General features: G+C 45.4%; 2 protein-coding genes across 3 annotated transcripts in view; both read left to right on the top strand.

Annotated features, from left to right (window-relative positions):
* The first annotated feature begins 15,975 nt into the window (after positions 1-15,975).
* LOC130282817 (protein kinase C delta type-like) lies at positions 15,976-34,966 on the top strand. Of its 2 annotated transcripts, XM_056531622.1 has the most exons (4): positions 15,976-16,643; positions 16,728-17,003; positions 27,850-28,166; positions 33,528-34,966. In XM_056531622.1, the coding sequence occupies exons 1-4, from the start codon at positions 16,317-16,319 to the stop codon at positions 34,084-34,086; spliced, it is 1,479 nt and encodes a 492-aa protein (XP_056387597.1). In that variant the 5' UTR covers positions 15,976-16,316; the 3' UTR covers positions 34,087-34,966. The 2 variants fall into 2 exon arrangements, with proteins under 2 accessions (XP_056387597.1, XP_056387596.1); XM_056531621.1 differs by having other exon boundaries at positions 15,976-17,003.
* Positions 34,967-71,485: 36,519 nt separating this feature from the next.
* The window catches only part of LOC130282844 (protein kinase C delta type-like), an 18,926-nt gene continuing 18,322 nt past the window's right edge, over positions 71,486-72,089 (top strand). The window contains exon 1 of the transcript XR_008846535.1: positions 71,486-72,089. This exon is cut by the window's right edge and continues 459 nt beyond it. The gene's annotated coding sequence lies outside the window, so the exon portion shown is untranslated.

The following is a 72,089-nucleotide window of genomic DNA, read 5'->3' as shown; positions in this document are numbered from 1 at the left end:
CCTTGAAATACGACAGGGCTCTGAAGTGAGAGAGCGTCATGCGCATTTGAGGACTAAATTAGAGATTGCATAGGGGTGGACATAGGAGTATTCTCTGCCAGTGATTCCCAAACAGGGTGCCTCCAGCTGTTGCTAAACTCCCAGCATGCCTGGACAGTCAGTGGCTGTCCAGAAATGCTGTGAGTTGTTGTTTTGCCACAGCTGGAGGCTCTGTTTTGGAAACACTGCTGTACAATACATATTTTATTTTTATTGGGGGGACAGTGTAAGGGGGTGTAAATGTAGTGTTTTACCCTTTATTATGTGCAAGTGTAGTGTAGTGTAGTGTTTTTAGGGTACGTTCACACTGGCGGAGGTTTACAGTGAATTTACCGCTAGGAGTTTGTGCTGCGGCGAAAAATTTGCCGCAGCTCATACTTGAAGCAGAAAAACTTACTGTAAACCCGCCAGTGTGAATGTACCCTGTACGTTCACATGGGGGGGCAAACCTCCAGCTGTTTCAAAACTACAACTCCCAGCATGTACTGACAGACCGTGCATGCTGGGAGTTGTACTTTTGCAACAGCTGGAGGCACACTGGTTGGAAAACCTTCAGTTAGGTTCTGTTACCTAACTCAGTATTTTCCAACCAGTGTGCCTCCAGCTGTTGCAAAACTTCAACTCCCAGCATGTACTGATCTCCGAAAGGCATGCTGGGAGATGTAGTTATGCAACAGCTGGAGGGATCGCAACTACAACTCCCAGCATGCAGAGACAGCTGTTTGCTGTTTAGGCATGCTGGGAGTTGCAGTTTTACAACATCTGGAGAGCTATAGTTTAGAGACCACTGCACAGATGTTGCAAAACTACAACTCCCAGAATGCCCAGACAGCAAACTGCTGTGTGGGCATGCTGGGAGTTGTAGTTTTGCAAGATCTGGAGATGCACAGTATAGAGATCACTTTGCAGTGGTCTCAGACTGTAGACCTCCAGCTGTTGCAAAACTGCAACTCCCAGCAAGCCTAAACAGCTCTCTGGGCATGCTGGGAGTTGTAGTTTTGAAACATCTGGAGGGTTACAGTTTAGAGACCACTATAGTGGTCTCAGACTGTAGCCCTCCAGATGTTGCTAAATAACTCACCGGCTTCCGTTGGATCCAGGAAGCTGCGTCGCTGTCCTCTTCTTCCGCCGATCGTCACCCGCTGCCGTCGCCGATGGGTAAGTGGATCTTCGGCGCCGGTCCCTGTCGGTTTCCCCGTCCTGCCCCGCCTATTGTGGGTGGGCAGAACGGGGAAACCGAAAGTAAACCCCTCCGCCCCCGATCTGCTATTGGTGGTCGCGTCTAGACCACCAATAGCAGAGATAGGAGGGGTGGCACCTCTGTCACCTCACTCCTATCGCTACAGGGGGATCGTGGGTGTCTAGGACACCCGCGATCCCTCTTCTTTTCCGGGTCACCGGGTCACCATAAACCCGTAATGACCCGGAATCGGCGCAAATCGCAAGTGTCAATTCACTTACGATTTGCGCCGATCGCCAACATGGGGGGGGGGTCTAATGACCCCCTGGGCATTTGCGCGGGGTGTCTGCTGATAGATATCAGCAGTCACCCCGGCCCGGTCCCCGCCCGGCGCACGGCGGGGACCGAAATTCCAACGGGCGTACAGGTACGCCCTTGGTCCTTAAGTACCAGGGAGCAAAGGCGTACCTGTACGCCCTTGGTCCTTAAGGGGTTAAAGGGGTACTCCGGTGAACAACTTTTTATTTATTTTTTTAAATCAACTGGTGCCAGAAAGTTAAACAAATTTGTAAATTACTTCTTTAAAAAAATCTTAATCCTTCCTGTACCTATTAGCTGCTGAATACTACAGCGGAAATTCTTTTATTTTTGAAACACAGAACTGTCTGCTGACATCATGAGCACAGTGCTCTCTGCTGACATCTCTGTCCATTTTATGAACTGTCCAGAACAGCATATGTTTGCTATGGGGATTTCTTTTTACCCTGGACAGTTCCTAAAAATGGACAGAGATGTCAGCAGAGAGCACTGTGCTCGTGATTCAGCAGACAGCTCTGTGTTTCAAACGGAAAAGAATTTCCACTGTAGTATTCAGCAGCTAATAAGTACAGGAAGGATTAAGATTTTTTAATAGAAGTAATTTACAAATCTGTTTAACTTCCTGGCACCAGTTGATTAAAAAAAAAAAAAAGTTTTTCACCGGAGTACCCCTTTAAGAAATTGTGCCTAGCAGGACTATGCTAAGATTGTTCCAGTTCCAAGTTCAGCAACGTAACCATTAAGCTTTGTGCCTGACCATCAGGTCAAGAGACTCCTAGCCAGTAGGAGATTCGTAAGTTTTGGGCCCGGCTGATTGTGGCAGTCGTGAAACATAGTGTGGTGTCCCGGTACCGTATTTCATACTGTACCTTTGTAGAGGTCCCCATAGTCAGAGTCCCTAGGACCGTCGGGGTCTCTCTTCTATAGTTATCCCCTCGCCACCCCTTAGTTAGTTCGTATGTATATATTCAAATGCCTACCTGTTCAGCGTAGCAGGACCTGCGGGTCATGTGATTAGGGTCAGAACTCTATGGTTTTGCTAAAGGACCTTTGGTGGTTCTCATGACGTGTTCACCCACAATGCAATGTAATGGTGAGTGACAGTTGTTATGGACCAATCCAAAACGGCCAGCCCCTGCCCATATAAGGGAGCTGCGCCATCTTGATCGCTCTCTTGGGTTGCTGATTCTGGATGAGGTAGGACCTCCGCAGCTTACAAGACAATTTACTAGGCCAAAGCCTTGCGGCCTCGGCCTCTAACATAGCGGATATACTAAGCAATTCCCCGCTACTCCCCGCAAGATCACTGGAGCTAAACGCTCCCTTAAATCCAGCGGATCTATGCTACCAAATCTCTGAGAAGCTAAATTGAGCATATCTGATCCCAACCAACTGTCAATCGCTACTCAGCTATATCTATAGAGACTCTGTTATCTGGACTGTTACTATTGCTGCATGTACAGAAATTCTTCAGTAAAAGTTCCTGCAAGTTTTCAGTTAACAGTGGTTGTGGACAATCCTTTATTCTACATTCACCTATTGCTTTTGGGAAGGGTGGCAATAGGCCTATCAAGATTACAGAATTTAACCGTCACCCTGGTGTCACGAGTGACAAGGGTTAACAGCGCCCTTTATTATTCTGAACAGCAACACCCTAACTACCCTACACCCCACAAGGCTTTATCCCCCAAGGTTACCACAGTAGACTCCTAGTGTAGGTGGACTGCAGATCCTTACATGCCAGTTTTGTGTACATATCCCTATATTCATGAGACTTTCTAGCTAAAAATTGCACTTATCAGGTGTATGCGCCTGAACCTTGTTGGAGTGTTAATAAATATGTAAGCTTGTATAATAAAAATGTATATGGTCCTTGTACACAGAAAAGATAGCTTTGTGTCTGTGTACATAAAAAGTAGGTAAAGGTTGTACACGAAAAAAATGTCCGCTAGATGCACGTGTACACTAAAAAACAAAAAACTTAAATAATTCTTGTATACATGTACATACAAATGTATAAAAATACTAAAAAGGTGTTTTAGTAGTTACTAAATAGGTGACTCTCCCGGACCCTCCGAGAGTAGCATTCCAGTCGCCAATCGCGAGCACCTGTCTCAACAAAAATAACAGGGTAAACTACCCTTAAGATATCAAGACTAACTTTTTAGCAGTACTTGCACACATAGAACCTAAATAGCTCACTTAAATGTACTACCTCAGTCTTCTTAAGTACATACACAAAAACAAAAATATGTCTCACACTCAAGAAACGCTTAGGAATTGTAGCCTATTGATATTCAATTCCTGCCACTGTTAGGTACACTCATATTTCTCTTCTCTTTATTACGTAAGTGAGATGATCTACTTGGCCAGTAGATGCTCTTGCGAGCACGTATTTCTAAAGGTAACCTAGGTAAGGTTATACTGTTGTGTTCTAAGGGTAAGTAGCGTGTAGCTGATAGACCTTAGTAGCTAACCTTATTGGTAGAGAGCCTCAGGCAAGCCAATATACCCTTTTTGTGTACTAACAGGTGACTCATCGTGGCAAAACAAAGTAAATGTGGTGAGATTTCAAAAATGTTTTAGTCGGCTTGAAAGTAGAGGTATAGAGAGCTGTACTAATGTCTAGTTAGCCTCATAAATGTATAGAGAGCTATAAAAAATGTCTAAGGAGCTAGAAACTAATGTCTAGATAGCTTCATAATGTCTAGATAGCTTCATAATGCTTAGATAGCTTCCTAATGTATAGTAAGCTTCATAATTGCCTAGTAAAGATACTAGTCAGACTAAAAGAAAATGTCTTCAGAGTGCATATATAATTCTGTCTTTGTCCTAGTCCCTCTACCTTAGGGGACAGGCGTCAGGGTCGACTTGTTATAAGTAAGGGGGTTTGTGGTGTCCCAGCACCGTATTTCATTATGTGCCTTGTTAATTAGTCCCCAAAGTTAGAGTCCCTAGGACTGTCTGGGTTCGCTTTCCTCATTTAACCCTTAGTCACCCCTTAGTCACTTAATATTTGTAAATATTATCTATCTAAATAAATGTATATGGTAATACTCACTGTTTTAGTGTCGCAGGACCTGTGGGTCATGTGACCGGGTTGCAGAACTCTATGGATTTTGCTAAAGGACCTTTGGTGGTTTTGGACATGTGATCACCCACAATCCATTGTAACGGTGAGTGACAGCTGATTGGACAAAAAATTGGGATGTATGGTCTACCAACAATTTTATGATCTGAAAATTTAGACTAAAACTTAACATTTAATAGGTACAACTAAAACTGTCCTCAAAAACCTGGACAGAAGAACACCACATGTGCAATAATACAAATTAATGGAGATTCTGCTCCAAATACAAATATAAAGATTCAGCACATTAGCTGCACTCAGATATTTAGATATTCTTTAACCATATAGTACCAGCCTAGCTGATTCTGTCCCTTTCCCCATGATTAAGGAGGGGTCTCAGGGTGGGACAACAGGAGGGGGTTGGTAGGGAGCCTGTTATATACTATGCTACCCCTAGATAGCCTACCCCTAGGCGGGGTGGGCGTCCTAATAAGGACGGTCCCGCACAGGAACCTATTCCCTGTTGTACTATCACCACCCTACAATAAACTCACTTGCTAGCTACTCAATATAACTGACTACCTGCGGGGCCAATACCCTAATGCTGATCTATATATAATAATAATATTTATGATCAGTCAGAGCAGGGGAGTCAGGGCTGCAAGGAGATGGTCAACCTTAGTATAGTCAGAGTCAATGACAGTATCTATCCCTTTCCCCTTTAAGGCTGATATGACACAAATTTCCTACTAATATAAGGATATCATTCGTACATGTGCATAGCAGCAAGAGGATACAGCACTATCACCATTCCATATTAAACATAAGGTATACATCAGACCATTTAGCTGGAATACTTATGGTTTGTAGTCAAGAAGATGCATGGTTAATGTCTCGACGCGTTTCTTACTGTCCCGTTCATCAGGAGACCGATAGGGATATAGATAGAGGATAAGGAGCACGCCATCTATGTGCACCCTGCAGCGATGTCAGAGGGTTCTGTGCGGCTACCGATCTGGCACGCGATGTGCCCTTAAGTATCAGGTGAACCGCACGCCAGCACACCCATTGCGATTCACGGTGGAACGCACACTCGCGTCATTTCCGGTCGAGACTGGAAATGACATATCGTATTGTATGCGAGCTTACACTGGTAAGTATATTAAATATAATTTAAAACTGGTCCTAAGTTACCGGACTATTCCAATATAGGTGAGAGATATACCTCATATTAATTTTGGTGCATTATGTGAAGTAACTACGGTCGTTTAGATAGATGATGGTCCTTTAGGGGCATCATTCTGTTATCCTGCCGACCAATCAGGTTAGCTTTAGTATAGATATTAGCTATAGGTAACTAGGACCAAACCCCAGGTTTTAGTACTTTTACTCTGGGTCCTAGGTGTCTGGTATATTTTCCCTCAATAGTACCTATATATATGAAAAAAGGTGTGTCAGCACTTTTGCTGGCATCCAAATGCAAAAAGATAAATTAAAACTGGCACTATCTCGTGCCAAATGGGCAGGTTTTCTACATAGTTGGGGTAAATCTGAGATTTAGTATTCGTAGGGTATGCCTTTCGGAGATATAAACAGTAATTAGCTAGACAGTGGATTTATATAAAACATCCGAAGGATAGTGCCTCATTTAGGCACTAGCTCCTAGCTAGTATCGATGTGGAATCGTTGTACAGCTCGATTCCACACAATAAGGGTATACTAGCTGTACGGCATTTTTTAAGAACACGTGGTAATCAATTCACGGCACACAATGAATTTGTCATTTCGTTGTTACAATTTGTCCTCACCCATAATGCATTTACATTTGATCGCCGGATATATCATCAAACTAAGGGGACGGCGATGGGGAGCCCCTGCGCCCCTACATATGCAAATTTGATGTTGGGGTGGTGGGAGGATACTGCCGTATTTCCACCCGAAGATGAAATAATATGGCCATCAAAAATACATCTTTGGCTTAGATACATCGACGATGTATTCGTCTTATGGGGAGGTACAAAAGCGGAATTTGAGGACTTCATAAAATTTCTAAACAATAACACATTTGGCCTATTTTTCACCTCTGAAATTAATGAAAAAAGTCTCCCCTTTTTGGATGTACTGGTCGTTAAAGATCAGGTGGGGAATCTCTCTACCACACTATACAGAAAGGCCACAGCAACGAACTCATTGTTGCATTGGTCCAGTTACCATCCGGCATCCCAAAAAAAAGGTATCCCCAAACGGCAGTATATTAGAGTGAGACGCAATTGCTCCTCGAATGAAGAATTTTTCAAACAAGCCCACATCCTAAAGGACAGATTTAAAATGAGGGGGTACCCGGAGGACTGCCTACAGAAGGCATTTGGTCATGCTAGGAGCCTTCATCGAGAAGGTTTATTGACCCCGAATGGGCCTAGACAGGAGGATAAAAAGACACGAATCATTGCAACATATGTTGATAGATCATCTACTGTGTATGACATTCTATCTAAACACTGGGACATCCTTCGGGCTGACCCTCACATTAGTGAATTTGTTGCTGACCGTCCCCTTATCACATTTCAGAAAGGAAGGAGTTTAAAAGATAGGCTGGTTCACAGCCACTACTCCAGACCCAAATCACGAGGGACTTGGCTTCAACATACAACTGTTGGGAACTTTCCCTGTGGTACATGTTCTTTCTGTCCCCAAATGAAACGCACAAACACATGGAAAAGTTCATCTACAGGTGAAACCTTCTATTCCAAAGAGTTAACCAATTGTAAAACGAAGGGCCTGATATATCTCTTTCAATGCCCCTGCCCCCTCGATTATGTGGGGAAAACCATAAGGGAGGCAAGAAGGAGAATTGGTGAACATATGGGTGATATAAGACATAATCGGAACACCCCTATTGCGCGGCACATACATGAAAAACATGCAGGGGATGAGAAGGTGATATGTTTCACCATAATTGAGGTTGTACGTCCACCAATGAGGGTAGGAGACTTTGATAAAATACTTCTGCAGAGGGAACTCAGATGGATTTATAGGATAAGATCATTTTCTCCCCACGGCCTAAATGAGGCACTATCCTTCGGATGTTTTATATAAATCCACTGTCTAGCTAATTACTGTTTATATCTCCGAAAGGCATACCCTACGAATACTAAATCTCAGATTTACCCCAACTATGTAGAAAACCTGCCCATTTGGCACGAGATAGTGCCGGTTTTAATTTATCTTTTTGCATTTGGATGCCAGCAAAAGTGCTGACACACCTTTTTTCATATATATAGGTACTATTGAGGGAAAATATACCAGACACCTAGGACCCAGAGTAAATGTACTAAAACCTGGGGTTTGGTCCTAGTTACCTATAGCTAATATCTATACTAAAGCTAACCTGATTGGTCGGCAGGATAACAGAATGATGCCCCTAAAGGACCATCATCTATCTCAACGACCGTAGTTACTTCACATAATGCACCAAAATTAATATGAGGTATATCTCTCACCTATATTGGAATAGTCCGGTAACTTAGGACCAGTTTTAAATTATATTTAATATACTTACCAGTGTAAGCTCGCATACAATACGATATGTCATTTCCAGTCTCGACCGGAAATGACGCGAGTGTGCGTTCCACCGTGAATCGCAATGGGTGTGCTGGCGTGTGGTTCACCTGATACTTAAGGGCACATCGCGTGCCAGATCGGTAGCCGCACAGAACCCTCTGACATCGCTGCAGGGTGCACATAGATGGCGTGCTCCTTATCCTCTATCTATATCCCTATCGGTCTCCTGATGAACGGGACAGTAAGAAACGCGTCGAGACATTAACCATGCATCTTCTTGACTACAAACCATAAGTATTCCAGCTAAATGGTCTGATGTATACCTTATGTTTAATATGGAATGGTGACAGTGCTGTATCCTCTTGCTGCTATGCACATGTACGAATGATATCCTTATATTAGTAGGAAATTTGTGTCATATCAGCCTTAAAGGGGAAAGGGATAGATACTGTCATTGACTCTGACTATACTAAGGTTGACCATCTCCTTGCAGCCCTGACTCCCCTGCTCTGACTGATCATAAATATTATTATTATATATAGATCAGCATTAGGGTATTGGCCCCGCAGGTAGTCAGTTATATTGAGTAGCTAGCAAGTGAGTTTATTGTAGGGTGGTGATAGTACAACAGGGAATAGGTTCCTGTGCGGGACCGTCCTTATTAGGACGCCCACCCCGCCTAGGGGTAGGCTATCTAGGGGTAGCATAGTATATAACAGGCTCCCTACCAACCCCCTCCTGTTGTCCCACCCTGAGACCCCTCCTGAATCATGGGGAAAGGGACAGAATCAGCTAGGCTGGTACTATATGGTTAAAGAATATCTAAATATCTGAGTGCAGCTAATGTGCTGAATCTTTATATTTGTATTTGGAGCAGAATCTCCATTAATTTGTATTATTGCACATGTGGTGTTTTTCTGTCCAGGTTTTTGAGGACAGTTTTAGTTGTACCTATTAAATGTTAAGTTTTAGTCTACATTTTCAGATCATGACAGCTGATTGGACCAATCCAAAACGGCCAGCCCCTGCCCATACAAGGGAGCTGCGCCATCTTGTCGCTCTCTTGGGTTGCTGACTCTGGAAGAGGTAGGACCTCCGCAGCTTACAAGACAAATTACTAGGCCCAAAGCCTTGTGGCTTAGGTCTGCGCTAGTGACGGATAGCTCTTACAATTCCCCGCTATCTCCGCAAGATCTCCGGACCTAATCCAACCCCTAAATCCGGCGGATCTATGCAAATACAATCCTCAAAATCTAAAGGGAGCTTTCCGGTCCTAAGCATCTGTCAATCACTGCTGTGCTGTTTGTAAAGACTCTGTTATTTGGACTGTTACCGTTACTGCATATACAGAAAATCTTGGGAAGGGTGGCGATAGGCCCAGCATCACTACAGAATTTTAACCATCACCCTGGCGTCACGAGTGACAAGGGTTAACAGCGCCCATTATGTATAGAAGCGCAACACCCCTAGTGCCCTACAACCCCCAGGCGTACCACATTAATATATATGTATATATTTAATAATTATATATATCCTATAGTTATGTATAGTGCTTACCTTGTTCAGCGTCGCAGGACCTTCGGTCATGTGACCATGCTAGTAACCTCTATGGTATGTTGTAGGACTTAAGGAGGTCCTTGGGTCACGTGTTACCAAACAAATCTCTGTAATGGTGATTGACATCAGTATGGACCAATTAACGTTAGTTCAGCCCGTGCCCATATAAGGGAGCTGCATCCAATTATCGCTCTCTTGGGTTGCTGCTCTTGTGGATGCCGGACTAACAGGACGGTGCTACGCAACTTTCAAAGACACGCTAGGCCTCAAAACCTGCAGGCCTCAGTGGAATCAAAACCGTGAGTTCAAATCTAAATCCCGCAAATGCTAGCGTGACTACTGGACCGCAATTAACTCCTAAATCCAGTGGAGCAACGCAACATACTAAAAAGACCCTTAATGCTAAAGTCCCAACCTTTGTCAATCTCCAAGAAAAGCTGTTGTTATGCTCAGAGACTGTTGTATTATTGAAGCTTGCAGAAAACCTTCAGTAAAAGTTAATACTGTTTCAGAAACTCTCCGGTTGTGGACAATCTATTCTTCTTATCTACCTCTCTAATGCTCTTGAGAAGGGTGGCGGTAGGAAAAGCGTAATTGAGGAACCCACACCCTGGCGTCATGAATAGCAAGGGTTAACAGGCACCCTTTAATTACCGCACAGCTACACTCCTCATACAATACACCTCCCATGCTATCACCGGTGTCTCCAGCTGTTGGAAAACTCCCGGCATGCCTTGACAGTCAGTGGCTGTCCGGCAATACTGGGAGTTGTTGTTTTTCAACAGCTGGAGGCTCCGTTTTGGAAACACTGCCGTAAAATGTTTTTTTTTATTGGTGGGGGGGGGGGGGATGGGGACTGTGTAGGGGTACTGTATGTGTATATGTAGTGTTTTACCCTTTACTATGTGTTAGTTTAGTGTAGTGTAGTGTTTTTAGGATACATTCACACGGGCGGAGGTTTACAATGAGTTTCTCGCTGGGAGTTTGAGCTGCGGCAGAAAATTTGCCGCATCTCAAACTTGCAGAAGAACTCGTTGTAAACCCGCCCATGGGAATGTCCCCCACACATGGGGGGGGGGGGGGGGCAAACCTCCAGCTGTTGCAAAACTACAACTCCCAGAATGCACTGACAGACCATACATGCTGGGAGTTGTATTTGTGCACAAGCTGGAGGCACATTGGTTGTGAAATACAGAGTTTGTTACTTAACTCAGTGTTTCGCAACCAGTGTGCCTCCAGCTGTTGCAAAACTAGAACTCCCAGCACGTACAGTCTCTCAGTGCATGCTGGGAGTTGTATTTTTGCAACAGCTGGAGGCACACTGGTTGCAAAACACTGAGTTAGGTAACAAACTCGGTTTCACAACCAATGTGTCTCCAGCTGTTGCAAAACTGCAACAATCAGCATGCATTAACAGTCGAAGGGCATGCTGGAAGTTGTAGTTTTGCAACAGCCGGAGGCACACTGCTACAACTCCCAGCATGCCCTTTGGTAGTCTGTGCATGCTGGGAGTTGTAGTTGTGCAACAGCTGGCTGCACACTTTTTGATAGAAAAAAATGTGCCTCCAGCTGTTGCATAACTACAACCCCCAGCAAGCACAGACTACCAAAGGGCATGTTGGGAGTTGTAGTTGGAACTCCAGCTGTTGCAAAACTACAACTCCCAGCATGCCCTTTGGCTGTGCATGCTGCGCGTTGTTGCTAAGCAACAGCAGGAGGTGAACAGGCCTCACCTCCTGCTGTATCCTGCCACCGGGACCACCGCCGCTGCTGCTGCCGATCCTACTGCTCCTGTCGCCGCCACCGATCCCGAGGGGACCCCCGCCAGACATGGGCAAGGTAGGAGACCCCCGCTGGCACCGATCTCCGCCATCTTCGCCATACCGATCGCCACCTAGCAGGGTTGTGATTGGTGGATCGTTCCGACCAATCAATCACGTGATCGTGAGGCGGCAACCATGCCACCTCACTCCTGCTGGGTAAGGGTGAATGGGGCTGTCTTGGACAGCTCTATTCACCCATTTTTTCCGGGTCACCAGAAAAGCAGCAAATTGTTGGTCGGAATTTACCGACTACTTGGTCTCGGACCCCCCCCCCAGGGGTTTGCACGGGGTGGCTGCTGATAGATATCAGCAGTCACCCCGGTCCAGTCCCCGCCCGGCGAGCGGCGGGGACCAGAATTCCCACGGGCGTATCCATATGCCCTTAGTCCTTAAGGAGTTTAAAACGGGGGCGTATGGATACGCCCGGCCTCCTTAAGGGGTTAATTTTAGAAAAATGTACCTTACCAGCCACCCCTGTGCAAATCAGCTCAAATGCACATAGTGCACTCACTCCTGAGCCATGTTGTGCTCCCGCAGAGCATTTTACATCCACATATGGGGTATTTCCGTACTCAGGAGAAATTATGTTACAAATTTTGGGGGTCTTTTTTTTCCCCTTTTACTATTTGTGAAAATAAAAAGTATGGGGCAACACCAGCACGTTACTGTAAAAAATTAATTTTATTTACAATAACATGCTGTAGTAGACCCCAACTTTACCTTTTCATAAAGAGCAAAAGGAGAAAAAGCTCCCCAAAATTTGTTAGGCAATTTCTCCCGATTACAGAAATACCCCATATGTGGTCCTAAAATGTTGCCTTGAAATATGACAGGGCTCCGAAGTGAGAGAGCGCCATGCCTATCTGAGGCCTAAATTCAGGATTTGCATAGGGATGGACATAGGGGTATTCTACGCCAGTGATTTCCAAACAGGGTGCCTCCAGCTGTTGCAAAACTCCCAGCCTGCCAGGATAGTCAATGGCTGTCCGGCAATACTGGGAGTTGTTGTTTTGCAACACCTGGAGGCTCCGTTTTGGAGACAGTGCCGTACCTGATGTTTTTCATTTTTATTGGGGGGGGGGACGGGGGACTGGGGGGGGGGGAGGGGGGACTGTGTAGGGGTATGTGTATATGTAGTGTTTTACTTTTTATTTTGTGTACTGTAGTGTTTTTAGGGCACATTCACATGGACAGGTTCACAGCGAGTGAAAATTTTTGGGAAAATTTGCTGCATCTCAAACTTGCAGCGTGAGACTCGCTGTAAACCCGCCCATGTGAATGTACCCTGTGCAAACCTGTTGCAAAACTACAACTCCCAGCATACCCTTTGGCTGTCCGTGCATGCTGGGAGTTGTAGTTTTGCAACATCTGGAGGGCCGCAGTTTGGGGACCACTGTGCAGTGGTCTTCAATCTGTGCTATTCCAGATGTTGCAAAACTACAACACCCAGCATGCCCAGACAGTCGTGGAATGCTGGGAGTTGTAGTTTTGTAACATCTGGCCCTTAAGATGTTGCTGAACTACAACTTCCAGCATGCCTGGGCAGTCTGGGCATGCTTGGAGTTGAAGTTTTGCAACATCTGGAGGGCTACAGTTTGGACACCACTACTTAGCGGTCTCCCAACTGTTCTGCTCCAGTTGTTGCAAAACTACAACTCCCAGCATGCCCTTCGGCTGTCTGGGCATGCTGGAGTTGTAGTTTTGCAACAACTGGAGGCACACTGGTTGGGAAACATTGTTTCCTAACTCAGTGTTACCCAACCCATGTGCCTCCAGCTGTTGCAAAACTTCAACTCCAAGCATGCCCAGACTGCCCAGGCATGCTGGTAGTTGTAGTTCGGCAACATCTGAAGGGCCAGATGTTACAGAACTACAAATCCCAGCATGCCTGGACTATCTGGGCATGCTGAGAGTTGTAGTTTTGCAACATCTGGAAGAGCACAGATTGGAGACCACTGCACAGTGGTCTCCAAACTGTGGCCCTCCAGATGTTGCAAAACTACAACGCCCAGCATGCCCAGACAGCCAAACTCCTAGAAGCAGCAGTGAATATTACTTTAAGGTGATCTTCACTACTGCTTCCACTTGCCTGCCGTCGCTGTCTTCTAGACTTGCCTGCTTCCGCAGCCTCCACGTGTGCCTGCCGCCGGTCCCCGATCTTTACTGCCGCGCCGTCCCAACGGTCCCTCTGCAGGTATATGCCGCTGCCCCCCACTGCTCCGGGATCCTCTTCCTCCGCTCTGCCTGAATTCTAAGGGTGGGCAGAGAAGGGGGTTCTGAACTTTAACACCCCCAGTCAGCGATCACTGTGATCACAGTGATCGCTGACCAGGACCATCCACAGATGGTCCTGGGGGGGGCTTGCAGAAGTTGTCCCCCACTGGTGACAGCAGGACTTCTGCCAGTTAATCCGTGCGATGCTGCGCATCACCGGGTTATCTGCATGACATATATAAATGTCATGATGCGCGAACTACCTGCACATCATGACATTTATATATGTCATTCTGCGGGAACGGGCTAATTAGACAAATTAGGCGGCCGCGAGGCCCCTTTTAGCGCGAGGCCTTAGGTGGCCGCCTAAATCGCCTAATTAGAGAGCCGCCCCAGGGGAAGTGCTTTTATGCTGTCTTGTGGCAGGACTCATGTCTCATCAGAACACACCTGTAATTTTTACATATTTTCCTGAGACATAACTGCATGCCAGGTTTTGCAGCAATCTGACATTTTGGTCCTTCTGGCTCTAGGTGAGGTGGGCGCTGGCCTAAAGTGTCCATCTGATAAGGGCTACACTCACTCTGCACCCCCATATCACCCTCCATCTGTCTACCCATCCATATTACCCTGCATCTGTCTGCACCCCATATAATCCTCTGCTATCTATTTGTACCCTCATATCTCCCTCCCCTGTCTGAACATCCATATCACCCTCCATTTGTCTGCACCCCCATATCACCCCCAAGTCTGCACCCTCATATCACCTTCCCCTGTCTGCCCCCTCATATCACCCCCCAGTCTGCACCCTCATATCACCCTCCCCTGTCTGCACCCTCATGTCACCCTCCCCTGTCTGCACCCTCGAATCACCCTATAATTGTCTGCACCCTCATATCACCCTCCATTTGTCTGCACCCCCATATCACCCCCTGTCTGCACCCTCATATCACCTTCCCCTGTCTGCACCCTCGAATCACCCTATAATTGTCTGCACCCCCATATCACCCCCTGTCTGCACCCTCATATCACCTTCACCTGTCTGCACCCTCGAATCACCCTATAATTGTCTGCACCCTCATATCACCCTCCATTTGTCTGCACTCCCATATCACCCCCTGTCTGCACCCTCATATCACCCTCCCCTGTCTGCACCCTTGAATCACCCTATAATTGTCTGCACCCTCATATAACCCTCCATCTGTCTGCACCTCCAAATCACCCTCCATTTGTCTGAGCCCCCATATAACCTGTTAGTAAGGTTTGCTGTGTGTCAGTAAGATCCTTCACCTGTCAGTAAGCCCACCTGTGAGTCAGTGTGATCCTCTGCCTGTCAGTAAGGCCCTTTCTATGTCAGTAAGATCCTCTGCCTGTCAGTATGTCCCTCTCTGTGTCAGTAAAATCCTACACCTGTCAGTAAGACTTTCTTTGTGTCAGTAAGATCCTCTCCCTGACAGAAGCCTTCTCTGTGTCAGTAAGATCCTCCACCTGTCAGTAAGACTTTCTCTGTGTCAGTAAGATCCTCTCCCTGTCAGAAAAGCCTTCTCTGTGTCAGTAAGATCCTCCACCTGTCAGTAAGACTTTCTCTGTATCAGTAAGATCCTCTCCCTGTCAGAAAAGCCTTCTCTGTGTCAGTAAGATCCTCCGCTGACAGTAAGATTCTCCTGTGTAAACCACATAGTAAACCTTAGATAATGTTGGAGGAACACTTTCCAAACACTAACGCTTTCTCCGGGAAACATTGGTGAACCTGGGTGGTGGAGGACCTTAGAAAGGACCCATTTTTGCCCTCGCTATAATCTCTCTCTGGTTGGAATTCTGCATTCATTATATGAGACCTAGTGAAGATGATTGTTCAGCAAAGTCAATTGTAAATCTGTCTACATCTTATATAGAACATCTCATTCTCCCATAACTAAGACTGGACAACCACAAATTTCTATGATAAAAAATATTTATGGTGCTCGGCTTAAAAATAAAGGTCCCAGTGGTGGTGAAGTCGTATGATGTCCTATATACTGCTTTTTGGATTTAGCAAAACCTGTGCAGAGGAAAAGTTGACCAGTTGCCCATAGCAACCAATCAGATGGCTTCTTTTACTTTTCATAGGCCATTTAAAAAAAATGTAAGAAGCAATGTGATTGGTTGCTATGGGCTACTCGTCAACTTTTCCTCTGGACAGGTTTTGATAAATCTCCTCCTATGGACATAATCTAATGTATCTGAGTGATGACACTTATTGAATGTAGCAGAACATTACAGGCCATTACAAGGCTTTATTATTTCTGCCATTAGCAGCAAGTACATGGTCTGGTTTATTCCAGCCTCCTTATTCTAACCTTCCAGCAGAGTTTATGGGCACCACTGCCAACCTATACAACACATAAAAGTCACATCACCTGCCCCATCTACTAATAATAAAGCACTACAAGAACCAGCCATGAATATCTCCATTCTTCTGGACCCTAGGCTATCACCCATGATGCCTATATCACAATGTATATGGATCCACAGGTCCCTGGACCACTGGTAGCAGGTGCCACCTGATGTTTTGATGACATCACGTCACCTGGACAACGGCTGTTGTTGTTGTTTACCCACAACTGTCAGTTGGACCGAGCGGACGGACGTCTACAGGATCCCAAAGATGGCGGCTACTGGAAGAAGAGGAGATGTCGAGAAGGAGAGAGGAGAGAAGAGGGAAGAGGAGAGCGGAGGAAAGAGGAAGAGGGAAGAGGAAAGCGAGGAGGTGAAGGAGAGCGGAAAGAAGAGGAAGGAGGAAGAGGTGAGCGAGGAGGTGAAGAAGAGGAAGAGAGAAGAGGAAAGCGAGGAGGTGAAGGAGAGCAGAGAGAAGAGGAAGGAGGAAGATGTGAGCGAGGAGGTGAAGAAGAGGAAGAGAGAAGAGGAAAGTGAGGAGGTGGAGAAGACAGGAGTGAAGAGGAAGGAGGAAGATGTGAGCGAGGAGGTGAAGAAGAGGAAGAGAGAAGAGGAAAGCGAGGAGGTGGAGAAGACAGGAGAGAAGAGGAAGGAGGAAGAGGTGAGCGAGGAGGTGAAGAAGAGGAAGAGAGAAGAGGAAAGCGAGGATGTGGAGAAGAGGAGAGGAGAAGATGCCAGATTATTGGAGGATGAGGAGCCAAGACCAGGCACCAGCCAGGACCCCGGAACATCAAGCTCCTACCCCAAATTTAACATCTATCACCTCACTATCCATCAGGTATTGGGTAGGGGCAGCTTTGGAGTGGTAAGTTTATTTAATTTTTTATTTTTTTTTGTTAAATGGATAGTCAATGTGGTTTTTCCCATTGATATTCTGCAGCTAATTGTAAGTCTAGAAAATAACTAGCCCCATCTTCACTAATATATATCACATATCTGCAGCACTAGAGACCTCCAGTAATATTTATGTCCCTATTTATATCCCATTTCAGTAGATTTAGGCAGTGGTTATACACAGCTGTTTGATCCTACCCACCATGCTGCAGCTTAGTGTCAGAGTCTTGGCAATCTTCTTATAGCGTAGGCCATCTTAATGTAGAGCAACGATGTGGGGCCATGTTGAACTTCCAGTGACCAGTATTAGAGAGTGTGTGAGCGATTTAGGACATTGCTCCCCATTCACACCTGAGACATGTAACCAGGGCTGCCATCAGAAATTTTGGGGCGCCTTATGCAGCTTAATTCCAGGCCCCCCCCCAGTGTCATGCCCGCGAGTCCGCCCCAGGGCCAACCCCCAACCCATTTTTTTTCCTAATGATATATTTCCAATTACTTTATAGATGATTGTAGTGCAGTAATACACTGTGCTGCAAAGTAATTTTACTGCGCCACACTCTGCTGTAATCTAATATACCCTATTCTGAATACTGTGAAACTTTCTGTGTACTTTCTCCAGCACAATGTCCACCTCTATATAGTTGTAGACCCCCTCTCTGCCCCCACACACATATATATATATATATATATATATATATATAGTTGTACACCTCCTCTGTGCCCCCATATATAGTTGTACACCCATCTTTGCCCCATATATAGTTATAGGCCAATTTTGTGCCCCATATATAGTTGTAGGCCCCTGTGCCCCATATATAATTGTAGGTCCAACGTGCCTCCAATATACATGATTGTAGACCCCCTTTGTGCCCCTGTGTGTAATGATGGCCCACCCTTTGAGCTCCCACAGTTATAGGCCCCGCCTTTCAGCTCCCACAGTTAGTTATAGGCCCCCCCTTTCAGCCCCCACAGTTAGAGGTAGTCCCCCCTTTCAGCCCCCAATGTTAGTTATAGCCCCCCCTTTCAGCCCCCACAGTTAAATATAGCCCCCCTTTCAGCCCCCTCAATTAAATATAGCCCCCCTTTCAGCCCCCACAGTTAAATATAGCCCCCCCTTTCAGCCCCCACAGTTAAATATAGCCCCCCTTTCAGCCCCCACAGTTAAATATAGACTCCCCCCCTTTCAGCCCCCACAGTTAAATATAGACTCCCCCCCTTTCAGCCCCCACAGTTAAATATAGCCCCCCCTTTTAGCCCCCAGTTAAATATAGCCCCCCTTTTCAGCCCCCACAGTTAAATATAGGCCCCCCTTTCAGCCCCACAGTTAAATATAGGCCCCCCTTTCATCCCCCAGTTAAATATAGCCCCCCCTTTCAGCCCCACAGCCAAATATAGGCCCCCCTTTTCAGCCCCCAGTTATAGGCCCCCCTTTCAGCCCCCAGTTAAATATAGGCCCCCCTTTCAGCCCCCACAGTTAAATATAGGCCCCCCCTTTCAGCCCCCACAGTTAAATATAGGCCCCTTCTTTCAGCCCCTACAGTTAAATATAGGCCCCCCCTTTCAGCCCCGAGTTAAATATAGGCCCCCCCCCTTCAGCCCCCACAGTTAAATATAGGCCCCCCCCTTTCAGCCCCCTCAGTTAAATATAGCCCCCACCCTTTCAGCCCCCTCAGTTAAATGTAGGCCCCCCCTTTCAGCGCCCTCAGTTAAATATAGACCCCCCTTTTAGCCCCCAGTTAAATATAGACCCCCTTTTCAGCCCCCACAGTTAAATATAGGCCCCCTTTCAGCCCCCAGTTAAATATAGGCCCCCCTTTCAGCCCCCACAGTTATATATAGGCCCCCCTTTCAGCCCGCTCAGTTAAATATAGGCCCCCCTTTCAGCCCCCAGTTAAATATAGGCCCCCCTTTTTAGCCCCCACAGTTAAATATAGGCCCCCCCTTTCAGCCCCCTCAGTTAAATATAGGCCCCCCCCTTTCAGCGCCCTCAGTTAAATATAAGCCCCCCTTTCAGCCCCCACAGTTGATATAGGCCCCCCTTTGTGCCCCAACAAGTAGTTATAGGCCCCATGTACCCCCACAGACATACTGCCTCCAGACATACACGGTATATGGCTGGAGGCAGTATGTCTGTGCTCTGACCACTGCTCCTCCGGTTCGGGGCCTACGGATCAGAGCAGTGGGCCCCCAGACTGGAGGAGTAGTGGTCGGAGCATTGAAGGCAGCCTGCTGTGGTTACCTTCCTGACCCGATGTCAGCCACGCGTGTTCCAGGCAGCTCCTCCGCTCCAGTTCTTCTTTGGGGCGCCGCTTTCCTCTGACTTCTGGGCTGGCTTGCCGCGTCATAGCGCACCGAACTTGCCTACGCGTGGCACGTTCGTTGCGCTAGTACCTCCCGACGGTCACTGCAGTTTTTTTTTTTTTTTTTTTAAAGTGGCAGCGGCCTACGAGGCATGTGCGACAGGGCCGGGGCCCGGGAAAGAGGGTAACTGACTGACTGATTGTACATTGTACAGAGTACGGTCAGTCAGTCAGTGGAAAATGGCAGGCCCCCAGCGGTCAGTGAGTGACATTCACTCACTGACTGACTAGGAGTAAAAAAAAATAAAAAATTTGGGCCCGGCCCCCCTCGGGACCTGGCCCCTTACGGGAGTACCGGCTGTACCCAGCTGTTGGCGGCCCTGCATGTAACACTAATGAGTCACAATTACTTATTGGGCCCAATTTGAACATTTCTACTTAGGGTTGTACTCACTTTTTTTTGTTGCCAAGGTCAAGATATTAATGGCTTTATGATGAGTTATTTGGGTGGGGGGGGGGGGGGGGGGACACAATATTAAACACTGTTACACTTTACCTTATAGAAGAGTTTCATTTCTTCTGTGTTGTCACATGAAAAGATAAAATAAAATATGTTAAAACATGTGAAGGTTGTACTCACTTATGTCAGATACTGTAAATGTTATAACTGTAGTAATCTTTTTTAAGCCATTTATCTATTTTTTGCACTGACACTTGACTGAACATATATGTATTTCTCATGTGTTGAACATACAATGTCACTATGATGAATTGTCTTTATACATTTATGATGAATATGCACGTTATACTTGTTATACTTGATATTACTTTATTTGGTAATTACGTGTCTGGGTAAATATAGACCCTTAGTGATGTGTGTGAACATGCTTGAAAAAAGCTTCAACAAGAAGCAGAAATGTGGCAGTGATTTAACTATTATATGGAGAGCTGCAATATATTTTTTATATACTATATACCCATACATACAGACACTGTGATCTGTAGTTTTTGCCGGTACCACTTGTGCATTGTATTGATTGTTTGATTACTTTTTATGTGTTGATGTGACAAAAATTGGCAATTTATTTTTTTGCATTCACATCATTGACAATGCAATATCAGGAATGTGAACCAAAGGGAAATAATTGCAGATTTTTGGTCACATCATATCTGAGAAACAATGGAATAAAAGTGATGAAAAAGTCAAATATACGCAAAAGTTATGTTACAGTGGTACTCCGTGAAAACTTTTTTTTTTAAAATAAACTAGTGCCAGAAAGTTAAACAGATTTGTAAATTACTTCTATTAAAAAATCTTAATCCTTCAGGTACTTTTTAGGGGCTGTATACTACAGAGGAAATGGTTTTCTTTTTGGATTTCTCTGATGTCATGACTACAGTGCTCTCTGCTGACCTCTGCTGTCCATTTTAGGAACTGTCCAGAGCAGCATATGTTTGCAATGGGGATTTGTTCTCTGGACAGATCCAAAAATGGACAGCAGAGGTCAGCAGAGAGCACTTTGGTTATGACAGAAGAGAAATCCAAAAAGAAAACCATTTCCTCTGTAGTATACAGCCCCTAAAAATTACTGGAAGGATTAAGATTTTTTAATAGAAGTAATTTACAAATCTGTTTAACTTTCTGGAACCAGTGTATGGGTTTAAAAAAAAAAAAAGTTTTCCATGGGAGTACCCCTTTATTAAAAACTACAGATAATGGTGCAAAAAATTCTCATACAGCACTGTATGCAGAAAAATAAGAAAGTAATAGGAGGTCAGAATAGGGAAATTTTAAACATACTTTGCCTTTTTTAAAAGAAGTGCAGTAATAGAAAAGAATGCAAACATGAGTATCATTTTAATTGTATTCATCCACATAATTAAAGGGGTACTCCTGTGCAAAACTTTTTTTTTTAATCAACTGGTGCCAGAAAGTTAAACAGATTTGTAAATTACTTCTATTAAAAAATCTTAATCTTTCCAGTACTTTTTAGGGTCTGTAAAATACAGAGGAAATTGTTTTCTTTTTGGAAAACAGAGCTCTCTGCTGACCTCATGACCACAGTGCTCTCTGCTGACATCTCTGTCCATTTTAGGAACTGCCCAGAGCAACACGTTTGCTATGGGGATTTTCTCCTACTCTGGACAGTTCTTAAAATGGACTGATATGTCAGTCCAGTGTTGTCCTGATGTCAGCAGAGAGCTCTGTGTTCCAAAAAGGAAACCATTTCCTCTGTAGTATTCAGCAGCTAATAAGTACTGAAAGGATTAAGATTTTTTAATAGAAGTAATTTACAAATCTGTTTAACTTTCTGGCACCAGTTGATTTAAAAAAAAAAAAAAAAAAGTTTTCCATGGGAGTACCCCTTTAAGAAAACATGTCAATTCCACTGTAAAATGCATTGCTTAAAACCAAAACCCCCAAAAATTAGCAAAATTGTGATTTTCTTTAATTTATTTTCTTTTCAATTTTAAATTCAAATTTAAGGTGTCTTTATAAAGTACATTTTGTTGTGAAAAAACAAACATATGGGTCTGTGGATGGAAAAATAAAAGAATTATGGCTCTTGAAAGGCGTAAACTAAAAAATGTGTAAACTAAAATTTGTTGTGTCCTCAAGGCCAAAATTTGCTGTGTCTCTAAAGGGGTATTCCAGAAATTATTTTTTATTTGACATTTGACTATGCTACAGAGGCTGTAAAGTTAGTGTAGTTAATAATGTAGTGTCTGTACCCGTATGTGACGGATTTCTCACAATTCTTATGTGATTTTCACCCCAATATTTACTTTTAACATCATACAAAATTACTGTTGTCTCAGATTTTTCCCAGGTTGCAATGCGGCCGAGACCTGACTCACTAGTCAGCTGATGACAGGGAGCCTGTCTGCTTCAATGGGTGGAGCGATCGCTTGGTGGGAGAGAGATCAATCTGCAACTATTGCAACAACTGTAGGCACCCTGATTGAAAACCACAGGTCTTTTGAATGAATGCTGCTCATTTATGGGAGTGTGACTGATGTGTGGGAGGGAGGAAAATGGAATTATGGGCTTTGTAGGCAAAGAAGTAAACTCAAAAAGGAAATACTAGTTCACAAAAAGCTAGCCACAGCGTTATGGTAATCTCACGCCATTTAGCCCCAAGACAAGCGCAGATCCTTCCTAAGCATGTCCATTAATGTCTGCCAGGTATGTACTAAAATCACCTTATGGTGGATAACCCTTTAAAGGGGTTAAATGACCAGCATCAAAGTGATCTCCATTGTCGGTCATTACTGGCTGGTGTTTCTGTAGGTTGATTCAGCACCGCCAGGTATTTGGCACTAGAGAGGCAGGATTCCTCTAGTGCCTGAAGTTCGGCTATGCTGACCCCCCCAGTAAGTTAAAAAGTATGAATTGAGAGATGGCACAACCCTCCCCCCCCCCCTCTAACATGGGGTGGACCACTCCCCCGCCGCCCCCCCTGCCTGAGAGTGATAGGAGTGTGATTACAGCTACCACACTCCTATCACCCTCAGCCAATGCAGATCTGGAGGTGTCTGCAGTATAAGACATATTCTAACAGCAGAAAAGTAACTGCAGCTCTGGAAGTGACAGGAGGATGAGACATGTTGTGACAGCAGAATAGTGACAGCAGCTCTTAAGGTGACTGGAGGATAAGTCAAAATGTAACAGCAGAATACTGACTGCAACTCTGGAGATGACTGGAGTATAACACATGATGTGAGAGCAGAATAGTGGCTGCAGCTCTAGAGGTGAAAGGAGCTTAAGACATGATGTAACAGCAGAATAGTGGTTGCAGCACTGGAGGCAACTTGAGGATGCGACAAGATGTAATAGTAGAAAAGTAAGTACAGCTTTGGCAGTAACAGGAGGACGAGATATGGTGTAACAGCAAAATAGTGTCTACCATGCTGTGCCTGTATTTATCTGAATAAAGCTTGAAGTTTTTTTACCTGCTATCGTGGTGCCGGATACTTCTATTGCTGTCCATGTCTGTGGAGGGGAACGCTACCCGACAGTCCAGGCACAGGAGCGGAGGAAAGGATCAGAGCAGTGAAGCACATTTTATTAACAGCAAAAAAGTGAGTACACACACCTTGTCTCTGTCTTCTTCCTCTGTGAACGTGAATCAGGTACCTGTCATAGTGCCAAAAGAAAAAAAAGTGATATGTTGCTCAGTACCTAATCCTGATCCTGTACATATAAAATGTTATGTGTCTAGGACCTATATATCCCTAACAGATAGCATTTATATCTTGGTCACTTGCTTTGTCTTCTTGCCTTGTGGAGGGGGCGTGTCCATCTCTTTCCCTCACTGAGTCTGGGAGCAGCCTGGCAGTCTGCAGATCTTTCTAAATTAGTGCAAGGATTTTAGTGATAAAAACACAGTAGTTTTTATGCATACATTTTATATCTGTTCCTAGTAAAGATGGATGCTATTCCAGCTTTACTAGGAACAGATAGAAAATGTGTGTCATTCAGCTTTAACAGACTCCTGAATGTCTGTTCAGCTTCTTTGTCATTCAGGAGTCAGAGAAAGCTTTGGCTGTTCAAGCATGCTGGGAGTTGTAGTTTTGCAATAACTTGAGCTGCAGTGTTTGTAAAGCACTGTGTTAGAACAGTGTTGCCTTTAGCTGTTGCAAAACTACAACTCCCAGCATGCCCACACATCCTTTGTCTGTAGTTTTGCAAGAGATGGAGACACACAGCTGGAGAAAACCCAGCTCTAACACAGAGTTTTACAAAGATTGTAACTCCAGCTGTTGCAAAACTACAACTCCCATAATGGTAGTTGTAGTTTAGAAATAGCTGAAGGCTGCAGTGGTGATCTCCTATACTGGATACCAACACACTTTATGGCCTGTATCCAGTATGCTGCAAAATTCAGAGTAGTCTGTCTGCATAAAGACTGATGACCCCTAGTGGTGGTTATTTTCATTTTTCCTTTTTTAGTAATTTTTTTTTTTTATAAATGTGTATTTAAAAAAGTCATCTTATCAGTAGTACTACAAAATATAAAAAGTTTTTCAACATGACAGTGTCTCTTTAAGCATGCTCCTATCGGTGAAGGGGAGGAGTTCCTGCACGGAATAAAGATATGTGGTGGCACCCTGCCTCCGTCCTACATGCCCCTAGGCCTTATGTCCCCCCTTGCTATCCTCCTGCACTGGCTCTTAGAAGATCAGGGAGAATGCAAGCTGGAGCTCTCTATATAATACATACAGACCTTCAGCTTGCATGCTCCCCGAGAAGCAGCAAGACCTACGGTGGCCGGGCCATCCGTGCCTGACCTGTCACACGCCCCTGCTACAGAGAAGCTGTCATCTGGCCAATTGTATTGCATCATAGCTGTAGTCACTTGTAAGTTCTGCAGTGATCATGGGTGAAACAACAACTCCCAGCATAACCTTATTACTGCTAAGATTTTACTGGGAGCTATATTATCACATGGTACAAACTTATTGAGCAATTGCCCCTTACTTGGCTTCACAACAGGCTAAAAAATTACTTAGGGGGGCATTATAGGGTGACATCATTTTCTACCACAACGGGTGACATTAACCTTAGCAACACCACTGGTGCTCTGTAATAGCTAGAGGCAAAGAGCTCGCTGTTACTGCGCTTTTCTGTGTGTGCCGCTGTGTCAGTCAATGGGAGGTCAGCAGAGAAAGGTGTTGGCGGCCCTCTGATACTCGGGCACATTATAAAGAATTTATTCTCTTTTGGCTATAAAACAATGAAATATACACAGAAACATATGAGTGGAATAAGCTTTTTAACCCCCATTACAAGGATGTGATAGATGCCCATTACAAGGATATGATAGATGCCCATTACAAGGATGTGATAGATGCCCATTACAAGAATGTGATAGATGCCCATTACAAGGATGTGATAGATGCCCATTACAAGGATGTGATAGATGCCCATTACAAGGATGTGATAGATGCCCATTACAACGATGTGGTAGATGCCCATTAAAAGGATGTGATAGATGCCAATTACAAGGATGTGGTAGATGCCCATTACAAGGATGTGGTAGATGCCCATTACAAGGATGTGATAGATGCCCATTACAAGGATGTGATAGATGCCCATTACAAGGATGTGATAGATTCCCATTACAAGGATGTGATAGATGCCCATTACAAGGATGTGATAGATGCCCTTTTTCATCCATTATGCCTGGGCTGCCAAAAAAAACAAAACTGTAACTCACATTCCGCTACTCCCCCCGTGTGCCAATATCGGTCGTCTATCTTCCGGGCCCGGTCTTTTTCCGCATCTTGGAGCTTATCGCTGGCCGCAGTGATGTCTCGCCTTACATGACACTGTGCTCAGTCTATCACCAGTCAAGGCAGGAGGGACATTGCTGTGGCCGGCTATAAGCTGAGCGCAGTGCCCCACTGAGAGACGTGATTGTCCGACACCGCCTCTGTTGCATGCTTGGAGTACTGTTAGTACCACAATAATGACAGATATATAGTTGATATTGGATTTTGCACAGTATTTAGTAAAATTCTAATTATAAAAATACATAATAAATAAAAAGTTTTAAAAAATTAAGAAAAAAATATATTATTTTTACAATTACATGGACCCCTTATCCATTTGTAATACTGCCGGCTACATTTTCAGGTCCCTGCCCGTTCACATAAATCATTCCCTGATTGAAAAAAAATAAATAAATGTATATATATATTAAAATATCTAAAATTTGTTCCCTACAAATTTTCCCATCCATACTGCATCATTTTATCTATCTATCTATCTATCCATATATATATATATATTTATATATATAAAACTCAATGTGTGTATGTGTGTATGTATGTGTGTAAGTTCCAGCATCACGTCCAAACGGCTAAAGATATTAACATGAAACTTGGCACACATGTTACTAATAGGTCAACAACAAACATAGGATTTGCCAAGGGCGGGGTTTTTGTTTAAAGTCCCATACAAGTCTATGGGAATTACTGTATATGCTACTGCATAACTTCCAAACGGCTGGAGATATTTTGATAATACTTGGTCACATGTTACTTATATGTCCACTTAAAATATAGGATAGCTAATTTAACCCTTAACTACCCCCATTTGTGAGGGTCAGGGTTTTTGTTTAAAGTCCCATGCAAATCAATGGGAAATGTATGTTCCCACATAACTTCCGTACGGCTGGACATATTTCAATAACGGGTACACATATTACGGGTCAGGATAGGAGGTCGGGATGGGAGTTCGAGATAGGAGGTCAAGATAGGAGAACAGGATATGAGGACTGGATAGGAGGATGGGATAGGAGGTCGAGATATGAGGACTGGATAGGAGGTCGGGATATGAGGAAGGGATAGGAGGACGGGATATGAGGAAGGGATAGGAGGTCGGATAGGTGGTCGAGATAGGAAGACGGGATATGAGGACAGGATAGGAGGAAGGGATAGGAGGTCGAGATAGGAGGACTGGATAGGAGGATGGGATATGAGGACGGGATAGGAGTTCGGGATAGGAGGAAGGGATAGAAGGTCAGAATAGGAGGTAAGGATAAGAGGACAGGATAGGAGGTCAGGATAGGAGGTCGGCATAGGATGTCGGGATATGAGGACGGGATAGGAGGTCGGGATAGGAGGAAGGGATAGGAGGTCGGGATAGGAGGTCGGGATAGGAGGTCAGGATAAGAGGACAGGATAGGAGGACAGGATAGGAGGTTGGGATAGGAGGTCGGCATAGGAAGTCGGGATAGGAGGTCGGCATAGGAGGTCGGGATATGAGGACGGGATAGGAGGACGGGATAGGAGGTTGGGATATGGCATCAATATATGAGGACGGGATATGAAGTCAAAAGCTTCCTCCTTTGTTTATTTTCCTCCCCAACAAGGATTAGGAAGGAAAAACCGGGCAATGCTGGGTACTCAGCTAGTATATATATATTTATTTATTTTAATAGTAAAATGGAATAACTAAAGTAACAAATAAAAATAAAAATAAAAATAAAACACGCCTGCAAAAACAATGTTAAAACTCACATGGCTTTTTTTTGTGTTTTTTCACTCCCACACTATGGAGAAAAACACAGCGATTTTCCCAAAAAAACGCCATAGTCTCATAAGGTCGCGTCTAGGAATCACCCAATGAGCCCAAAAAAGCTGAAAAAAAATGCCAAAAGGATGAAAAAGAAACACCAATTAGAAAAACAAAAAAAGTGGATATGGCATTTTGTAGTTCCTTATTGACTTGCAGCTAACATTTGCCCACGCTGTGCAGTAGAATGGGTGTTTTTTTGGGCCTTTTTTTTTTTTTCAACTACATCCCTATTACATCTCATATGTACCATGGCATGGAAATAACAATGACCATCACCCCACAGTCCCTAACTGGTTGGCTCTAGCTATACCTCTAGTTATACCTAGTTATAACAAGTTGGCTCTAGTTATACCAATGGGATATTGTCAAAAGGAAATATTTCCCATAGTCTTCCACTATTTACTATTGCTCCCTTTGCTTTCTTTCAGGTGGGCCTGGCATCAGTCCCCGGCCGAAACAACTACGTGGCCATCAAGGGAATCACCAAGACAGGGGACAATGCAGCGACCCTGCAGAGAGAGAGACGGATCCTCATGCTGGCCCGAGACTGCCCGTTCCTGTGTCACCTGTATGCTGCACAGCAGTCTCAGGACCATGCATTCTTCATCACCGAGTACCTGTCCGGCGGCAGCCTGGAGGCTTTACTCAGAATGTGCAGCTGTCTGAACACCGACAACGTAAGATTCTACACAGCAGAGATTGCATGCGGCCTCCAGTTCCTTCACGGACATAACATCGTCCACCGGTAAGTCTAACTTCCCCACACCTGTCTCCTTGTCATGTTGTAAATAATGCATCCAACTTTCCCAGAATCCTGAATTTTGTTAGGGTTTGTGGTGGTACAGTTCATGACCCCTTCACCATTTTCGATCTTTAAAGATTTCCTGTGATGTCCCAGCACCAAAAGCTGTCCTGTGGGCTGCGGATCTCCTTGGGCATGCATTTTTCACTGTGTATTATATAATGTATGTACTGTATCTTTAACCCCTTCCCGCATAATCACGTCTATAGACGTCATTCAGTTAACCCCACGATGCGCAGCATCGCACGGGTTAACTGGCAGAAGTCCCGCTGTTTCAAGCAGGGGACAACTTCTGCAACACCCCCCAGGACCATCTGTGGATGGTCCTGGTCAGCGATCACTGTGATTGGTCCCTGTGGACTAATCACAGTGAATGAGCTGACTGGGGGTAAAGTTCATTTCCCCTGCTCTGCCCGCCACTAGAAGTCCGGGCAGAGCAGGGGAAGATGATGCCGAGAGCTGCGGTGCGGACCGCAGCACTTATCAAGTACCGGCGTGACAGTGGGGACCGGCGGCCTGCTCTCAACAGCTGGAGGCACACGGGTTGGCGGCGGGTAAGTGGAGGAGGCGGCGGCGGCATCTGCATCAGAGGCAGCAGTGAAGCTCTTCACTGCTGCTTCTGGTTGTTTGAAAACTACAACACCCAGCATGCCTTTTGGCTGTCTGGGCATGCTGGGTGTTGTAGTTTTGCAACATCTGGAGGGCCGCAGTTTGGATCAATCTGTGCTCTTCCAGATGTTGCAAAACTACAACTCCCAGCATGCCCAGACAGTCCAGGCATGCTGGGAGTTGTAGTTCTGTAACATCTGGCCCTTCAGATGTTGCCGAACTACAACTCCCAGCATGCCTGGGCAGTCTGGGCATGCTGAGAGTTGTAATTTTGCAACATGTGGAGGGCTACAGTTTGGACACCACTACACAGTGGTCTCCAAACTGTTCTCCTCCAGATGTTGCAAAACTACAACACCCAGCATGCCCTTTGGCTGTCCGTGCATGCTGGGAGTTGTAGTTTTGCAACAACTGGAGGCACACTGGTTGGGAAACATTGTCTGTTTCCTAACTCAGTGTTTCCCAACCTGTGTGCCTCCAGCTGTTGCAAAACTATAACTCCCAGAATGCACTGAAAAAACATACATGCTGGGAGTTGTAGTTTTGCAACAGCTGGAGGCGCATGGGTTGGGAAACACTGAGTTAAGTAACAAACTCTTAGTGTTTTGCAACCAGTGTACCTCCAGCTGTTGCATAACTACAACCCCCATGCACGGACAGCCAAAGGGTATGCTGGGAGTTGTAGTTTTGCCTTCCCCACAGGGGGATTTACAGTGAGTTTCTCGCTGCAAGTTTGAAATGCAGCTAATTTTCCACTGTAGCTCAAAACTCGCTGTAAACCCGCACTTGCGAATGTACCCTAAAAACACTACACTACACTAACACAAAATAACACTGTCCCCCCCCCCCTCGCCCCTCCCCAATAGAAATGAAAAACATCAGGTATGGCACTGTTTTCAAAACGGAGCCTCCAGCTGTTGCAAAGCAACAACTCCCAGTATTGCGGGACAGCCATTGACTGTCCAGGCATGCTGGGAGTTTTGCAACAGCTGGAGACACCCTGTTTGGGAAACACTGCCTTAGAATACCCCTATGTCCACCCCTATGCAAATCCTTAATTTAGGCCTCAGATAGGCATGGCACTCTCTCACTTCGGAGCACTGTCGTATTTCAAGGAAACCGTTTAGGGCCACATATGGGGTATTTCCGTAATCGGGAGAAATTGTCTAACAATTTTTCGGGGGGCTTTTTCTCCTTTTACCCCCTATGAAAAGGTAAAGTTGGGGTCTACTCCAGCGTGTTATTGTAAAAAAAAAAAAAATTTACACTAACATGCTGGTGTTTCCCCATACTTTTTTATTTTCACAAAAGGTAAAAGGAAAAAAAGACCCCAAAGTTTTTAATGCAATTTTTCCTGAGTACGGAAATACCCCATATGTGGGAGTAAAATGCTCTGCGTGCGCACAACAGGGCTCAGGAGTGAGAGCACCATGTACATTTGAGGTTATTTGCACAGGGGTGGCTGATCGTTACAGCGCTTCTGACATAAAAAAAAAAACACCTACATGTGACCCCATAGTGAGCCTTAACACCCCACACCTGTTTGAAGAATTTTCATTGAAAATGAAAAATCTGTGTTTTTTCACTAAAATGCTGGTGTTATCCCAAATTTTTCATTTTCTCAAGGTGTAATAGGAAAAAAGCCTCCCAAAATTTGTATATAAATGCCCTATAAGTGGACGTTAAGTTCTCTGCGGGCGAACTACAATGCTCAGAAGACAAGGAGCGCCATTGGGATTTTGTAGAAAGAATTTGGCTGGAATTGAAGGCCATGTGCGTTTACAAAGCCCCCATGGTGCCAGAACAGTGGACCCCCCCCCCACATGTGACCCCATTTTGAAAATTACACCCCTCACCCCTCAAACAAATTCTCTCTCCAAAAGCTTTTTTTTCTGAGCATTGTAGTTCGCCTGCAGAGCACTTTACGTCCACATATGGGGTATTTCCACACGAGGTTACAAATTTTGGGGGGCATTTTTTCCTATAACCTCTTGTAAAAATATTGAATTTGGGGGGAAAAAACTGCATTTTAGTGAAAAAAATAGTTTTTTCATTTACACATCCGACTTTAACGAAAAGTCGTCAAACACCTGTGGGGTGTTAAGGCTCATTGTACCCCTTGTTACGTTCCTTGAGGGGTGTAGTTTCCAAAATGGTATGCCATGTGTTTTTTTTGTTGCTGTCCTTGCACCAAAGGGGCTTCCTAAATGGGACATGTCCCCCAAAAACCATTTCATCAAAATTTGCTTTCCGAAAGCTAAATCTGACTCCTTCTCTTCTGAGCATTGTAGTTCGCACACAGAGCGTTTGACGTCCACACATGGGGTATTACCATACTCAGAAGAGATGGGGTTACAAAATTTGGGTGTCATTTTTCCTATTACCCCTTGTAAAAATGTAAAATATGGGGGGGAAACCAGCAAATTAGTGGGAAAAAAAATTCATTTACACATACAACTTTAACAGAAAGTCGTCAAACACCTGTGGGGTGTTAAAGCTCACTGTACCACTTGAGGGGTGTAGATTCCAAAATAATAAGCTATGTGTTTTTTTTTTTTTTTTTTTGCTGTTATGGAACCATAGGGGCTTCCTAAATGCGACACGCCCCCTAAAAACCGTTTCAGCAAAATTCACTCTCCAAAATCCCATTGTCGCTCCTTCCCTTCTGAGCCCTCTAGTGCACCTACAGAACACTTGACATACACATATGAGGTATTTCCTTACTTGAGAGAAATTGGGTTACACTTTTTGGGTGGCATTTTCTCCTTCTAGCCTTTATAAAAATGCTAATACTGGGTCTACAGGAACATGTTAGTGTAAAAAATAGAGATTTAGAATGTTCTCCTTCACTTTGCTGCTATTCCCTTGAGAAAGTCCAGGCTGACGAAACGTACGTTGGGGCGGTGGTGACAGGTCTCCATTATGGGTAAGTGAGTACCAGCTTTGTTAGTGCTTTTACTAAAATTTATTTTCAGAGCTATACTGTAGCATTGGTTTATAGACCCGCAGCGAGTTTTAGATATGGTTTAAACACCAGTAGTTTCAATGTACATTATACTACAACGCTGCTATTTCTTGTTGCTAATTATTCCTGTGAAATACCTAAAGAGTTAACAAACCTTTTGAATGTCATTTTGAATACTTTGAGGGGTGCAGTTTTTATAATGGGGTCATTTATGGGATATTTCTAATACGAAGACCCCTCAAATACACTTCAAAACAGAACTGTTCCCTGAAAAATTCTGATTTTTAAAATTTTGTGAAAAATAGGAAAATTGCTGCTGAACTTTGAAGCCCTCTGATGTCCTCCAAAAGTAAAAACCTGTCAACTTTATGATGCAAACATAAAGTAGGCATTTTGTAAATGTGAATCAATATATAATGTATTTGGTGTGTCTATTTTCCTCACAAGCAGAGAGCTTCAAAGTTAGAAAAATGCGAAATTTGTTAATTTTTCATAAAATTTTGCAGTTTTTAACCAAGAAATGATGCAAGCATTGACAAAAATTTACAACTAAGATAAAGTAGAATATGTCATGAAAAAATAAACTCGGAATCAAATTCATAAGTAAAAGAATCCCAGAGTTATTAATGCTTAAAGTGACAGTGGCCAGATTTGCAAAAAATGCTCTGGTCCTTAAGGCCAATATGACCTCGGTCCTTAAGAGAGAGAGGAGCAGTGATAATCAGGTGACCTGCCTGCCCAGTGGGAACCCCTAAATTCTCTTGTATATGGTGTTGGGGGGGAGGAGTCGCCCCAGTCTAGCTGCAGAGCTCAAGCTGAGAACTGTGTGGAAAGGAGGAGGAAGTCGTGTGTGGAGAAATCCTGAGGGAAGCCTAAGAAAATATCTTCTAAAGTCAGCCCCACCATTCTGCAAGTGTTCCCCCATACAGCGGAAGCCCCGCCATTCTGCAAGTGTTCCCCCGTACAGCGGAGTCAGCCCCGCCATTCTGCAAGGGTTCCCCTGTACAGCGGAGTCAGCCCCACCCTTCTGCAAGTGTTCCCCCATACAGCGGAGTCAGCCCCGCCATTCTGCAAGGGTTCCCCGTACAGCGGAGTCAGCCCCACCATTCTGCAAGTGTTCCCCCATACAGCGGAGTCAGCCCCACCATTCTGCAAGTGTTCCCCCATACAGCGGAAGCCCCGCCATTCTGCAAGTGTTCCCCCGTACAGCGGAGTCAGCCCCGCCATTCTGCAAGGGTTCCCCTGTACAGCGGAGTCAGCCCCACCATTCTGCAAGTGTTCCCCCATACAGCGGAGTGAGCCCCGCCAATCTGCAAGGGTTCCCCGTACAGCGGAGTCAGCCCCACCATTCTGCAAGTGTTCCCCCGTACAGTGGTGAGTCAAGCTCTGGCGGTGATAGTACTTGGACCTTGTGAGAACCCTAGCCAGAGTGGGAAACCTTTCAGTCTCTAATCTCTAGTCAGTATTATTCAAGTGGATGAAAAGCACTATAAGTCCTATCAAGGCAACAGGGCTCCCAAGGGTTACACTGCATCCCTTGTACTCTTTATACTGTGTGTTGTACCATCTACACCTGCTCAGTAAAAGACAGTTATCCGTAACCCGACGTCGGTGTGTTTCTTACTCCCATTGTCTGGCCCTGGAGAAGCTGATAAGAATTCCTTGCACCCCTGTGGCACCACATTACCATTGTCTTTTATTTATAACTCTTTTTTCTTCTTTCATTGCAGAGATATCAAGCCAGATAATATCATGCTGGATAGAGATGGACACATCCGCATTATAGACCTCGGACTTGCCCAAGATGGCGTCACCTCCTCCAACAAGATCCAAGGAGTGACGGGCACGTTACCATACATGGCCCCAGAGGTGCTCCAGAGGAAGATGTACTATGCAGCAGTTGACTGGTGGAGCCTGGGGATTGTTGTATCCCGGATGTCAGCAGGACGTTCCCCATTTTACTTTGGCTGCAACAGACAAATGGCTCACGATTCCATCACCAGAGAGAAGCCTAATATTCCATCTTGGCTCCCTGCTGACCTGAAACATCTGATCAAGAAACTGCTGCGTAAGAATCCTGAGAAGCGGCTTGGTGTGAACAGGAACATCAGAGACCATCCATTCTTCACCACCATCAACTGGGAGGAACTGGAGCAGAAGAGAGCACAGCCGCCATTTACACCATTCAAGCCAGCTCTGAAGAAGGGAGACCTGCCGTGGCCAGAGGAAGAGACAGCCCTTCACCCCTTGGAAGGATTCTCTTTCATTGCTCCAAGCTGGGCCTGTTAACATCAGCCCATGGCCACGGCCCAGAGCTCTGTGCCCCCTGACCCATGCCTCTGCTGCTGTATTAGACCTCGGCTTGTCTATAACATCCTCTCTATACCATCTGAATGCTGCAGATTTCCATCAAGTTGTTACCCTGGATCTTAGCTCCACATCCTCCACAGCCTCTGAAGACCCTCTGTACCCCAGGAGCGGCCTGTGCTTGTAACACCTCAGCACAGACCTGGTAAGTATCACACATCATCACACATACATTAGGATCACACACACATACAGGTAGATAGAAATATACACACAGGTACATACATAGATAGTATAGACACATACACACAAACACACACAACAGATAGCGGTAGATATCGGCTTTGATCCTGGGACTTGTTCCGATCGCCATATTTGGGGTCAGGAAGGAATTTTTCTCCTTTGAGGACAATTGGCTCATTCTTTAAGGGGGTTTTTGCCTTCCTTGGGATCATTCCAGCCATAAATAGGTAACATAACACAATGTACAAAAAATAAATGAATAATAATAATAATAATAATAATAATAAAAAAAAGTATTATATATGAATATATATAAAAAAAAAATACATAATAGTTTACCATACTAGATAGGTCATGTACTGGCTTTTGATCCTGGGACTTGTTCCGATTGCCATATTTGGGGTCAGGAAGGAATTTTCCCCCCTTACATAAGGATAATTGGCTCTTTCCTCAAGGGGGTTTTCGCCTTCCTTTGGATCAACACAGTATATAAAAAAGCTTTGCTTTTACATTTATACATTACACATAGCAAAATAAAACATAACACACATTTCTAAAATTTGCAGAATCCCAGTATCCCCTTCCTGTAACTATATAAACGAAATAAAATGTCCTTTTTCCCCTTTACATCATTGCGTCTGTGTCTTTATTTCCATTGTTTGATCATGTATTGTTCTAATAAATACAGTGAAACTTCTTTGAGAAGACCACCCAAATTTCTCCTGGTCTTCTATTGCAGTGGTGTCCTAAAAACAAGACCACTATGGGGGTGGTCTTTTCAAAGAGGTGGTACAAAGCTTCATTTGCACTTAATGTATTATATTGTTGCAGAATGTTTGATACATTTGCACATATTTAATGGAATTGGGTAGTGCAAACATTTGACAACTTTTTGTTGAATAGAATAAAAGTGTTTAAAAAACCATGGCACTTAAACCATGTCTCCTTTTGTTAGGCCAAACATGTATAACTGATGGTGTAAATTAGCAAAAAGAAAAAAATGGCACAATATGCTGGATAAATATGTCTACAAAGTCAAAGACAGAAAAAAATTGTGCAAAATGTGCCTAAGAACTGACACATGGTGCTTGATAAATTCTCCCCAAGGCACCCAAAATTAAAAAAAAATTATCTTCCCCTATAAACGGGTACAGATGGAGGCAGGGGCGTACCTAGAGCATTTGGCACCCGGGACGGACCCTTTGTTTGCCCCCCCCCCCCCCCACACACACGCACCCCCCTTAATTACACCCCCTCCCTCCCCTCCCCCAGGGGCGGACTGACAACACTCGGGGCCCCTGGACCAAAAAAAAAGGCAAGGGCCCCTGCTAGGCTCTGCAGTTCGTCAATCTTCTGCCACGCTACTATTCCACCCAAAATAAATTAAAATTTATATATGTAAGAAACACTTTAACGTAGGTAAATTTCCATGACCAATAATACTGGTATACAAGGAGCAAATATATACCACCACACAATAACTGGATAATACCGCCATACTGTACTGAATAAAACCACCATATACAGACCAGTATACTATACAGGATCTGTATACAATATAAGTGATTATATACAGGACCATATGGCGGTAGATATCATCTGTACACAGAATGTGTATACCGTATAAGTGATTACAGTTACATTTTGGGACTCACAATTACGTCTTTTCTGATCAGCGGCGTCCTCTTTCCTCTTCTTCTCCGTCCGGATAAGACCGCCATGTGAATCTCTTAACATCTGCAGGAAAAACATGTCAGACTCATTTTTTCAGTGCCCTCCCCTCCTCTACACAATCTTCCCATCTATAGGCCCACAAACTGTAATAATGCCCTCCTTGGTGTCCTGCACAGTAAATGGGCAGGTAGGTAGGTAGCCAGGTAACCCCTCTTTCCCATAGGTATATGCAGAGTTACACCCCCCCATCTTTCCCATAGGTATATGCAGAGTTACACCCCCTCTCTTTCCCATAGGTATATGCAGAGCTACGCTACACCCCCCTCTTTCCCATAGGTATATGCAGAGTTACACCCCCCCCTCTTTCCCATAGGTATATGCAAAGATACACCCCCACCCCCTCTTTCCCATAGGTATATGCAGAGCTACCCCCCCTCTTTCCCATAGGTATATGCAGAGTTACACCCCCCCTCTTTCCCATAGGTATATGCAGGGTTACCCCCCCTTTTTCCCATAGGTATATGAAGAGCTACCCCCCTCTTTCCCATATGTATATGTGGAGCTACACCCCCCTTCCCCATAGGTATGTGCCGAGCTACATCCCCTCTTTCCCATAGGTAAATGCAGAGCTACACCCAACCCTCTTTCCCATAGGTATATGCAGAGCTACACCCCACCCTCTTTTCCATAGGTATATGCAGAGCTACACCCCACCCTTCCCCATAGGTATATGCAGAGCTGCCCCCCTCTCCCTCCCTTCCCTATAAGTATATGCAGAGAACCCCCCCTCTCCCCCATTCCCTATAAGTATATGCAGAGCACCCCCCTCTCCCCCTTCCCTATAAGTATATGCAGAGCACCCCCCTCTCCCCCCTTCCCTATAAGTATGTGCAGAGCACCCCCCCTCCCCCCTTCCCTATAAGTATATGCAGAGCACCCCCCCTCTCCCCCCCTTCCCTATAAGTAAATGCAGAGCACCCCCCTCCCCCCTTCCCTATAAGTATATGCAGAGCACCCCCCCTTCCCTATAAGTATATGCAGAGCACCCCCCGTTCCCTATAGGTATAGGCAGGGTTAAAAAAATAAAATAAAATAAAAGATGCTCACCTGATATACCACACAGCGATCTCCTCAGCTGCAGGGCCTGCGTCTTCTCCCCTCCACAGTACAGGCGCCGATGAGTACTCAGGCAAAAATTAACTTATCCTCTATTCACAGGATAGGGGATAAGTAGCTGATCGCAGGGTCTGACCACTGGGGCCCCAAACGTTTTCCAGGACGGGACCCCGTCACTCTCAGTGAGGAGGATGTGTCGTCTACGGGTAGATGGCATGCGCTCCATTTATTTCTATGGGAGCGCCGATGATGTCTTTTTGGCGCTCCCATAAAAATGAATAGAGCGAGTGCCGGCTGCATCACGCACTCCTCACTGAGTGCCGGGTCCTGTCCCGGTGGTCGTGGGGGGGGGGGGGCTGGACCCAGCAGTTGAACCGCCTGCGATTAGCTAATTATCCCATATCCTGTGAATAGAGGATAAGTTAAAGGGGTACTACCGTGGAAAACTTTTTTTTTTTAAATCAACTGGTGCCAGAAAGTTAAACAGATTTGTAAATTACTTCTATTAAAAAATCTTAATCCTTCCAATACATTTTATTGGCTATATACTACAGAGGAAATGTTTTTCTTTTTGGATTTCTCTGATGTCACGACCACAGTGCTCTCTGCTGACATCTGCTGTCCATTTTAGGAACTGTCCAGAGCAGCATATGTTTGCTATGTGGATTTTCTCCTGCTCTGGACAGTTCCAAAAATGGACATCAGAGAAATGCACATCAGAGAAATGCAAAAAGAAAAGCATTTCCTCTGTAGTATATTGCCCCTAAAAAGTACTGGAAGAATTAAGATTTTTAAATAGAAGTAATCTATCACGGGAGTACCCCTTCAACTTTCGCCAGAAATCTCTTTTAATAGTAAAACGCTTTGTGTATGGTCATTTTTTGGCACTTTGTTCAGGTCAGTATCAGTCAGTTTAACTCACTCAGGACGAAGGGCGTACCTGTAGGCCCTACGCACTGTCCCGGTGTTTAAAATGGTGCATCATCGGTCCCGGCTGCTAACCATAGCCGGGTCCCTGGGATAATGCATGCGGCACCGATCGGTGTGCCACGCGCTATTAACCCTTCAGACGCGGCGATCAAAGTTGATTGCCGCATCTGAAAACGAAAGTAAACGCTTCCCGGCAGCTCAGTCGGGCTGATCGGGACATAGCGATAAAATCACGATGTCCCGATCAGCTAGGACGCGAGCGGAGACCCCCTTACCTTGCTGGGTCACGTCCGATTGGCATTTGATTGCTCCAAGCCTGAGCTACAGGCTTGAGCAATCGAGACCCTATCTCGCTGATCCATGCAAAGCTATGGCTTTGCAGGGATCAGGGTAAGAGATCAGTGTGTGCAGTGTTATAGCTCCCTATGCGGAAATGTCCCCATGCGGAAATGTCCGAACTATAAAAATATATCATTAATTAAATCACACGGTCAAAGTCCAACATTGCGTATTTTGGGTCACTTTTTACATCATGAAAAAATGTATATAAAGCGATCAAAAAGTCTGATCAATACAAAAATGGTACCGATAAAAACTTCATACTGGCCCATACACGGAAAATGTAAAAAGTTATAGGGGTTAGAAGATGAGAATTTTTAACATATAAATTTCGTGCATGTAGTTATGATTTTTTTCCGAATTACAACAAAATCGAACCTATATAAGTAGGGTATCATTTTAACCGTATGGACCTAAAGAATAGAGATAAGGTGTTATTGTTACCAAAAAATGCACTGCGTAGAAACGGAAGCCCCCAAAATCTACAAAATTAAATTTTTTCTTCAATTTTGTCGCACAATTAATTTTTTTCCCATTTTGCCGTGGATTGTTTGGTAAATGATGAATGTCACTGCAAAGTTGAATTGGTGGCACAAAAAAAAGCCATCATATTGAATTTTATGTGCAAAATTGAAAGCGTTATGATTTTTAGAAGGTGATGAGGAAAAAATGAGAATGCAAAAACTGAAAAAACCTGCACCCTTAAAGGGGTACTCCGCCCCTAGACATCTTATCCCCTATCCAAAGGGTAGGGGATAAGATGTCAGATCATCGCGGGCCCGCTGCTGGGGACCCCCGGGATCACCGCTGCGGCACCCACTGTCATTACTGCACAGAGCAAGTTCGCTCTGTGCGTAATGACGGACGATACAGGGGACGGAGCAGTGTGACATCATGGCTCTGCCCCTCGTGACATCACGGCCCGCCCCTTAATACAAGTCTATGGCAGGGGCGTGACAACCACCACACCCCCTCCCATAGACTCGTATTGAGGGGGGCGGGCCGTGACGTCACGAGGGGCGGGGCCGTGATGTAAAGATACTCTGGCCCCTGTACTGCCCATCATCACGTACAGAGCAAACTTGCTCTGTGCAGTAATGACAGCGGTGTGCCGCAGCGGTGATCCCGGGGGTCCCCAGCAGCGGGACCACGGCGATCTGACATCTTATCCCCTATCCTTTAAATAGGGGATAAGATGTCTAGGGGCGGAGTACCCCTTTAAGGGGTTAAAACAGGTATTTTTCAATCAAAAACTGCTGGAAAAAAAGTTTTCAAAAATTTCAGCCATGTTTGCAGTAATATATGACTGGAAATAAGGCCACAAATATGGCCACAAAACAGATGTAAACATGGCCATGCTTTAGTCACTACACTTCCAGCTTATATGTTAACCATACAATAAGAAAATAAGCGTGAAAAATTGAAAAAAATAGAATAGAATAGAGGATAAGTTAAAGGGGTACTACCGTGGAAAACTTTTTTTTTTAAATCAACTGGTGCCAGAAAGTTAAACAGATTTGTAAATTACTTCTATTAAAAAATCTTAATCCTTCCAATACATTTTATTGGCTATATACTACAGAGGAAATGCTTTTCTTTTTGGATTTCTCTGATGTCACGACCACAGTGCTCTCTGCTGACATCTGCTGTCCATTTTAGGAACTGTCCAGAGCAGCATATGTTTGCTATGTGGATTTTCTCCTGCTCTGGACAGTTCCAAAAATGGACATCAGAGAAATGCACATCAGAGAAATGCAAAAAGAAAAGCATTTCCTCTGTAGTATATTGCCCCTAAAAAGTACTGGAAGAATTAAGATTTTTAAATAGAAGTAATCTATCACGGGAGTACCCCTTCAACTTTCGCCAGAAATCTCTTTTAATAGTAAAACGCTTTGTGTATGGTCATTTTTTGGCACTTTGTTCAGGTCAGTATCAGTCAGTTTAACTCACTCAGGACAAAGGGCGTACCTGTAGGCCCTACGCACTGTCCCGGTGTTTAAAATGGTGCATCATCGGTCCCGGCTGCTAACCATAGCCGGGTCCCTGGGATAATGCATGCGGCACCGATCGGTGTGCCACGCGCTATTAACCCTTCAGACGCGGCGATCAAAGTTGATTGCCGCATCTGAAAACGAAAGTAAACGCTTCCCGGCAGCTCAGTCGGGCTGATCGGGACATAGCGATAAAATCACGATGTCCCGATCAGCTAGGACGCGAGCGGAGACCCCCTTACCTTGCTGGGTCACGTCCGATTGGCATTTGATTGCTCCAAGCCTGAGCTACAGGCTTGAGCAATCGAGACCCTATCTCGCTGATCCATGCAAAGCTATGGCTTTGCAGGGATCAGGGTAAGAGATCAGTGTGTGCAGTGTTATAGCTCCCTATGCGGAAATGTCCCCATGCGGAAATGTCCGAACTATAAAAATATATCATTAATTAAACCACACGGTCAAAGTCCAACATAGCGTATTTTGGGTCACTTTTTACATCATGAAAAAATTAATATAAAGCGATCAAAAAGTCTGATCAATACAAAAATGGTACCGATAAAAACTTCATACTGGCCCATACACGGAAAATGTAAAAAGTTATAGGGGTTAGAAGATGAGAATTTTTAACATATAAATTTCGTGCATGTAGTTATGATTTTTTTCCGAATTACAACAAAATCGAACCTATATAAGTAGTGTATCATTTTAACCGTATGGACCTAAAGAATAGAGATAAGGTGTTATTGTTACCAAAAAATGCACTGCGTAGAAACGGAAGCCCCCAAAATCTACAAAATTAAATTTTTTCTTCAATTTTGTCGCACAATTAATTTTTTTCCCATTTTGCCGTGGATTGTTTGGTAAATGATGAATGTCACTGCAAAGTTGAATTGGTGGCACAAAAAAAAGCCATCATATTGAATTTTATGTGCAAAATTGAAAGCGTTATGATTTTTAGAAGGTGATGAGGAAAAAATGAGAATGCAAAAACTGAAAAAACCTGCACCCTTAAAGGGGTACTCCGCCCCTAGACATCTTATCCCCTATCCAAAGGATAGGGGATAAGATGTCAGATCATCGCGGGCCCGCTGCTGGGGACCCCCGGGATCACCGCTGCGGCACCCACTGTCATTACTGCACAGAGCAAGTTCGCTCTGTGCGTAATGACGGACGATACAGGGGACGGAGCAGTGTGACATCATGGCTCTGCCCCTCGTGACATCACGGCCCGCCCCTTAATACAAGTCTATGGCAGGGGCGTGACAACCGCCACACCCCCTCCCATAGACTCGTATTGAGGGGGGCGGGCCGTGACGTCACGAGGGGCGGGGCCGTGATGTAAAGATACTCTGGCCCCTGTACTGCCCATCATCACGTACAGAGCAAACTTGCTCTGTGCAGTAATGACAGCGGTGTGCCGCAGCGGTGATCCCGGGGGTCCCCAGCAGCGGGACCACGGCGATCTGACATCTTATCCCCTATCCTTTAAATAGGGGATAAGATGTCTAGGGGCTGAGTACCCCTTTAAGGGGTTAAAACAGGTATTTTTCAATCAAAAACTGCTGGAAAAAAAGTTTTCAAAAATTTCAGCCATGTTTGCAGTAATATATGACTGGAAATAAGGCCACAAATATGGCCACAAAACAGATGTAAACATGGCCATGCTTTAGTCACTACTCTTCCAGCTTATATGTTAACCATACAATAAGAAAATAAGCGTGAAAAATTGAAAAAAACTTATCAGTGACAGGTCTACAATACCACTATACAAGCAGCATTATAACAAATAATAGCATTATACAGTGACCATATAGATGACACCACACAGGACCTACAGAGAAGAATCACCCTGGGAGCATACAGAACTATAATAGAGGATTTATCTACTGCCCTGTCATGTCTGTTTTCCTAAATACCTGCATCCATCATGAAATAATTCAGCATATTAAATGTGAAACTATTTTACCTTGTAAACAATAAAATACGATCTCCGGCGACAGCTGCCCCCCAAGCTTTTCTACATTTTTTTTTACATTTTTTACCTTGAAGTTATGCTGAGGAAATAATTCTCGATCTTTCCTTAGAACTCTGTATTGTGCTGCCCCCTGTTATTCCTCCTGGAAATCTATGGGGGATTTAATTCCGACTGGGTACCATTCACCTCACCCCCACAAAATGGCAGACAAAAACCACCATAATGTTCTTAGCTGTTCTTTTGAGCATAGTCTTAGACCAGTGTTTTCCGAACAGTGTGTCTCTAGATGTTGCAAAACTATAACTCCCAGTATGCAAGGCATGCTGGAATTTGTAGTTTTGCAACAGTTAGAGACACACTGTTCGGAAAACACTGGTCTAAGGCTATGCTCAAAAGAACAGCTAAGAAAAGTATGGCGGTTTTTGTCTGCCATTTTGTGGGGGTGAGGTGAATGGAAAAAACAGAGTTCCAAGATACACCAGAATTCTTATCTCATGGGTAAAACAATAATTTACTATAATAGACATATCAGGAGAGCGGACAGCGAATCAATAATCTTGGGACTCACAAGTGGCATCTGATCTGATTGGAGTCGTTCTCCTTCCCTTCATCTGGTCTAGATCACCATGATAATATCTCTTGAGGACTGTAGAGTTCACTGCTGAGACATCTATGGTCCCTCACTTCTGATGTCATACACTTTATAGCAACAAAACTAAATTTGGACCCTATCCCCTGAAAAAATCTCAGACCCCAGGCCCCTAAATAAATACATAACCAGACCCCTAGGGGCTGATTGGGACCTCCATTGGGTCCCGATCAGCTAAAATGATGGCCTTACCTGCAGGGGCGGACTGACCGGCCAGTCCATTCGGCCATTGTCCGAAGGCCCAGCCGGGAAAAGGGCCCTGCTTGTCCTCAGTGTACAGAGCCCTACTTGTCCTCTGTGTACAGAGCCCTGCTTGTTCTCAGTGTACAGAGCCCTGCTTGTGCTCAGTGTACAGAGCCCTGCTTGTCCTCAGAGTACAGAGCCCTGTTGGTCCTCAGTGTACAGAGCCCTGCTTGTCCTCAGAGTACAGAGCCCTGTTTGTCCTCAATGCGCAGAGCCCTGCTTGTCCTCAGTGTACAGAGCCCTGCTTGTGCTCAGTGTACAGAACCCAGCTTGTCTTCAGTGTGCAGAGCCCTGCTTGTCCTCATGTACAGAACCCTGCTTGCCCTCAGTGTACAGAGCCCTGCTTGTCCTCAGTGTGCAGAGCCCTGCTTGTCCTCAGAGTACAGAGCCCTGTTTGTCCTCAGTGCTCAGAGCCCTGCTTGACCTCATGTACAGAACCCTGCTTGTCCTCAGTGTACAGAGCGCTGCTTGTCCTCAGTGTACAGAGCCCTGCTAGTCCTCAGGTACAGAACCCTGCTTCAGAGGCGGCTCTAGACTTTTTGAGGCCTTAGGCGAAAAAAAATCTGAGGCCCCCCCAAGCGTGATAAAAAGAAGAAAATAAAAAGTAAGCAGGCGATGTTAAAATTAACTGTATAAATTGCATATTTTAAGGCAAACTTTAATATATATCATAACCTCGCTATTCACAGCTCTTGAAATCTTATTTTTCTAATTAAATGATTCTACAAAATATCTATACACAAACATTGGGTATAGAAAAATAAATAAAATGTGTCTGACTACTCAGTTATTCTTGTTGGTGTCTCCTAAAACTGAAATAAAGTTGTCAACAGAGTATTGAAAGAACACTATAAAATCAGGAACACAAATGTGTATTCCTGACCCTATAGTGGTAAACTATTTAGCACCCCATATCCCCTTAACCCCTTAAGGACTGAGCCCTTTTTCACCTTAAGGAATGAGCCCTTTTTCTCAATTCTGACCACTGTCACTTTATGCATTAATGACTCTGGGATGCTTTTACCAATTATTCTGATTCCGTGCTGGTATTTTAGTGACATATTCTACTTTATGTTAATGGTAAATTTCCGTTGTTACTTGCATCCTTTCTTTGTCAAAAATCCCCAAATTTCATGAAAATTGTGAAAATTTCGCATTTTTCTAAATTTGAAACTCTCTGCTTGTAAGGAAAATGGATATTCCAAATAAATTATATATTGATTCACATATACAATATCTCTACTTTATATTTGCATCATAAAGTTGGCATGTTTTTACTATTGGAAGACATCAGAGGGTTTCAAAGTTCAGCATCAATTTTCCAATTTTTCACAAATTTTTCAAAATCGGAATTTTTCTGGGACGAGTTCAGTTTTGGAGTGGATTTGAGGGGTCTTCATATTAGAAATACCCCATAAATTACCCCATTAAAAAAACTGTACCCCCCCCCCCCCAAGTATTCAAAATGACATTCAGAAAGTGTGTTAACCCTTTAGGTGTTTCACAGGAATAGCAGTAAGGTAAAGGAGAAAATTCATTACACTCGCATGTTCTTGTTGACCCAGTTTTTGAAATTTTACAAGGGGTAAAAATAGAAATAGCCCCCCAAAGTTTGCAACCCAATTTCTCTTGAGTAAGTAAATACCACATATGTGTATGTCAAGTGCTCTGTGGGTGCACTAGAGGCCTCAGAAGGGAAGGAGCGACAATGGGATTTTGGAGAGTGAGTTTTTCTGAAATGGCTTTTTGGGTGGCATGTCCCATTTAGGAAGCCCCTATGGTGCCAGAAGAGCAAAAAAAAACAACAACATGGCAGACCATTTTGGAAACTAAACACCTCAAGGAACGTAACAAGGGGTCCGCTGAGCCTTAACACCCCACAGGTGTTTGACGACTTTTCGTTAAAGTTGGATTTGTAAGTGGATTTTTTTTTCACTAAAATGCTGGTTTTCCCCGAAATTTTACATTTTTACAAGGGGTTATAGGAGAAAATGCCCCCAAAAATTTGTAACCCCATCTCTTCTGGGTATGGAAATACCCCATGTGTGGACGTCAAGTGCACTGCGGGCGCACTACAATGCTCAGAAGAGAAGAAGTCACATTTGGCTTTTGGAAAGCAAATTTTGCTGAAATGGTTTTTGGGGGGCATGTCGCATTTAGGAAGCCCCTATGGTGCCAGAACAGCAAAAAAAAACAAAAAAAAAAAACACATGGCATACTATTTTGGAAACTACAACCCTCAAGGAATGTAACAAGGGATACAGTTAGCCTTAACACCCCACAGGTGCTTGACAAATTTACGCTAAAGTTGGACGTGAAAATGAAAAATTAGATTTTTTTCACTAAAATGCTGGTGTTACCCCAAATTTTTTATTTTCACAAGGGGTAATTGGAGAAAAATGGAGTATGGAAATACCCCATATATGGATGTAAAGTGCTCTGCTGGCGCACTACAATGCTCAGAAGAGAAGGAGCGCCATTGAGCTTCTGGTGAGAGAATTTGGTTGGAATAGAAGTGGGAGGCCATGTGCGTTTACAAAGCCCCCTGTGGTGCCAGAACAGTGGACCCCCCCCTCTAGTGATGTTGCAAATATAAAATTTTTGGTTCGCGAACCACGAACGCGAACTTCCGCAAAACTTCAATGGGCAGGCGAATTTTAAAACCCACAGGGACTCTTTCTGGCCACAATAGTGATTTAAAAGTTGTTTCAAGGGGACTAACACCTGGACTGTGGCGTGCCGGAGGAGGATGCCAGAGGGCAAAACTCCCATGAAAAATTACATAGTTGATGCAGAGTCTGGTATTAATCCATAAAGGGCATAAATCACTATTATTCCTAAATGGTTTGGAATAACGTGCTTTAGCCCCCTTTAGGCATCACATAGTTAGATTCCCCCCTTTAGACAGCACATAGATTCCCCCCATATTAAGCAGCACATAGTTAGAGCCTCCCTTTAGGCAGCACATAGAGCCCCCTTTAGGCAGCACATAGTTAGATCCCCCCTTTAGGCATCACATAGATTCCCCCATATTAAGCAGCACATAGAGCCCCCTTTAGGCATCACATAGTTAGATCCCCCTTTAGGCAACACATAGATTCCCCCATGTTAGGCAGCACATAGTTAGAGCTCCCCTTTAGGCAGCACATAAGATTCCCCCATATTAGGCAGCACATAGTTAGAGCCCCCCTTTAGGCAGAACATAGTGGGATTTTAAACCAAGGCAAGGCAGCAGTGCTAACCTCTGAGCCACCATGCTACCCTTAGCATACATCTAATATCCACAGTTGCTAAAATGGACAGAGATTACCAGACTGTTGAGACCCAATTAGCTCCTAGCAGGCTATAACTACCCCTCCCCCTTATTACAATAATTAATTAAATAATAACTGACACAACAACAATTTAACTTTTCCGTGGGTGGGGATCGGCCACAGCTTTATTTATAAAATTACTTATATAAATAACAATTTAACTGTAACAAAGACACCGATTGGCTTCTTGCCAACCCGAGAGGTGCTGCCACACTGTCCTGTGTGGAGGTCTACCCCGGGTTGACCCCGCTTTCACCGTCTTCTTACCGCCAAGCTGTGACTTACAATAAACAGACATACAAAAAAGGGAGGGAGGGTGGGCAAAACTCCGGGTCCTGGGCAGATTGAGGGGGGGAAGGGAGGCACCACAGATATAAATACCCAGGGGAGGGCTCCTGAAAGCCCGGGAAACTATTAAGCCCCTGATTGGTGCACTCCTTCCCCCCCACCCATGGGACATACCATTATATTTACCCACAAGTTTAACAGGCGGGGGAGGGGGCTAAAAAACCTTGCCTGTACATTTCTTAACCCCTTAACTGCTCACCAGTCAGGGGGCAAGCTAGTTATGCACAGCTTGCCCCTCCAGAAAATGGACAGAGAGTACCAGAAAAATTAGGCATTGGTATTGTTGCAGCCGCTTCTGTAGCAGCAGCCAGAAAAATTGCAGCACCAGTAAAAGTGCAGCAGCAGCAGAGGCCAGAAAAATTAGGCATGTACACCTGGCTGGAAAATTTGGTATTGTCGCAGCCGCTGCTGTAGCAGCGGCCAGAAAAATTTCAGTTTGTTTCGCCAGGGAGAAAGTGCCCTAAAACATGTAGACCCCAACTTTACCTTTTCATAGGGGGTAGAAGGAAAGAAAAGCCCCCCAAAATTTGTAACGCAATTTCTCCCGAGTACGTAGATACCCCATATGTGGCCCTGAACTGTTTCCTTGAAATACGACAGGGCTCCGAAGTGAGAGAGCACCATGTGCATTTGAGGACTAAATTGGGGATTTGAATCCGCCACAAAAAGAGTCCCTAGGACTGTCGGGGTTCGCTTTCCTCATTTAACCCCTGGTCACCCCTTAGTCACTTGATATTTGTAAATATTATCTATCTAAATAAATGTATATGGTAATACTCACTGTTTTAGCGTTGCAGGACCTGCAGGTCATGTGACCGGGTTGCAGAACTCTATGGTTTTTGCTAAAGGACCTTTGGTGGTTTTGGACATGTGATCACCCACAATCCATTGTAACGGTGAGTGACAGCTGATTGGACCAATCCAAAACGGTCAGCCCATGCCCATATAAGGGAGCTGCGCCATCTTGTCGCTCTCTTGGGTTGCCGACTCTGGACGAGGTAGGACCTCCGCAGCTTACAAGACAAATTACTAGGCCCAAAGCCTTGCGGCTTAGGCCTGCGCTAGTGACGGATAGTTCTTACAATTCCCCGCTATCTCCGCAAGATCTCCGGACCTAATTCAACCCCTAAAACCGGTGGATCTATGCAAATACAATCCTCAAAATCTAAAGGGAACTTTCCGGTCCTAAGCATCTGTCAATCACTGCTGTGCTGTTTGTAAAGACTCTGTTATCTGGACTGTTACCGTTACTGCATATACAGAAAATCTTCAGTAAAGATTCCTGCAAGTTTTAAGTTCAGCACTGCTGTGGACAATCTATTTCACACTCACCTATCGCTCTTGGGAAGGGTGGCGATAGGCCCAGCATCACTACAGAGTTTTATCCCTCACCCTGTCGTCACGAGTGACAAGGGTTAACAGCGCCCTTTATTATATAGAACCGCAACACCCCTACTGCCTTACAACCCCCAGGCGTACCACAAAGCCTTATTGGCGTCTGACGAACAGGATTCGGGTGTGTGCCTGCTGCTGTTGCCACTAGTGAAATTGTACTCCCCTAATATAACAGACTTTATTCATGTGCTGTAAACCGCATTATTGTGTACGAGAGCGGTGCGTGTGGAGAACGTTACAAGGGGGCCACCTGAAAAGTAAGGGGGGGAGGCGAAAATTTATGCGCATCAAGAATGTGTAAACTGCGAAATGAATACATGCTACGATCCTCTGTTCTGGTCGGCATAGAAAGAGTTCAAAGAAGCGCGTGAAAAAGGCCTGCGCTGTATCGCAGCCGAAAGGGAACTTGGAAACAGAGGAGTCGTTTCTGGGAGGACAGGAAGTCGGGGCTGCACCGATGATGTCCTTCCTGCCATCTGCCATTTTGGGGAAGCACCATATAAAAGACACCATGCACAGTGACCTCTTCAGTCTGCACAAGGAGCCGGAGAGTACAGGCATGGAGAAGAGCAGCGTTCCACGTGGTGAGAACAGCAAAATGGCGCCGGAACAGCGGAAAGTTGTGGCAGTCGCAGCCCAACTATTGCAAGATATTGCCGACCATCTGCAGCGGTTGTCACTGGATGAAGAGGGGGCCTGCAATCTTCCCCCACTGCCCGATGACGACAATGACTGGCTGGACACACCTCCAGTGGAGAGCGCAGGGACACCTGGAGGTGCATCACCGGTGAGATTGTCCCCTCACCACAGAACTTGGGGCTCGTGGGCCGAGATCCCATCGGAGGAGTCTGCAGTGAGTACCCCGCCAGAGGCGGCCTTTTCTTCCTCCTCCAGCCCTGAAGCTGAAATACCCCTATCCAGCTTGCCACGTGCACGGCCGTGCTCACCAGATTTGCCCCAGTGGATTTTTGGGGACGAGCCGGGAATCATGGAGTATATGCACGCGGTTCTACAACCTATACCTGGGAAGCCACTCCCACCAATTCCAACCGCACAAAGAGAAAGGGCCCGTCAAGAAGCCGAGCTGGCTGAGTTGATGGACAAATTAAAGGCCCGACACAGAGAACTGTACGCCCCAAAGCATGGGCATTTGCCTCCTGAGGAAAGAATTCGTCATCGGGAGAATACTAAAGAGATGGAGGCACTCTACATTCGCAAGTGGGATCACCCCCGAGAAGGGGAGGAGCCTTTAGAACGACGAAGAGCAACTGTGGCCAAGTTCGACAAGGTCAGAGGTTATGGGCCATACAGGGCAAACCATCCTCGGAAACCGGCGAGCAGTACAGAGGCCATATCTTCATAAAAAGTTCTAATCTCTGGAGGTGGGCGAGATAGTGGAGTACACCCCCGTCCAGAGCCTGCATGGAGAATGGGCTGCAGCGGTCACAAGACCAACGGCTCCAACACAGATTCCCTTCAAATACTTTCCGTCTACAGATTGGGAATCGGATCCCTTCAACCTGAGGCCGAAATTGTCTGCTCCTGATGCCTCCACCACCGTACTCAAGTAGGAGGAGCCTCTACAGTCATCTTTTTCATACAGAAAAGTTCCAAGACCTGCTCAAGACCAAGAAAGTTGGCCCAAATTGCGGGCACCAAAGACCGTACCTAGGCCCTCTCGGAGCAATGAGAGTTTGCCTCCTGCACAGGTACCAACATATGTACCAAGGTCCTCTTCTGACGTGGAGAGTTTGCCTGCTTCCAGGGTACCAAACGAAAGTGCTCTGACCCTCTCCTGGCATGGAGATGGGGCTAAAACCTTATGCACCAACCTTGATCCCGGCCAGTAAACCTCTGGTCAGGTCACTTTGAATCCTACTGTTACCCATTCTACTCTCACCAATGTGGTGTGGGAGAGTTACATTAACTCCTCGCCTGCTCCAGATGTTGGAAGGTATAGAGAAACTACAAAAGGCACAAGAAGAGTTCGGAGGAATATTTTCTGAAGGACTGTAAAGTAATGTCTATTGTTTGTCTGTGCTAACCACTTTTGTTTTTCAGTAACCAAGTTTAACCCCTTAAGGACCAGGCCATTTTACACCTTAGGACCAGAGCGTTTTTTGCACATCTGACCACTGTCACTTTAAACATTAATAACTCTGGAATGCTTTTAGTTATCATTCTGATTCCAAGACTGTTTTTTCGTAACATATTCTACTTTAACATCGTGGTAAAATTTTGTGGTAACTTGCATCCTTTCTTGGTGAAAAATCCCAAAATTTGATGAAAAATTTGAAAATTTTGCATTTTTCTAACTTTGAAGCTCTCTGCTTGTAAGGAAAATGGATATTCCAAATATTTTTTTTTTATTCACATATAAAATATGTCTACTTTATATTTGCATCATAAAATTTACGTGTTTTTACTTTTGGAAGACACCAGAGGGCTTCAAAGTTCAGCAGCAATTTTCCAATTTTTCACAAAATTTTGAACCTCGCTTTTTTTCAGGGACCAGTTCAGGTTTGAAGTGGATTTGAAGGGTCTTCATATTAGAAATACCCCATAAATGACCCCATTATAAAAACTACACCCCCCAAAGTATTCAAAATGACAATCAGTAAGTGTTTTAACCCTTTAGGTGTTTCACAGGAATAGCAGCAAAGGGAAGGAGAAAATTCACAATCTTCATTTTTTACACTCGCAAGTTCTTGTAAACCCAATTTTTTAATTTTTACAAGGGGTAAAAGGAGAAAATGTATACCCAATTTCTCTCGAGTAAGGACATACCTCATATGTCTATGTAAATTGTTCGGCGGGCGCAGTGGAGGGCTCAGAAGCGAAGGAGCAACAAGGGGATTTTGGAGAGTACGTTTTTCAGAAATGGTTTTTGGGGGGCATGTTGCATTTAGGAAGCCCCTATGGTGACAGAACAGCAAAAAAAAAAAAAAAAACACATGGCATACCATTTTGGAAACATGACCCCGTGGGGAACGTAACAAGGAATAAAGTGGGCCTTAATACCTCACAGGTGTTTCACGACTTTTGCATATGTAAAAAATGTGTGTTTCCCCCAAATTTCACATTTTTGCAAGGGTTAATAGCAGAAAATACCCCCATCATTTGTAACCCCATCTCTTCTGAGTATGGAGGCACCCCATAAGTTGGCCTGAAGTGCACTACTGGCGAACTACAATGCTCAGATGAGGAGTGATATTTGGCTTTTTGAGAGCAAATTTTGCTCGGGGGGCATGTTGCATTTAGGAAGCCCCTATGGTGCCAGAACAGCAAAAAAAAAAACATGGCATACCATTTTGGAAATTAGACCCCTTGAGGAATGTAACAAGGAATAAAGTGGGCCTTAATACCCCACACGGGTTTCACGTCTTTTGCATATGTAAAAAAAATATATATATTTTTTTCACTAAAATGTGTGTTTCCCCCCAAATGTCAAATTTTTGTAAGGGTTAATAGCAGAAAATACCCCCCCAAAATTTGTAACCCCATCTCTTATGAGTATGGAGGTACCCCATAAGTGGACCTGAAGTGCACTACGGGCGAACTACAATGCTCAGAAGAGGAGGAGCACCATTGAGCAGGGGCCATGTGCATTTACAAAGCCCCCCGTGGTGCCAGAACAGTGGACCCCCCCCCCCCACATGTGACCCTATTTTGGAAACTACACCCCTCACAGAATTTAATAAGTGGTGCAGTGAGCATTTACACCCCACTGGCGTTTGACAGATCTTTGGAACAGTGGGCTGTGCAAATGGAAAATTAAATTTTTCATTTTCCGTGATCACTGTTCCAAAAATCTGTCAGACACCTGTGGGGCGTAAATGCTCACTGTACCCCTTATTACATTACATGAGGGGTGTAGTTTCCAAAATGGGGTCACATATGGGGGGGGGTCCCATTGTTCTGGTACCATGGGGGCTTTGTAAACACAAGTGGCCTTCAATTCCGAACAAATTTTCTCTTCAAAATCCCAATGGCGCTCCTTCTCTTCTGAGCATTGTAGTGCGCCCATAGAGCACTTTACATCCACATATGGGGTATGCTCTTACTCAGAATAAATTGGGTTACAAATTTTGGGGGGCTTTTTTTATTTTCCCTAGGGTGACACCAGCATTTTAGTGAAAATTTTTTTTTTTTCATTTTCCCATCCAACTTTAATGAAAATTTGTCAAACACCTGTGGGGTGTTCAGGCTCACTATACCCCTTGTTACGTTCCATGAGGGGTTTCGTTTCCAAAATGGGGTCACATTTGGGTATTTATTTTTTTGGGTTTATGTCGGAACCGCTGGAAAATCAGCCACCCCTGTGCAAATCACCAATTTAGGCCTCAAATGTACATGGTGCACTCTCCCTCCTGAGCCTTGTTGTGCGTCCGCAGAGCATTTTACGCCCACATATGGGGTATTTCTGTACTCTGGAGAAATTGCGTTACAAATTTTGGGGGTCTTTTTTTCCTTTTACCTCCCGTGAAAATAAAAAGTAAAGGACAACACCAGCATGTTAGTGTAAAAAAATGTTTTTTTTTTTACACTAACAGGCTGGTGTAGACCCCAACTTTTCTTTTTCATAAGGGGTAAAAGGAAAAAAAGCCCCCAAAATTAGTAGTGCAATTTCTCCCGAGTACGGAGATACCCCATATGTGGCCCTAAACTGTTTCCTTGAAATACGACAGGGCTCTGAAGTGAGAGAGCGTCATGCGCATTTGAGGACTAAATTAGAGATTGCATAGGGGTGGACATAGGGGTATTCTCCGCCAGTGATCCCCAAACAGGGTACCTTCAGCTCTTGCTAAACTCCCAGCATGCATGGACAGTCAGTGGCTGTCCAGAAATGCTGTGAGTTGTTGTTTTGCAACAGCTGGAGGCTCTGTTTTGGAAACACTGCCGTACAATACATATTTTATTTTTATTGGGGGGACAGTGTAAGGGGGTGTAAATGTAGTGTTTTACCCTTTATTATGTGCAAGTGTAGTGTAGTGTAGTGTTTTTAGGGTACGTTCACACTGGCGGAGGTTTACAGTGAATTTACCGCTAGGAGTTTGTGCTGCAGCGAAAAATTTGCCGCAGCTCATACTTGAAGCAGAAAAACTTACTGTAAACCCGCCAGTGTGAATGTACCCTGTACGTTCACATGGGGGGGGGCAAACCTCCAGCTGTTTCAAAACTACAACTCCCAGCATGTACTGACAGACTGTGCATGCTGGGAGTTGTACTTTTGCAACAGTTGGAGGCACACTGGTTGGAAAACCTTCAGTTAGGTTCTGTTACCTAACTCAGTATTTTCCAACCAGTGTGCCTCCAGCTGTTGCAAAACTTCAACTCCAAGCATGTACTGATCTCCGAAAGGCATGCTGGGAGATGTAGTTATGCAACAGCTGGAGGGATCGCAACTACAACTCCCAGCATGCAGAGACAGCTGTTTGCTGTTTAGGCATGCTGGAAGTTGCAGTTTTACAACATCTGGAGAGCTATAGTTTAGAGACCACTGCACAGATGTTGCAAAACTACAACTCCCAGAATGCCCAGACAGCAAACTGCTGTGTGGGAATGCTGGGAGTTGTAGTTTTGCAAGATCTGGAGATGCACAGTATAGAGATCACTTTGCAGTGGTCTCAGACTGTAGACCTCCAGCTGTTGCGAAACTGCAACTCCCAGCAAGCCTAAACAGCTCTCTGGGCATGCTGGGAGTTGTAGTTTTGAAACATCTGGAGGGTTACAGTTTAGAGACCACTATAGTGGTCTCAGACTGTAGCCCTCCAGATGTTGCTAAATAACTCACCGGCTTCCGTTGGATCCAGGAAGCTGCGTCGCTGTCCTCTTCTTCCGCCGATCGTCACCCGCTGCCGTCGCCGATGGGTAAGTGGATCTTCGGCGCCGGTCCCTGTCGGTTTCCCCGTCCTGCCCCGCCTATTGTGGGTGGCCAGAACGGGGAAACCGAAAGTAAACCCCTCCGCCCCCGATCTGCTATTGGTGGTCGCGTCTAGACCACCAATAGCAGAGATAGGAGGGGTGGCACCTCTGTCACCTCACTCCTATCGCTACAGGGGGATCGTGGGTGTCTAGGACACCCGCGATCCCTCTTCTTTTCCGGGTCACCGGGTCACCATAGACCCGTAATGACCCGGAATCGTAAGTGTCAATTCACTTACGATTTGCGCCGATCGCCAACATGGGGGGGACCCCCTGGGCATTTGCGCGGGGTGTCTGCTGATAGATATCAGCAGTCACCCCGGCCCGGTCCCCGCCCGGCGCACGGCGGGGACCGAAATTCCAACGGGCGTACAGGTACGCCCTTGGTCCTTAAGTACCAGGGAGCAAAGGCGTACCTGTACGCCCTTGGTCCTTAAGGGGTTAAAGGGGTACTCCGGTGAACAACTTTTTATTTTTTTTTAAATCAACTGGTGCCAGAAAGTTAAACAAATTTGTAAATTACTTCTTTAAAAAAATCTTAATCCTTCCTGTACCTATTAGCTGCTGAATACTACAGCGGAAATTCTTTTATTTTTGAAACACAGAACTGTCTGCTGACATCATGAGCACAGTGCTCTCTGCTGACATCTCTGTCCATTTTATGAACTGTCCAGAACAGCATATGTTTGCTATGGGGATTTCTTTTTACCCTGGACAGTTCCTAAAAATGGACAGAGATGTCAGCAGAGAGCACTGTGCTCGTGATTCAGCAGAGAGCACTGTGCTCGTGATTCAGCAGACAGCTCTGTGTTTCAAACGGAAACGAATTTCCACTGTAGTATTCAGCAGCTATGTGAATTTTAAGAAATTGTGCCTAGCAGGACTATGCTAAGACTGTTCCAGTTCCAAGTTCAGCAACGTAACCATTAAGCTTTGTGCCTGACCATCAGGTCAAGAGACTCCTAGCCAGTAGGAGATTCGTAAGTTTTGGGCCCGGCTGATTGTGGCAGTCGTGAAACATAGTGTGGTGTCCCGGTACCGTATTTCATACTGTACCTTTGTAGAGGTCCCCATAGTCAGAGTCCCTAGGAACGTCGGGGTCTCTCTTCTATAGTTATCCCCTCGTCACCCCTTAGTTAGTTCATATGTATATATTCAAATGCCTACCTGTTCAGCGTAGCAGGACCTGCGGGTCATGTGATTAGGGTCAGAACTCTATGGTTTTGCTAAAGGACCTTTGGTGGTTCTCATGACGTGTTCACCCACAATGCAATGTAATGGTGAGTGACAGTTGTTATGGACCAATCCAAAACGGCCAGCCCCTGCCCATATAAGGGAGCTGCGCCATCTTGATCGCTCTCTTGGGTTGCTGATTCTGGATGAGGTAGGACCTCCGCAGCTTACAAGACAATTTACTAGGCCAAAGCCTTGCGGCCTCGGCCTCTAACATAGCGGATATACTAAGCAATTCCCCGCTACTCCCCGCAAGATCACTGGAGCTAAACGCTCCCTTAAATCCAGCGGATCTATGCTACCAAATCTCTGAGAAGCTAAATTGAGCTTATCTGATCCCAACCAACTGTCAATCGCTACTCAGCTATATCTATAGAGACTCTCTTATCTGGACTGTTACTATTGCTGCATGTACAGAAATTCTTCAGTAAAAGTTCCTGCAAGTTTTCAGTTAACAGTGGTTGTGGACAATCCTTTATTCTACATTCACCTATTGCTTTTGGGAAGGGTGGCAATAGGCCTATCAAGATTACAGAATTTAACCGTCACCCTGGCGTCACGAGTGACAAGGGTTAACAGCGCCCTTTATTATTCTGAACAGCAACACCCTAACTACCCTACACCCCACAAGGCTTTATCCCCCAAGGTTACCACAATAGACTCCTAGTGTAGGTGGACTGCAGATCCTTACATGCCAGTTTTGTGTACATATCCCTATATTCATGAGACTTTCTAGCTAAAAATTGCACTTATCAGGTGTATGCGCCTGAACCTTGTTGGAGTGTTAATAAATATGTAAGCTTGTATAATAAAAATGTATATGGTCCTTGTACACAGAAAAGATAGCTTTGTGTCTGTGTACATAAAAAGTAGGTAAAGGTTGTACACGAAAAAAATGTCCGCTAGATGCACGTGTACACTAAAAAACAAAAAACTTAAATAATTCTTGTATACATTGTCACGATGCCGGCTGGCAGGTAGTGGATCCCCTGTGCCAGAGAGGGATGGCGAGGACCGCGCTAGTGGACCGGTTCTAGGCCACTACAGGTTTTCACCAGAGCCCGCCGCAAAGCGGGATGGTCTTGCTGCGGCGGTAGTGACCAGGTCGTATCCACTAGCAACGGCTTACCTCTCTGGCTGCTGAAGATGCTGAAGATAGGCGCGGTACAATGGAGTAGGCAGAAGCAAGGTCGGACGTAGCAGAAGGTCGGGGGCAGGCGGCAAGGATCGTAGTCAGGGGCAACGGCAGGAGGTCAGGAACACGGACTAGGAACAGACTAGGGAACGCTTTCACTAGGCACTAAGGCAACAAGATCCGGCCAGGGAGTGCAGGGGAAGTGACTAGATATAGGGAAGTGCACAGGTGAACACAATAAGCTAATTGGGCCAGGCACCAATCATTGGTGCACTGGCCCTTTAAATCTCAGGGAGCTGGCGCGCGCGCGCCCTAGAGAGCGGAGCCGCGCGCGCCAGCACATGACAGCAGGAGACGGGAACGGGTAAGTGACCTGGGATGCGATTCGCGAGCGGGCGCGTCCCGCTGTGCGAATCGCATCCCCAACGGCCATGACAGGGCAGCGCTCCCGGTCAGCGGGACCGACCGGGGCGCTGCGGAGAGAGAGACGCCGTACGCGCTCCGGGGAGGAGCGGGGACCCGGAGCGCTAGGCGTAACAGTACCCCCCCCCTTAGGTCTCCCCCTCTTCTAGGGGCCAAAGAACCTGAGGAAAAAAAATTCAATTTTTCCGTGATGAGGTCCGATGCAAATTAGGAGGGGTTCTGTGTGGAAACGAACGAGACAGTCCAATCTTTTATTGTAAAAACAATAGATGTAGAGGGGTCTGGCGAGACTGGTCACAGGAACGTAGAACCTGTTGATGAGAGAGGCCAAAAAATTTTTTCCTGCAGATCCGGAATCCAAGAAGGCCACTGTAGAGAAGGAGAAGGCAGAGGCAGACATCCGCACAGGCACAGTAAGACGTGGAGAAGCAGAGTAGACATCAAGGACTGTCTCACCTTTGTGCGGAGTCAGCGTACGTCTTTCCAGGCGGGGAGGACGGATAGGACAATCTCTTAGGAAGTGTTCGGTACTAGCACAGTACAGGCAGAGGTTCTCCATACGGCATCGTGTCCTCTCTTGAGGTGTCAAGCGAGACCGGTCAACTTGCATAGCCTCCGCGGCGGGAAGCACAGGAACAGATTGCAGAGGACCAGAGGAGAGAGGAGCCGGGGAGAAAAAACGCTTCGTGCGAACAAAGTCCATATCCAGGCGAAGCTCCAGACGCCATCCGGAAGAACGCATGTCAATGCGAGTGGCAAGATGAATGAGTTCATGTAGGTCAGCAGGAGTCTCTCGTGCGGCCAGAACATCTTTAATGTTGCTGGATAGGCCTTTTTTAAAGGTCGCGCAGAGAACCTCACTATTCCAGGACAACTCGTAAGCAAGAGCACGGAACTGAATGGCGTACTCGCCAACGGAAGAAACACCCTGGGCCAGGTTCAGCAGGGCAATCTCGGCTGAAGAAGCTCGGGCAGGTTCCTCAAAGACACTTCGAATTTCCGAGAAGAAGGAGTGTACAGAGGCAGTGACGGGGTCATTGCGGTCCCAGAGCGGTGCGGCCCATGACAGGGCTTTTCCAGACAGAAGGCTGACTACGAAAGCCACCATAGACCTCTCAGTAGGAAACTGGTCCGACATCATCTCCAAGTGCTGGGAACATTGCGAAAGAAAGCCACGGCAATACTTAGAGTCCCCATCAAATTTGTCCGGCAAGGACAGGCAGAGGCTAGGAGTGGCCACTCGCTGCGGAGGAGGTGCAGGAGCTGGCGGAGGAGAAGATTGCTGGAGAAGTTGCGACTGAAGTTGGTGCGAAATGGTGGACATTTCCGACAGCTGACGGGTTAGAAGGGCGATCAGTCGGGCTTGCTGGGCGGCCACCGTGGTGAGGTCAGCGACAACTGACAGAGGAACTTCAGCGGGATCCATGGCCGGATCTACTGTCACGATGCCGGCTGGCAGGTAGTGGATCCCCTGTGCCAGAGAGGGATGGCGAGGACCGCGCTAGTGGACCGGTTCTAAGCCACTACAGGTTTTCACCAGAGCCCGCCGCAAAGCGGGATGGTCTTGCTGCGGCGGTAGTGACCAGGTCGTATCCACTAGCAACGGCTTACCTCTCTGGCTGCTGAAGATGCTGAAGATAGGTGCGGTACAATGGAGTAGGCAGAAGCAAGGTCGGACGTAGCAGAAGGTCGGGGGCAGGCGGCAAGGATCGTAGTCAGGGGCAACGGCAGGAGGTCAGGAACACGGACTAGGAACAGACTAGGGAACGCTTTCACTAGGCACTAAGGCAACAAGATCCGGCCAGGGAGTGCAGGGGAAGTGACTAGATATAGGGAAGTGCACAGGTGAACACAATAAGCTAATTGGGCCAGGCACCAATCATTGGTGCACTGGCCCTTTAAATCTCAGGGAGCTGGCGCGCGCGCGCCCTAGAGAGCGGAGCCGCGCGCGCCAGCACATGACAGCAGGAGACGGGAACGGGTAAGTGACCTGGGATGCGATTCGCGAGCGGGCGCGTCCCGCTGTGCGAATCGCATCCCCAACGGCCATGACAGGGCAGCGCTCCCGGTCAGCGGGACCGACCGGGGCGCTGCGGAGAGAGAGACGCCGTACGCGCTCCGGGGAGGAGCGGGGACCCGGAGCGCTAGGCGTAACATACATGTACATACAAATGTATAAAAATACTAAAAAGGTGTTTTAGTAGTTACTAAATAGGTGACTCTCCCGGACCCTCCGAGAGTAGCATTCCAGTCGCCAATCGCTAGCACCTGTCTCAACAAAAATAACAGGGTAAACTACCCTTAAGATATCAAGACTAACTTTTTAGCAGTACTTGCACACATAGTACCTAAATAGCTCACTTAAATGTACTACCTCAGTCTTCTTAAGTACATACACAAAAACAAAAATATGTCTCACACTCAAGAAACGCTTAGGAATTGTAGCCTATTGATATTCAATTCCTGCCACTGTTAGGTACACTCATATTTCTCTTCTCTTTATTACGTAAGTGAGATGATCTACTTGGCCAGTAGATGCTCTTGCGAGCACGTATTTCTAAAGGTAACCTAGGTAAGGTTATACTGTTGTGTTCTAAGGGTAAGTAGCGTGTAGCTGATAGACCTTAGTAGCTAACCTTATTGGTAGAGAGCCTCAGGCAAGCCAATATACCCTTTTTGTGTACTAACAGGTGACTCATCGTGGCAAAACAAAGTAAATGTGGTGAGATTTCAAAAATGTTTTAGTCGGCTTGAAAGTAGAGGTATAGAGAGCTGTACTAATGTCTAGTTAGCCTCATAAATGTATAGAGAGCTATAAAAATGTCTAAGGAGCTAGAAACTAATGTCCAGATAGCTTCATAATGTCTAGATAGCTTCATAATGCTTAGATAGCTTCCTAATGTCTAGTAAGCTTCATAATTGCCTAGTAAAGATACTAGTCAGACTAAAAGAAAATGTCTTCAGAGTGCATATATAATTCTGTCTTTGTCCTAGTCCCTCTACCTTAGGGGACAGGCGTCAGGGTCGACTTGTTATAAGTAAGGGGGTTTGTGGTGTCCCGGCACCGTATTTCATTATGTGCCTTGTTAATTAGTCCCAAAAGTTAGAGTCCCTAGGACTGTCTGCGTTCGCTTTCCTCATTTAACCCTTAGTCACCCCTTAGTCACTTAATATTTGTAAATAATATCTATCTAAATAAATGTATATGGTAATACTCACTGTTTTAGCGTTGCAGGACCTGTGGGTAATGTGACCGGGTTGCAGAACTCTATGGATTTTGCTAAAGGACCTTTGGTGGTTTTGGACATGTGATCACCCACAATCTATTGTAACGGTGAGTGACAGCTGATTGGACAAAAAATTGGGATGTATGGTCTACCAACAATTTTATGATCTGAAAATTTAGACTAAATCTTAACATTTAATAGGTACAACTAAAACTGTCCTCAAAAACCTGGACAGAAAAACACCACATGTGCAATAATACAAATTAATGGAGATTCTGCTCCAAATACAAATATAAAGATTCAGCAAATTAGCTGCACTCAGATATTTAGATATTCTTTAACCATATAGTACCAGCCTAGCTGATTCTGTCCCTTTCCCCATGATTCAGGAGGGGTCTCAGGGTGGGACAACAGGAGGGGGTTGGTAGGGAGCCTGTTATATACTATGCTACCCCTAGATAGCCTACCCCTAGGCGGGGTGGGCGTCCTAATAAGGACGGTCCCGCACAGGAACCTATTCCCTGTTGTACTATCACCACCCTACAATAAACTCACTTGCTAGCTACTCAATATAACTGACTACCTGCGGGGCCAATACCCTAATGCTGATCTATATATAATAATAATATTTATGATCAGTCAGAGCAGGGGAGTCAGGGCTGCAAGGAGATGGTCAACCTTAGTATAGTCAGAGTCAATGACAGTATCTATCCCTTTCCCCTTTAAGGCTGATATGACACAAATTTCCTACTAATATAAGGATATCATTCGTACATGTGCATAGCAGCAAGAGGATACAGCACTATCACCATTCCATATTAAACATAAGGTATACATCAGACCATTTAGCTGGAATACTTATGGTTTGTAGTCAAGAAGATGCATGGTTAATGTCTCGACGCGTTTCTTACTGTCCCGTTCATCAGGAGACCGATAGGGATATAGATAGAGGATAAGGAGCACGCCATCTATGTGCACCCTGCAGCGATGTCAGAGGGTTCTGTGCAGCTACTGATCTGGCACGGGATGTGCCCTTAAGTATCAGGTGAACCGCACGCCAGCACACCCATTGCGATTCACGGTGGAACGCACACTCGCGTCATTTCCGGTCGAGACTGGAAATGACATATCGTATTGTATGCGAGCTTACACTGGTAAGTATATTAAATATAATTTAAAACTGGTCCTAAGTTACCGGACTATTCCAATATAGGTGAGAGATATACCTCATATTAATTTTGGTGCATTATGTGAAGTAACTACGGTCGTTTAGATAGATGATGGTCCTTTAGGGGCATCATTCTGTTATCCTGCCGACCAATCAGGTTAGCTTTAGTATAGATATTAGCTATAGGTAACTAGGACCAAACCCCAGGTTTTAGTACTTTTACTCTGGGTCCTAGGTGTCTGGTATATTTTCCCTCAATAGTACCTATATATATGAAAAATGGTGTGTCAGCACTTTTGCTGGCATCCAAATGCAAAAAGATAAATTAAAACTGGCACTATCTCGTGCCAAATGGGCAGGTTTTCTACATAGTTGGGGTAAATCTGAGATTTAGTATTCGTAGGGTATGCCTTTCGGAGATATAAACAGTAATTAGCTAGACAGTGGATTTATATAAAACATCCGAAGGATAGTGCCTCATTTAGGCACTAGCTCCTAGCTAGTATCGATGTGGAATCGTTGTACAGCTCGATTCCACACAATAAGGGTATACTAGCTGTACGGCATTTTTTAAGAACACGTGGTAATCAATTCACGGCACACAATGAATTTGTCATTTCGTTGTTACAATTTGTCCTCACCCATAATGCATTTACATTTGATCGCCGGATATATCATCAAACTAAGGGGACGGCGATGGGGAGCCCCTGCGCCCCTACATATGCAAATTTGATGTTGGGGTGGTGGGAGGATACTGCCGTATTTCCACCCGAAGATGAAATAATATGGCCATCAAAAATACATCTTTGGCTTAGATACATTGACGATTTATTCGTCTTATGGGGAGGTACAAAAGCGGAATTTGAGGACTTCATAAAATTTCTAAACAATAACACATTTGGCCTATTTTTCACCTCTGAAATTAATGAAAAAAGTCTCCCCTTTTTGGATGTACTGGTCGTTAAAGATCAGGTGGGGAATCTCTCTACCACACTATACAGAAAGGCCACAGCAACGAACTCATTGTTGCATTGGTCCAGTTACCATCCGGCATCCCAAAAAAAAGGTATCCCCAAAGGGCAGTATATTAGAGTGAGACGCAATTGCTCCTCGAATGAAGAATTTTTCAAACAAGCCCACATCCTAAAGGACAGATTTAAAATGAGGGGGTACCCTGAGGACTGCCTACAGAAGGCATTTGGTCATGCTAGGAGCCTTCATCGAGAAGGTTTATTGACCCCAAATGGGCCTAGACAGGAGGATAAAAAGACACAAATCATTGCAACATATGTTGATAGATCATCTACTGTGTATGACATTCTATCTAAACACTGGGACATCCTTCGGGCTGACCCTCACATTAGTGAATTTGTTGCTGACCGTCCCCTTATCACATTTCAGAAAGGAAGGAGTTTAAAAGATAGGCTGGTTCACAGCCACTACTCCAGACCCAAATCACGAGGGACTTGGCTTCAACATACAACTGTTGGGAACTTTCCCTGTGGTACATGTTCTTTCTGTCCCCAAATGAAACGCACAAACACATGGAAAAGTTCATCTACAGGTGAAACCTTCTATTCCAGAGAGTTAACCAATTGTAAAACGAAGGGCCTGATATATCTCTGTCAATGCCCCTGCCCCCTCGATTATGTGGGGAAAACCATAAGGGAGGCAAGAAGGAGAATTGGTGAACATATGGGTGATATAAGACATAATCGGAACACCCCTATTGCGCGGCACATACATGAAAAACATGCAGGGGATGAGAAGGTGATATGTTTCACCATAATTGAGGTTGTACGTCCGCCAATGAGGGGAGGAGACTTTGATAAATTACTTCTGCAGAGGGAACTGAGATGGATTTATAGGATAAGATCATTTTCTCCCCACGGCCTAAATGAGGCACTATCCTTCGGATGTTTTATATAAATCCACTGTCTAGCTAATGACTGTTTATACCTCCGAAAGGCATACCCTACGAATACTAAATCTCAGATTTACCCCAACTATGTAGAAAACCTGCCCATTTGGCACGAGATAGTGCCGGTTTTAATTTATCTTTTTGCATTTGGATGCCAGCAAAAGTGCTGACACACCTTTTTTCATATATATAGGTACTATTGAGGGAAAATATACCAGACACCTAGGACCCAGAGTAAAAGTACTAAAACCTTGGGTTTGGTCCTAGTTACCTATAGCTAATGTGTATACTAAAGCTAACCTGATTGGTCGGCAGGATAACAGAATGATGCCCCTAAAGGACCATCATCTATCTCAACGACCGTAGTTACTTCACATAATGCACCAAAATTAATATGAGGTACATCTCTCACCTATATTGGAATAGTCCGGTAACTTAGGACCAGTTTTAAATTATATTTAATATACTTACCAATGTAAGCTCGCATACAATACGATATTTCATTTCCAGTCTCGACCGGAAATGACGCGAGTGTGCGTTCCACCGTGAATCGCAATGGGTGTGCTGGCGTGCGGTTCACCTGATACTTAAGGGCACATCGCGTGCCAGATTGGTAGCCGCACAGAACCCTCTGACATCGCTGCAGGGTGCACATAGATGGCGTGCTCCTTATCCTCTATCTATATCCCTATCGGTCTCCTGATGAACGGGACAGTAAGAAACGCGTCGAGACATTAACCATGCATCTTCTTGACTACAAACCATAAGTATTCCAGCTAAATGGTCTGATGTATACCTTATGTTTAATATGGAATGGTGATAGTGCTGTATCCTCTTGCTGCTATGCACATGTACGAATGATATCCTTATATTAGTAGGAAATTTGTGTCATATCAGCCTTAAAGGGGAAAGGGATAGATACTGTCATTGACTATACTAAGGTTGACCATCTCCTGGCAGCCCTGACTCCCCTGCTCTGACTGATCATAAATATTATTATTATATATAGATCAGCATTAGAGTATTGGCCCCGCAGGTAGTCAGTTATATTGAGTAGCTAGCAAGTGAGTTTATTGTAGGGTGGTGATAGTACAACAGGGAATAGGTTCCTGTGCGGGTCCGTCCTTATTAGGACGCCCACCCCGCCTAGGGGTAGGCTATCTAGGGGTAGCATAGTATATAACAGGCTCCCTACCAACCCCCTCCTGTTGTCCCACCCTGAGACCCCTCCTGAATCATGGGGAAAGGGACAGAATCAGCTAGGCTGGTACTATATGGTTAAAGAATATCTAAATATCTGAGTGCAGCTAATGTGCTGAATCTTTATATTTGTATTTGGAGCAGAATCTCCATTAATTTGTATTATTGCACATGTGGTGTTTTTCTGTCAAGGTTTTTGAGGACAGTTTTAGTTGTACCTATTAAATGTTAAGTTTTAGTCTACATTTTCAGATCATGACAGCTGATTGGACCAATCCAAAACGGCCAGCCCCTGCCCCTACAAGGGAGCTGCGCCATCTTGTCGCTCTCTTGGGTTGCTGACTCTGGAAGAGGTAGGACCTTCGCAGCTTCCAAGACAAATTACTAGGCCCAAAGCCTTGTGGCTTAGGCCTGCGCTAGTGACGGAAAGCTCTTACAATTCCCCGCTATCTCCGCAAGATCTCCGGACCTAATCCAACCCCTAAATCCGGCGGATCTAGGCCGTTACTGCATATACAGAAAATCTTGGGAAGGGTGGCGATAGGCCCAGCATCACTACAGAATTTTAACCATCACCCTGGCGTCACGAGTGACAAGGGTTAACAGCGCCCATTATGTATAGAAGCGCAACACCCCTAGTGCCCTACAACCCCCAGGCGTACCACATTAATATATAAGTATATATTTAATAATTATATATATCCTATAGTTATGTATAGTGCTTACCTTGTTCAGCGTCGCAGGACCTTCGGTCATGTGACCATGCTAGTAACCTCTATGGTATGTTGTAGGACCTAAGGAGGTCCTTGTGTCACGTGTTACCAAACAAATCTCTGTAATGGTGATTGACATCAGTATGGACCATTTAGCGTTAGTTCAGCCCGTGCCCATATAAGGGAGCTGCATCCAATTATCGCTCTCTTGGGTTGCTGCTCTTGTGGATGCCGGACTAACAGGACGGTGCTACGCAACTTTCAAAGACACGCTAGGCCTCAAATCCTGCAGGCTTCAGTGGAATCAAAACCGTGAGTTCAAATCTAAATCCCGCAAATACTAGCGTGACTACTGGACCGCAATTAACTCCTAAATCCAGTGGAGCAACGCAACATACTAAAAAGACCCTTAATGCTAAAGTCCCAACCTTTGTCAATCTCCAAGAAAAGCTGTTGTTATGCTCAGAGACTGTTGTATTATTGAAGCTTGAAGAAAACCTTCAGTAAAAGTTAATACTGTTTCAGAAACTCTCCAGTTGTGGACAATCTATTCTTCTTATCTACCTCTCTAATGCTCTTGAGAAGGGTGGCGGTAGGAAAAGCGTAATTGAGGAACCCACACCCTGGCGTCACGAAGAGCAAGGGTTAACAGGCACCCTTTAATTACCGTACAGCTACACTCCTCATACAATACACCTCCCAGGCTATCACCGGTGTCTCCAGCTGTTGGAAAACTCCCGGCATGCCTTGACAGTCAGTGGCTGTCCGGCAATACTGGGAGTTGTTGTTTTTCAACAGCTGGAGGCTCCGTTTTGGAAACACTGCCGTACAATGTTTTTTTTTATTGGTGGGGGGGGGGGGATGGGGACTGTGTAGGGGTACTGTATGTGTATATGTAGTGTTTTACCCTTTACTATGTGTTAGTTTAGTGTAGTGTAGTGTTTTTAGGATACATTCACACGGGCGGAGGTTTACAATGAGTTTCTCACTGGGAGTTTGAGCTGCGGCAGAAAATTTGCCGCATCTCAAACTTGCAGAAGAACTCGTTGTAAACCCGCCCATGGGAATGTCCCCCACACATGGGGGGGGGGGCAAACCTCCAGCTGTTGCAAAACTACAACTCCCAGCATGCACTGACAGACCATACATGCTGGGAGTTGTATTTGTGCAAAAGCTGGAGGCACATTGGTTGTGAAATACAGAGTTTGTTACTTAACTCAGTGTTTCGCAACCAGTGTGCCTCCAGCTGTTGCAAAACTAGAACTCCCAGCACGTACAGTCTCTCAATGCATGCTGGGAGTTGTATTTTTGCAACAGCTGGAGGCACACTGGTTGCAAAACACTGAGTTAGGTAACAAACTCGGTTTCACAACCAATGTGTCTCCAGCTGTTGCAAAACTGCAACAATCAGCATGCATTAACAGTCGAAGGGCATGCTGGAAGTTGTAGTTTTGCAACAGCCGGAGGCACACTGCTACAACTCCCAGCATGCCCTTTGGTAGTCTGTGCATGCTGGGAGTTGTAGTTGTGCAACAGCTGGCTGCACACTTTTTGATAGAAAAAAATGTGCCTCCAGCTGTTGCATAACTACAACCCCCAGCATGCACAGACTACCAAAGGGCATGTTGGGAGTTGTAGTTGGTACTCCAGCTGTTGCAAAACTACAACTCCCAGCATGCCCTTTGGCTGTGCATGCTGCGAGTTGTTGCTAAGCAACAGCAGGAGGTGAACAGGCCTCACCTCCTGCTGTATCCTGCCACCGGGACCACCGCCGCTACTGCTGCCGATCCTACTGCTCCTGTCGCCGCCACCGATCCCGAGGGGACCCCCGCCAGACCAGGGCAAGGTAGGAGACCCCCGCTGGCACCGATCTCCGCCATCTTCGCCATACCGATCGCCACCTAGCAGGGTTGTGATTGGTCGATCGTTCCGACCAATCAATCACGTGATCGTGAGGCGGCAACCATGCCACCTCACTCCTTCTGGGTAAGGGTGAATGGGGCTGTCTTGGACAGCTCCATTCACCCATTTTTTCCGGGTCACCAGAAAAGCAGCAAATTGTTGGTCTGAATTTACCGACTATTTGGTCTCGGACCCCCCCCCAGGGGTTTGCACGGGGTGGCTGCTGATAGATATCAGCAGTCACCCCGGTCCAGTCCCCGCCCGGCGAGCGGCGGGGACCAGAATTCCCACGGGCGTATCCATATGCCCTCAGTCCTAAAGGAGTTTAAAACGGGGGCGTATGGATACGCCCGGCCTCCTTAAGGGGTTAATTTTAGAAAAATGTACCTTACCAGCCACCCCTGTGCAAATCAGCTCAAATGCACATAGTGCACTCACTCCTGAGCCATGTTGTGCTCCCGCAGAGCATTTTACATCCACATATGGGGTATTTCCGTACTCAGGAGAAATTATGTTACAAATTTTGGGGGTCTTTTTTTTTCCCCTTTTACTATTTGTGAAAATAAAAAGTATGGGGCAACACCAGCACGTTACTGTAAAAAATTAATTTTATTTACAATAACATGCTGGAGTAGACCCCAACTTTACCTTTTCATAAAGAGCAAAAGGAGAAAAAGCTCCCCAAAATTTGTTAGGCAATTTCTCCCGATTACGGAAATACCCCATATGTGGTCCTAAAATGTTGCCTTGAAATATGACAGGGCTCCGAAGTGAGAGAGCGCCATGCCTATCTGAGGCCTAAATTCAGAATTTGCATAGGAATGGACATAGGGGTATTCTACGCCAGTGATTTCCAAACAGGGTGCCTCCAGCTGTTGCAAAACTCCCAGCCTGCCAGGATAGTCAATGGCTGTCCGGCAATACTGGGAGTTGTTGTTTTGCAACACCTGGAGGCTCCGTTTTGGAGACAGTGCCGTACCTGATGTTTTTCATTTTTATTGGGGGGGGGGGGACGGGGGACTGGGGGGGAGGGGGGACTGTGTAGGGGTATGTGTATATGTAGTGTTTTACTTTTTATTTTGTGTACTGTAGTGTTTTTAGGGCACATTCACATGGACAGGTTCACAGCGAGTGAAAATTTTTGGGAAAATTTGCTGCATCTCAAACTTGCAGCGTGAGACTTGCTGTAACCCCGCCCATGTGAATGTACCCTGTGCAAACCTGTTGCAAAACTACAACTCCCAGCATACCCTTTGGCTGTCCGTGCATGGTGGGAGTTGTAGTTTTGCAATATCTGGAGGGCCGCAGTTTGGGGACCACTGTGCAGTGGTCTTCAATCTGTGCTATTCCAGATGTTGCAAAACTACAACACCCAGCATGCCCAGACAGTCGTGGAATGCTGGGAGTTGTAGTTTTGTAACATCTGGCCCTTAAGATGTTGCTGAACTACAACTTCCAGCATGCCTGGGCAGTCTGGGCATGCTTGGAGTTGAAGTTTTGCAACATCTGGAGGGCTACAGTTTGGACACCACTACTTAGCGGTCTCCCAACTGTTCTGCTCCAGTTGTTGCAAAACTACAACTCCCAGCATGCCCTTCGGCTGTCTGGGCATGCTGGAGTTGTAGTTTTGCAACAACTGGAGGCACACTGGTTGGGAAACATTGTTTCCTAACTCAGTGTTACCCAACCCATGTGCCTCCAGCTGTTGCAAAACTTCAACTCCAAGCATGCCCAGACTGCCCAGGCATGCTGGTAGTTGTAGTTCGGCAACATCTGAAGGGCCAGATGTTACAGAACTACAAATCCCAGCATGCCTGGACTATCTGGGCATGCTGAGAGTTGTAGTTTTGCAACATCTGGAAGAGCACAGATTGGAGACCACTGCACAGTGGTCTCCAAACTGTGGCCCTCCAGATGTTGCAAAACTACAACGCCCAGCATGCCCAGACAGCCAAACTCCTAGAAGCAGCAGTGAATATTACTTTACGGTGATCTTCACTACTGATTCCACTTGCCTGCCGTCGCTGTCTTCTAGACTTGCCTGCTGCCGCAGCCTCCATGTGTGCCTGCCGCCGGTCCCCGATCTTTACTGCCGCGCCGTCCCAACGGTCCCTCTGCAGGTATATGCCGCTGCCCCCCACTGCTCCGGGATCCTCTTCCTCCGCTCTGCCTGAATTCTAAGGGTGGGCAGAGAAGGGGGTTCTGAACTTTAACACCCCCAGTCAGCGATCACTGTGATCACAGTGATCGCTGACCAGGACCATCCACAGATGGTCCTGGGGGGGGCTTGCAGAAGTTGTACCCCACTGGTGACAGCAGGACTTCTGCCAGTTAATCCGTGCGATGCTGCGCATCACCGGGTTATCTGCATGACATATATAAATGTCATGATGCGCGAACTACCTGCACATCATGACATTTATATATGTCATTCTGCGGGAACGGGCTAATTAGACAAATTAGGCGGCCGCGAGGCCCCTTTTAGCCCGAGGCCTTAGGTGGCCGCCTAAATCGCCTAATTAGAGAGCCGCCCCAGGGGAAGTGCTTTTATGCTGTCTTGTGGCAGGACTCATGTCTCATCAGAACACACCTGTAATTTTTACATATTTTCCTGAGACATAACTGCATGCCAGGTTTTGCAGCAATCTGACATTTTGGTCCTTCTGGCTCTAGGTGAGGTGGGCGCTGGCCTAAAGTGTCCATCTGATAAGGGCTACACTCACTCTGCACCCCCATATCACCCTCCATCTGTCTACCCATCCATATTACCCTGCATCTGTCTGCACCCCATATAATCCTCTGCCATCTATTTGTACCCTCATATCTCCCTCCCCTGTCTGAACATCCATATCACCCTCCATTTGTCTGCACCCCCATATCACCCCCCAGTCTGCACCCTCATATCACCTTCCCCTGTCTGCCCCCTCATATCACCCCCCAGTCTGCACCCTCATATCACCCTCCCCTGTCTGCACCCTCATGTCACCCTCCCCTGTCTGCACCCTCGAATCACCCTATAATTGTCTGCACCCTCATATCACCCTCCATTTGTCTGCACCCCCATATCACCCCCTGTCTGCACCCTCATATCACCTTCCCCTGTCTGCACCCTCGAATCACCCTATAATTGTCTGCACCCCCATATCACCCCCTGTCTGCACCCTCATATCACCTTCCCCTGTCTGCACCCTCATATCACCCTATAATTGTCTGCACCCCCATATCACCCCCTGTCGGCACCCTCATATCACCTTCCCCTGTCTGCACCCTCGAATCACCCTATAATTGTCTGCACCCTCATATCACCCTCCATTTGTCTGCACTCCCATATCACCCCCTGTCTGCACCCTCATATCACCCTCCCCTGTCTGCACCCTTGAATCACCCTATAATTGTCTGCACCCTCATATAACCCTCCATCTGTCTGCACCTCCAAATCACCCTCCATTTGTCTGAGCCCCCATATAACCTGTTAGTAAGGTTCCCTGTGTGTCAGTAAGATCCTTCACCTGTCAGTAAGCCCACCTGTGAGTCAGTGTGATCCTCTGCCTGTCAGTAAGGCCCTTTCTATGTCAGTAAGATCCTCTGCCTGTCAGTATGTCCCTCTCTGTGTCAGTAAAATCCTCCACCTGTCAGTAAGACTTTCTTTGTGTCAGTAAGATCCTCTCCCTGACAGAAGCCTTCTCTGTGTCAGTAAGATCCTCCACCTGTCAGTAAGACTTTCTCTGTGTCAGTAAGATCCTCTCCCTGTCAGAAAAGCCTTCTCTGTGTCAGTAAGATCCTCCGCTGACAGTAAGATTCTCCTGTGTAAACCACACAGTAAACCTTAGATAATGTTGGAGGAACACTTTCCAAACACTAACGCTTTCTCTGGGAAACATTGGTGAACCTGGGTGGTGGAGGACCTTAGAAAGGACCCATTTTTGCCCTCGCTATAATCTCTCTCTGGTTGGAATTCTGCATTCATTATATGAGACCTAGTGAAGAAGATTGTTCAGCAAAGTCAATTGTAAATCTGTCTACATCTTATATAGAACATCTCATTCTCCCATAACTAAGACTGGACACCCACAAATTTCTATGATAAAAAATATTTATGGTGCTCGGCTTAAAAATAAAGGTCCCAGTGGTGGTGAAGTCGTATGATGTCCTATATACTGCTTTTTGGATTTAGCAAAACCTGTGCAGAGGAAAAGTTGACCAGTTGCCCATAGCAACCAATCAGATGGCTTCTTTTACTTTTCATAGGCCATTTAAAAAAAATGTAAGAAGCAATGTGATTGGTTGCTATGGGCTACTCGTCAACTTTTCCTCTGGACAGGTTTTGATAAATCTCCTCCTATGGACATAATCTAATGTATCTGAGTGATGACACTTATTGAATGTAGCAGAACATTACAGGCCATTACAAGGCTTTATTATTTCTGCCATTAGCAGCAAGTACATGGTCTGGTTTATTCCAGCCTCCTTATTCTAACCTTCCAGCAGAGTTTATGGGCACCACTGCCAACCTATACAACACATAAAAGTCACATCACCTGCCCCATCTACTAATAATAAAGCACTACAAGAACCAGCCATGAATATCTCCATTCTTCTGGACCCTAGGCTATCACCCATGATGCCTATATCACAATGTATATGGATCCACAGGTCCCTGGACCACTGGTAGCAGGTGCCACCTGATGTTTTGATGACATCACGTCACCTGGACAACGGCTGTTGTTGTTGTTTACCCACAACTGTCAGTTGGACCGAGCGGACGGACGTCTACAGGATCCCAAAGATGGCGGCTACTGGAAGAAGAGGAGATGTCGAGAAGGAGAGAGGAGAGAAGAGGGAAGAGGAGAGCGGAGGAAAGAGGAAGAGGGAAGAGGAAAGCGAGGAGGTGAAGGAGAGCGGAAAGAAGAGGAAGGAGGAA

Source organism: Hyla sarda, chromosome 7 (genome assembly GCF_029499605.1).
Source record: "Hyla sarda isolate aHylSar1 chromosome 7, aHylSar1.hap1, whole genome shotgun sequence".
NCBI classification, from domain to species: Eukaryota; Metazoa; Chordata; class Amphibia; order Anura; family Hylidae; genus Hyla; species Hyla sarda.
The sequence above is the reverse complement of the archived record's forward strand: the minus strand, read 5'-3'. Positions and strand labels throughout refer to the sequence as shown.

Excerpts from the sequence above, each read along its gene's own strand:
- LOC130282817 (XM_056531621.1), top strand. The coding sequence starts at position 16,317 with ATGACATCACGTCACCTGGACAACGGCTGTTGTTGTTGTTTACCCACA. Across the intron at positions 17,004-27,849 it reads GTAGGGGCAGCTTTGGAGTG|GTGGGCCTGGCATCAGTCCC; the intron begins GTAAGTTTATTT and ends GCTTTCTTTCAG. Across the intron at positions 28,167-33,527 it reads GGACATAACATCGTCCACCG|AGATATCAAGCCAGATAATA; the intron begins GTAAGTCTAACT and ends CTTTCATTGCAG.